Consider the following 71,453-nt stretch of genomic DNA (forward strand, 5'->3'; position numbering starts at 1 on the left):
TTGGTCCTTGGCGATTCCACATTGCAAAGTGACCATAGCCTTGGCATCGGCTTGTGCTTTGCGGAGTTGTTCGGTAGACCACCTTGACGAATCAAGTTCCTTACCTTCTTCATCCTTTGGTGGTGTGAAACCTTCTTTGACTGAGAACCACATGGCAATGTCGGTCTTGAGGTAATACTCCATGCGACCCTTCCAATATTGAAAATCTGCTCCTTCGAAGTAGGGTGGTCGATTTGTGCTAAAGCCTTCCTTCATAGCCATCCTTGTTTGCTCTTTTGGGTGTTAATCCGAATCAAAGAGCCCCTTGCTCTGATACCACTTGTTGGGATCTTAGATGGCTAGAGGGGGGTGAATAGCCTCTTTGAAAAATACTAAACACAAATTTCTTCAAGAACTTTGTTAGCACAGCGGAATTAGAAAACTAAAACAAAGAGAGAACACAGCACACTAACTCAGAGATTTACGAGGTTTGGGGATAACTTGCCCCTACTCCTCGGCGTGTCCGTAACGTGGACAATCCCTTGATCTTCAGGTAGATCATACCCCGAAAGCTATCCGGCTAAAGGATTCTCCTTCTCGGTGGAGTAACCTCTCCACAAAGTCTTTAACAGCAGTAAGAAATTAAGCACAAGACTTACAGTAGTGGCTCAAGTGAAATGATCAAAGGAAGCTCACAGCCACAATCAGCGAAGAATTAGCACAAGCAGGAACACAAGAATACAGCCTCTCTTCAAGCACAAAGCACAGCACAGCTTGTTTCACACAATCAACCGAGAGCTCTATTCCTTGCTTCCTCGTCTCTCTTCTTATGCCTCTGCTCTTTCGCTGCCGAAACTCTGCGTCGAATCTCTGCTGTTAACACAAGCATCGCCAATCACTCTTCCTCCTCAGCTAGTTCTCTGAACTCACACCAATACCATCCTTGGTCTTGCTGGTGTCTTCTGAGCTCCAACCAACCCACAGGAGTCAAGCTGATCGCGAACAGAGATTGAAGTCTGTTAGCATCAGTATCCGTTGATGCTCAATCTTCCCTCATCGCAGTGATACACAGAAGAAAGTAAGCTCTGACTTATTCCTTTGATGAGGCTTAATTTGAAATTAAGCACTGGAATGGAACCTGCAACCTGCACCACATAAAGCTCACAGTTGATTAGTTCAAACGAATGAAACCGGTAAACGGCGGTGTGTGCGAGGCGGTGTGGTGGATCGGTCGGCGGACCGATCCACCTGAATTGATGTCGATCGGTCGTAAAGACCGATCGGTATCTTTGATCGGTCTGCGCGGCCGATCGAGAACAATGAGTGCGGTTCCTCGCACTCCTAAGATCGTCACTGATCGGTCCCAAGACCGATCAGAGGATACCGATCGGTCCACAGGCCGATCGAGTGCATATGGATCGGTCCACAGACCGATCCCCGCTTTCCTTCTCGCGACATCATCTCACGATCGGTCTACGCCGATCAGATTACTCGATGAGCTCTTGAGTGTTTCTGTCGGTCTGACCGATCGATTACTGATGTGCTCGGTGTTTCGATCGGTCACCGGACCGATCGGCAAACCTCTGGATCGATCGGTCCGTGCACCGATCAAGCAATCAAAATCTCACTGGATCGGTCCATTGACCGATCCAACGCCTATGTGATACTAGGATTGATCCGAGAATGAGCTACCGAGCCCTCTCGACTTCCAGCCAACGAGCTACCGAGCCCTCTCGACCTAGTCAGGAGAACGAGCTACGATCCCTCTCGACTTCGTCCGGTCGGAGCGAGCTCGAGCCTCTCGGCCTAGTGCGGAGAACGAGCTACCGAGCCCTCTCCGACTTCGTCCGGTCCAGAGAACGAGCTACCGAGCCCTCTCTGACCATTCCGTGCCAAGTCACCATACTTGGACTTTTCCCGTGCCAAGCTCCCTGCTTGGACTTTTCACCAGATGTCTGGTCAACCTTTACCCATCTGGATTTTCCTTGCCTGGCTTCACTTACCAGGACTTTCCCTCCCAACTGATCAACCTCGATCAGTAGTCATTCTGAGTTTAATTAATATCTGATACAAACTTAAATCAGTGTCAACATTAAAACAACAGCCAGGTCAGACTGTATCAACAGAAAGTCCTAGTGTCGCGAACTAGGCGAAAGATTGGATGGATTGTGGAGCGGACGTCCAACGAAAAGTCCTGGAACCTCGGGCTTTGAGCAAAAGTTTAGTCGATTTGGAGGACCGGTCTGGCAACAGGTATATTCTCCTGAGTGGAGTAGGTGAGAATGCGTTCCTCGGTGAGGGAACAGTAGGCGTCGGATCGACCTAGGGTTTTCGGTTGGAAATCCAAAGTTAAAACCGGACAGTCCGATGACTGTCAAATATTTATCTTAACCTTATTTTATTATGCCTAACTCTGTTTTGCAGGATATATATTGTATCTTGGACTAACACATCTTGCAAGGAGCAAAAAGGATGTAAAGCCTCGAATGAACAGTACCCGAGGCGTCCTCCATGGAGCTTGGAGGCGCCTTGGGTGCACTAGCCAAACACTTCCGCGCAGCAGGCCAGAGGGCGCCCTGGACGCTGAGCAGAGGGCGCCCTGGATGTTGAGCAGAGGGCGCCCTGGACGCTGAGCAGAGGGTGCCTTGGACGTTGAGCAGAGGGCGCCCTGGACTTGGCGTGAGGGCGCCCTGGACTTGGCGTGAGGGTGCCCTCCATGGGCTTAGAGGCGCCCTCAGGTGGATAGGCAGCGACTTGGTCGGAGCACATCCATGTTGCGGATTCGACGCTGATGAGGGTGCCCTCCAGGGTGTTGGAGGCGCCCTCCACGGGACTTATAAGGCAGTCTCGAGCAGCAGCTTGGGAAAAACAACGAAAATTGACAATCCTTCTTCCGTGTGCTGCTCAAAGATTGATTCTACAAAGCTGTAACTCGACACCGACGACCTGAAACTTCAAACTCTCTATTTTTCATTGTCGGTATAATTTTCATTTTGCTTTATATTGTAAATCAAAATTGTATATTTCCGAGCTTATAGTGATTGTCCAAAGTAAACACTCAACGAGCGTGAGCTTTGGAGTAGGAGTCGTTACAGGCTCTGAACCAAGTAAAACTTAGTGTGTTTGCAATTGTTTATCTTCTTCTTTATTTCGCTACCTATCTCTCAAAAGTTTTAAATGAGCACTATTCACCCCCCCTCCTCTAGCATGTATCGATCCTACAATTGGTATTAGAATGAGGTTGCTCTGAATTGGTGAAACCACCAATCACACTTTTCATTTTTTCCCTCTATTTTTTTTTAAAATTCACTTTTATTTTTTTACTATTAGTCAGAGTTAGTGAAATATCGTATTTAACAAAATTTATCATAATATTTATTATTATTATTTTATTATTTTTCTTGAAATTCATGAAACAATGTTTATTTATTTTTCTCCAGCACTACTAATCCAAGACCAAGTCTTGGGACATTTGCCATTTTTTCTTATTGTGTGCAAGATTTTTCTAAATGACCCACCAAGAAGGCTACAGCATAGCTCGTCCACCTCTTTTCTATGGTGAAGACTTCGGGTACTAAAAAAGTCAAATGGAGTACCATCTCAAGACCCAAGTGAAAATGTGGATCATAATCCAAATCAGATTCACATTTCCCATCAAACATAGAGTACTCATCCCCTGCAACAAATGGGAGACACCAACCTGTAAGAAGATTGAAGCTGATGCAAAGGCAACCTAAATCATCTAGTGTGGCTTAACCAAAGAAGAGTTGAACTGGGTTGGCCGCTTCAAAATGCACCAAAGAATTATGGAAAAAGCTAATCAAGCTGCACGAGGGCACCTCTGACACTAAGGTAAGCAAACGAAACTTAATTCTGAATAAGCTATATAATATTAAAATGCAAGATGGTGAGTCGGTGAGTCAACTCCACGCTCGAATCCAATACCTGCTCAATGGTCTCCACGCAATTGGTTAGAAGGTAGAAAATCACGATATTATAAGGTATGCCCTCAATGCTTTTTCAAGGAACACTTTGTGGGCATCCATGGTGAATGCTTACAAAGTTTCTAAGGATCTATCTCAAATTAGGTTAAATGAATTATTTTCAGAATTTGAATTGCACGAACAGACTAACACACTTTTGGCTGAGAAAGGTATTGCGTTGGTTTCAGCTATAAGCAAGACGAAGGAGACTAAGAAAAAGTACCCGATCGAATCTGAGTCTAAAGATAAATCAGACTCAGAAGAAGATGAAATCACCATCGAGCTAGTGAAATTGGTACAAAAATTATACAAGAAGAAGAAGGGCTTCACTAAATGAGAGATCAAGAAGGTGACTCAATTGAACATGAAGGATAAGTCCAAAGTTACCTGCTATGGCTACAACAAGAAGGGACACTACAAGCCTGAATGTTCAAACCAGAAGAGACAAAGAAGGAAGGCGTTTAAGGTAAAGTGGTCCGAGTCATTGGAAGAGTCGAACAAAGAAAAACAAACTCAAGAAAGCTTCCTTGCTCTACCTGCATATGCGCATGTTGTTGAGGCTAAATCTGACTCCGAGATAGAATCAGAAGCTGAGTCTGAGCGAAGCCACGGATTCGTATCCGGTTCAGAAGGTTCCCAATCCACTGTAAGTACTTCCTTAATACAATCACATAATTTAATTTCTTACTTATTACGTAAATTAACTAAGTCCAATATCCGAGTCAAGACACTCCAAAAGGAGATTGAATCCCTTAAGGAGAAGGCTAACCCAAGTCCTTTGACTGAGCCAGTTCAAAGTGAAAATTTAATCCAAGTCCAACAACTTGAGGAAGAAAATTTCAAATTAAAAACTCAAGTCAAAGGATTTAAGGACACATTGGAATGGTTCACCTTAGGTTCCAGCAACATTGATCTGATTCTTAGAAAATAAAGGGTCGTATACAATCGAACCAGACTTGGGTACAAGGTTAGAAATTGATTCAAATTTTACTTATCTTTAGTAAATTGATCAACTAAGATCCTAGTCTAAGCATGAGTCCTCAAGTCTAACTTGACTAATCAAGTTAGACTTGTTCAATATTGGATCCCCAAGGATTAAATCCACTATCTTGATAGACTTTATCGAGGATATGATCCAGGGGGAGTCAATAGAAAGACCATCTTTATAAATAAACCTGATTGATGCTTGATTAACTTTTTTTCCTTAAACATTCTTAGATTAGGATAGATAAAGACTTAGGCTTGATCGATACTTATTTAGTTAGACCAATGATTTTTAGAAAGAAAATTAAATGTTTAATTTTTTTAAAAGACTTTGTCTAGAAGTGGTAGTTGTTTCAATATTCAAGAAGGTCCAGTGTCTCACTACTGTTAGGATGTATACTAAAAACCTAGCTTTTTGTATGAACATTTATTGTAAATAAGAATTACATTGGTCAAATATCTACATTTATGTTAAATGTAGTTGTCCATTTAATTTATATTATAGATAACATGGTGTGTGGTGTCACACAGAAGATCATGTTATCAGTTCCTTATAAATTATAAATAGTAGCTCACAACCAAGATGGATTGGGATAAACCATTGGAATGGTTGTAGTGTAATTTGATATTAGTTTATCTTGACTATGAAATTACACTAGTACACTATGAGTGTATTGAGCAGGACCATTTGAGGTTGTTCTTTTATACTGACTGCATAAAAGAACAGGACCTCTGTTATTATGGAAGTGTGTGCTCTTAATCCCGGTATAATAACAAGCACATATACTTAGTATTTATTTCTTTAATTTATCAATGAGTGAGATTTATTCAGTTGAATCAATAGGCTCGATAAGTTGAGAAATAATATTATTTATATGGTGTGTTGTTGATTATAAAAGGAAACTGTGTCCTAGTAATCTAGGTTGATGATGTCCTCTTGAGGAGCTCATAATGATTGTCATGTAAACCTTACAGGTGGACCTAGTCCGGCATGATAATGAAGTTGAATGGTACTACTCTTGGAGCTAGATGTTAATTAAGTGAGTGTCAGTAACTCATTTGATTAATAGACATTCAATATCTTATAGACATTCAATATCTTAAACACAGGGAGATTAACACACTCATAATAAGAAGGAGCTCATAATGTAATATGGGATTGGTACGGTAGTTCAATAATAATTCTTTAGTGGTATGAGTTATTATTGATGAACCTGAGTTGGGTGTTCGGGGCGAACAAGGAAGCTCAAGCTCATCGGAGACCAAAATCAATTCCTCCTCTCGGTCCCTGTTGTAGCCTCTATAAATCCTTGTATCCACCAAATCCATTTCTTACCCCAAGTAATGGGTCGGACACATCCTTACTTGGAGCAAGGGGACCGACCAAGCATCAACTTGGAGTCCAAGAGGTGGCCGATCAAACCATGCTTGGTGTCCAAGCATGGGGCCGAGCACACCACTAAGATTAAAGGGAGATTTTATTTTGTTAAAATATTTCCTTTTGTAGTCATTTATGAAGGGATTTAAAAGCAAGATTTTAATTTTAAAAATTTTCTTTTATAGCCATCCTCATGGTTTTAAAAGAGAGTTTTAAAGTTTTAAAATTTTAAAATCTTTCCTTTTATAGCTATCTACAAAAGAGTAAAGAGATATTTTAATTTTGTTAAAATCCTTCCTTATTTGCAGATATCTATAATGTTTAAAAGAGAGATTTTAATTTTTAATAAAACTTTCTTTTTTTATAACCATGATTTAAAAGGAGAAGTTTTAATTAATCTTTCCTTTTTGTAGTTGTCTACATGTTTTAAAAGAGAGAGATTAATTTTAAAACTTTCCTTTATTGCCATGTACAATAGGAAATTTAAAAAGAGAGAGATTTTAATTGTTTTTAAATCTTTCCTTTTTTGCTTTTGTGTGGCCAGCCATGTATGTTTAAGAGGAAGTTTTAATTTTTTGTTTTAAAACTTTCCTTTTTAGTCATTAGCAAGGATTAAAAGGAAGTTTTAATTTTATTTTAAAATTTTCCTTTTTTGCCTTGAGCAAAGATTATAAAAGAGAGGGAGAGGGAGCCTTCATAAATAATATAACCTTAGTCTCCTCTCTTAATCCTTGTGTGGTCGGCCCTTGCTTCTTCCCTTGCTCCTCGTTTATTTCTCTCAAGGCCCGCGACACATCAAGAAGTTCCTTTTCCTTGGTGGCCGACTACTTGGAAGAGAAGAAGAAGAGAAAGGAAGTTTTCTATTTTGGCATCCCTTGGTGGCACGAGAGTCTTGGAGGAGAAGAAAGCTTGGGTGGATTTCATCTTGGTATCGTCGCCCACACGATGTCCAAGAGAAGGAGAGGAATACAACAGAAGATCAAGAGGTCTATAAGCTATAAAGAAAGGTATGACTAGTTATTTGTTTCCGCATCATAACTAATTTATCTTCTTTGTATAGATCTTGAAAAACCAAACACAAGAGGCTATCGATTTTAAGCTATCGTTTTTGTTATCAATTTTGTGTTTCGATATTGTGCTTCTATTGAGGTCTCTGTAGTTAAACTTAGTTTACTGTAAGTAATTTAAATATCTGATTTCTTTGAAAGGCTTTATCTAGGAAGTGGTGGATGATCTCATACCCAAGAAGGCCTAGTACCTCGCCATGTTTAACCTAGAAGCTGATCGATCTTTAAAATAGATATTTAATTAACTTCTGTAATATGGTTTAACTTATGAAGAATACATCGGTTAAACTTGGAGTAAAAATGTTAAGTATCGTTTCCAATCCAAGTTCAACTTCTGAAAGATAATTTGGATTAATAATGTTAAGCACCGTTTGCAATCCAAATTTAACTTCAGTACAGAATATGGGTAGCTAGGATAGTTCTATGCTTGTACAAATTTTTGTACAGGGGAACTAGAACCGTATTCCGAGTAGCAACCAACAGCTACATCCTCGAAACCAATTATTGAATGGGTGAGATGGAAAATTAGGAAAATAGATAATTTCTTCCATACTTAAAAACTTAAGTTTTCCATGCTTGGACTCTAGGGTCATAGATATTAATTAAGGTATTAATCAAGGCATTAATTGAAATATTTAAGCCTACTATCCCCTATAAATTACTTAAACTTTTTAAGAGAGAAATAGAGAGTTATTTTTTTTTCTTTTGGGTTGATATTTCAAAAGATTTATAAGTTAAGATTTTTCAAAATTAATTACTGTGGGACCGTTGGCCGGCTAGAAGGGGTTGAATAGCCCTTGCACAAAAATAGAAACAAATGAACCTTTCTCGGACTTAAAGGAACACTTGCATTAAATAAAATAAGAAATAAACTGAGAGACAAAGGCTCGAAGGATTTACTTGGTTACAACCGGGGAAGTTGTTAATCCAAGGAAGTGAACGCACACTAAAGATCTCCTTCAGGCAGAGAAGTCTCTTTACAGCAATGAAGCACAGAAAATGAGAAGCTAAATGGAAACTAAAGCGTGTACAAGTGTAGTTTCAATAATTGCTTGTTATTATTCAGCTTCTGGACCAAGGCTGTATTTATAACTTTGGTCGAGGCGCCTTGAAGCGTTCCAGGCGCCTGGAGTGGGATAGAATTCTATCCTCAACATAACGGTTAATATCCACGTCGATGTGGATAAAAATGGGGTTCTGGGGCTCGGACCCTAAAAGTCACCAGAGTTGACTTTTTCAGTCCGGGCCCTCTACTCCGGTGCTACTAGCCTCGGTCCGGGTTTTTAGCTCCGGCTCCGCTCACTTGGGTGATTTCGATCATCCGGAATAGGGCTCACTCGAACCCAACTTCTGGCCTTCTCGAGCAACTTTTCGCTCCGGCTTCTCGTCCCTTGGAAATGTCACGCGCCTCCTTCTCGTCCGTTCGCGTACTCTTCCGCAGCACCTCGTCCTTTAGACGCATCGAGCCCGCCAGCTCTCTCTCGTGTCGTCATTCTCACTAGCTACGTCTTTTGCTCGACTTCTTGTGCTCCTAAGCTCCTACACACTTAGACACAAGGTTAAACACAATATGACCTAACTTAACTTATTTGATCACATCAAAACTACATTGGGATACCAACAATCTCCCCATTTTTGATGTGAGCAACCCAAGTTAAGTTAGAGTAAACTAACATAAAGTATTATAAAGTAAAAACAATAAATTTTGCAATAATGTGCAAAAAATAAAAAATCTTAAAGCTACCTCCCTCTGGACTTAATATTCCCTTCTCCCCCTTTGATCACATAAAAAATGTGGTACCATAAAATCTATGGGTAACTTTTATAAAAACTATGATTTTCAAATAATTTTGAAAAATTTATAAAGGGCAACCCGGTGCACGAAGCTCCCGCCATGCGAGGTCCCGGGGAAGGATCCATTGTACGCAGCCTTACCCTGCTTTTTGCAAGAGGCTGTTTCCAGGATTCGAACCCGTGACCTTTTGGTCACATGGCAACAACTTTACCGTTGCGCCAAGGCTCCCCTTCCAATTTTGAAAAATTTATCAAGATTGAAAATAGTTTTGATAGCACTAACAATGCAATAATTTTAGAAAAAAAATTCTAAGTGAAAAATTTGAAAAACAATAAATAATTTCCTCAGTTAAATAAATTTTCAAAAACTAATTTTGTAGAAATTTATGTAAACTAAAGCTGATACAAAAAAAACTTTACGTCTTTTAAAAAAAAATTCTAAGTAAGAAAATTTCAAGCAAAATTTTTTTTCTAAGTTTAAAAAAAAAATTGTGTAAAATAAATTTTAGTAAAGCAAAGTTTTATTAAATAACTTAAAAACTTTAAGTTAAACAGATTTTTAAAAATGAGAAATTAAGAATTTGGATTCCAATATAGGTTCCAGTATAGATTCTAATTTAAATTTAAGTTAAATAAGACTTTGGATTCCAATATAGGTTCCAGCTAACTGGAGTAATTAAGAATTTTTTAGGAACATATTTCTTTGGAAATTTTCTAATTTGTCCTTTGTGATATTTAAAATACCAGTTCAAATTATATCTTCTAATACTTTGGTGGCAAAAGGCGAATACGCTTGCCCCCAGCGCCCCCGCCAACCTGTCCCAGGGCCAACACGGAGGAGGTAAATCACGAGCGGCTACTAGCTTTTGGAATAGTGACTAGCACATAAGGGAGGCATTTACCTCTGCTTTACCGAGATTCGAACCCCAGACCTCATTGGTGGCATATATCTTCTAATACTTGTACTATATGTGCATGTATGATTTTTTTAAGTTTTTTATTTCTTTTTATAAATTTTCATTTTCTAGCTTTAAGTTATCAAAATAGGAGACTATTGGCACATATCACAAAATTCATGGTAGCAATTCCAAGATAGCAAGTAGCGAGTAGCGGATAACAAGATGTGATGAATTTTATGATGTGTGTCAATTTGGAATTGCATCCTAATAAAAACTTACAAATAGGAGACCATTGACTATCAATTTTGTGATGTGTGTCAATCAGGAGACCATTGAAATAACATTTTATTGCTTGAAATAGGTAGACCATAATGAGAAATAAGATGAACAATTGTAGCGGATGTCGGACGTCCCAGATGATGGCAGAAGAACACTCTCCAAGACAAGTAGACCGCTTGGTAGAGGATCACTAGTATGGGCTCGACGATAGAGACCATCTCTTTAAGGATACCTCGAAGTAGTTCCATCTTCGTAGTATGATCCTTAATAGCACAAAAGGTCTAATGAAATTCAAAAAAACACACTATTGTTAGTCGTAAAACGAGCAACACTGAGTAGATTTTTAGTAATGACAAACACATATAATATATTTCGAAGCTACAATAATCTGGCAAGGCTAAAAATAGATGCCACCACCAATATTAGATATGGGAAGAACCATATCCATTGCCAACAACAATTTGTTCAATACCTTGATACGGGGAGTGAACATGTACACTCTATAAATCTACTATAAGATGATCGATGGTGCCTGAATCAGGGTACCAAGCAGGATAAGAGATTATGTCAAGTTCGACTATCATAATTGATGGTGGAGAAGAATTAAAATTCTGGTCAAAACAGCGTCGACATGATGTTGTAGAATGCCCTCGCGCATGTTACAGATCGGACACTGGTATGATGTATGACAATTAGCAGTGACATGACCAAACCTATCACATAGTTGACACTTGGGCCGTTTAAATCCATTATGTCGACTTCCGCTGTATGGACATCCTCTGCAATGCTAATTATGAGTTGGGAGTCGATGGACTATTATAAAAAGAGCTGGGCTTGGGTTCTCTGAATATTAGGCTTGATACTGGCCCAATGAAGAAGTGGAGGATGACCCGTAAGGGTTGTGAGCCCCCGAAGGGTTCAAAGAAGGGGGCGCCCAACAAAAGGTCCCCTGAAGTAGTGCTTATTTGGACCGACACCTTTGTGAAATTTTATCCAAGATGATTCGAGAGTCAGGTACGCCGTGGGAGATGGCTCGGTGGCATGTAGCTACTCCAATCGTTGCTCATTAGTAAGTAGCATGTCTGTTAATTCTTTTATGTTTACTCCTTCACTTTTGGTTGTTATGACAACCACCATAGATTCATACTCGAGTTTGAGTCCTCCGAGAATATAAAGCACCAGATTAGTCTTGGGAACTCTATGTCCAGCGCCTGTGAGATCGTCTGAGATGGATTTCACCTTTTGAAAATACTCAGTCATGGACAACCCGCCCTTCTTCACTATCTGTAGTTGGAGTCGGAGTTGCATGATGCGTGCACCATATTGTGAGGCCACCATTTTCTCCAACGATGTCCACAAGTGTCTTGAGGTGGTACAAGAGGGGTCAACGACTTGACCCGAGACTTTTTCTGACAATGTTGACAGAAGCCAATTGAGAAGACGTTGGTCTTACTGTTTCCAAATTGCATATTCAGGAATGACTTTGATCTCTTCTATACCGACTTCATTCCAAGTTACTATCGTCTAGGCTAGGATTGCGGATTCTCCAGTAAAGAATTGAAATAAGCAATAACATTTTAGTACAGATAGTACTTGGAATTTTTAGAAAGTGTAATTCCCCTAATTTAGTTTTATCAATATTAGGATAGCAAACCATGTCATGATAGCAATTGTTGTTAGTTATAGTTGGAATTGTCCTTTGGCTCTGATATCAAAATAAGAAGCATATTGTATTAATTTTTTGCATATCACTATATTGTGTTGTTGATACAATATTTATAGGAAAATAATGATAAGTAAAGATCCTTAATTAGAGGGATCATGATCTCTACTGATTTGAAGAAATCCTTAAAATCTCGGAAGTATATCCCTTAACAATACTAGAGGAGATAATTTGTATCAAACTGTTTTACTGATACAAGATTCAAAGAACATTTGAATGCTTCAAATTCTTGGATGACTCATCTCCCCTACCCAAGAAATTCAAGACCTTCACTACCTTCGTGCATTCTATTAGCTACAACTGTTTCAAGAAAACATATATAATGAAAAAACAGGTCAGTAGTTGTTCATCGCATCGGCTACGCCATTATCTTGTCCCCCACCCAAGGATAGAAAAACTCAGAGCCATGGGAATTGCCTCCATCCCTGACTGGATAACCATTCTGCTGCTTGCCTGCGCCCATCCTGCCCACTGGAGCCACTGCAGGACCATCCTTCACCAGAGAATTCACCCAGGACACGTCGGGTTCTTTCGAGCCACTGGCAGAAGATATGCCTCCGTGCATGGCTTGATTGTTACGGTATGCAAAGGTAGCAGATTTCCTGAGCTTGTTCAGTTCCTCACCTTGAATGCTCCAATCCAATTTACCATATGGTGAGCTCCAATCCGACTCAGCCGGTGGTGGTGGTGGTGGGATGGCCGTCATCGTCATTGCGGAGAGAGTGGACTGACGCCCAGCAGTTGCTCCACGGTCGCAGAAACTTAAACTGCGTTTAGCAAAGGCGGAAGCTCTTGAGTCCATGATGGCCTTGGCCATTGAATTGTCGAGACCGAAGGAAGATGTTGCAGTGGAAGTAGGGGCGGCAGATGAGGAACCACCATAGCTAGACAGCAACTGAGACTGTTGCATCGATCTCACAGAAAGCCCCTGCAGTTTATTTAGTAGTGATGGATCGACAGAACCAAGCAAGTGGTTGTAATCAGTAGCTCCAGCAGCAGCTACGGCTGCAGCTAAGCTGTTTGTTCTTCGGGCATCATCTATAAGTTTCTTCTGATACCCTTCCGATCCAAGAACCCCCAGGTCTACCTCCATGTTCCTAGCACTCTTTGAAGCCCTCAGCCTACTGCTCGGCAACTGCAACGGTTGTGGACTCGCCACGCTGCCTGTCTGAGAAGACGCCGGCGAACCAGACTGCTGCATCAACAACAAGGCCGTCACCATGTCCATGGATGAAACACCTGACGGTGGCGATGATCCGGGCGATGGCAACGCGGTTCCAGTCATCGAAGCGGCCGAGGGGTTCACCGTGCGTAGCTCATCCACCTTGTGCGCAAAGAAGCAGACTCTGCGGTTGCATCCAGTCTCATCCTTGCAAAGCCGAGTCCGGTACTGTGCCGGATGGAGCCAACTTTCGAACACCCCGTGGGCGTACTCGCAGGCGTCACCGTTGCGGCAAGTGCCTTTGCGGAACTCGGGGCACGGCACGCAGCTGTAGGAGTGCTTCCGTGGGTCCCGACGCCGGGCGTTCTCGCCGGGATGGGCGAAGGGGCACTCCGTCCAGTCGTGGGAGTAGGCGCGCGAGCACGGCTTAATCTTGAAAGCATACATCCGGAACTCGTCGGTTACGTAGATCCCGGAATTGATGTCCGGAAGCACCAAATCAGGGGACTGCGGGTATTCCTTCTTCTCGCTTACTTTGGCTACCTCTTTATTTGGGGAAGAAACCCTAGGACAAGCAGGAGATCTCAAGAGTACTTCGAGGGATTTGAAGACGGAGTTCGAGAGCTGCCGGGCCACGATGTCCCCTGGTCGGTTGCCGCTCGTGTCGACGGCATCGATGACGTCGGGAGATGCGGCGATCAAGAGCTTCGCCACCTCGAGGGAGGCCGCGGAGCCACCTGCGGCAGCACAGTGGAGAGCGGTGGCGCCGTCGGTGGCGGCGCAACGAGCGGACTCAGCGGGGCGGGCGGAGAGAATATATCCCATCACGGAGGTGCTGCCGTAAAGGGCCGCGATCATGGTCGGCGTCCGTAGCTGATACCCCATAACTCCGTCGGAGGAGCGGCAGTACCATGGAGCGGCGACGTCGAGCGGAAGGCCGGCATCCTCCACCGCCCGCTTGAAGGTGGAGAGGTCATCGGAGGCGGCGAGCTCGAGGAGAAGCGCGGCCTTCTCTAAGGAAGGGCTTCGCGCATCGCACACGGTGCCCGTCGGCGGCGAGGAGGACCTGCGGTGGCCGGGGCACATGTTTAATTGTTAAAAAAAAAATGAAACTGGAAATTTGAGTAATGTGGAAAGTCTGCTATGGAGGCCGCTTTTGTAGGCGCGTGCGGTACATTATTCAATAATCTCCATAACTATCCATAATTTCACATCTACTAAACCTAACCAAACCGGTCGCGTCATTCGTTAAGGTGTGATTTTGGAATATGCAACAGGATTGGTACTGATCCGGGAAAATTCACAATAATTAAATCGGACCGATATAAGAAACGTGTGAAGAAGGAGGCGGGGTCAAAAGGTGGACCGCGAGGAAGTTGCCATCGCCCTACCGTCCGAATGAAACGAAATGATACGCGGGACCGGCGAGACGTCATTTGACAATGAGGCGAGGATTAACGGCGTCACTGGCTGCCACGATTACGTGGCAGCGTGCCACCCGTCGAACCCCGGAGCCCACCGCAATAATGAGATGGCCGCTAACTTCGCCGTCAAATTTTGCCGTCCAAGGGAGGGAGGACCGGAGGAAGGGTGGAGGAAGTAGGTGGAGAGGCCAAAGTGGGGCCCTAATTGCGAGTTCGCGACTCGGCGTTAAAATAATTGGACGACTCAAAAGTGGGGCATGCTTTCCCTCACGTTCCGCTGCTCTGGATCTACTAAATTTATTTGGAAATCATTTTGCAAAAGACACTGACTTTCACGGATAGCGTCTCGAGAGATGGACTATTTATAATTATAATTATGATCGAATTATTTATGTCATGGTTGATTATGTTTTTTTTAAATTTATTAATTTTTTATATTATAATTTGAATCAGGATAGATGATTAAATATAATTCAAAAATTGATCCTTACTTGATGTTAAATTATCTAACTACTTACCCATTACTAATGGCATCCGGGTGGTCTTATCATTTATCCGAACTCAAATTATAATTTGGAGGATGGTAAATTTAAAAAGGAATCACAACCAATTATAATCAAATTGTGATCATAATTTAATTATAATTATAAATAATTTATCCTTTAATATATTATTTGATGGATCAGAGTATCTGTCCTCCTAACTTCTTCACTTTTATCCAAAATCAAAAAATTAATCGTAGTCATATTGTCTTCAAGAGGATTTAGATCACCGAATATATATATATAAAGGTAAGTTACCCTACAAACTCGGTTGTACTATAGCGAATTGAGTCATCTAAATTTAAAAAAAAAAATCTGATTAGTTTAATTCCGAAGTTAAAAAATAACTATTAGACATCTAAAATATATATAGTAAACACTTAAATTTTTTAATTTTTTATTTTTTTTAACTTGAATACTATATTTAAAAAATAATATATATATATATATATATAATTTAGATATGGAAATATCTTGAAAGATCACCGTTTCTCCATTCCTAAGTTCTCTAACAGCTATTGTTGTTGTATTGTTGCATAAATTGGATAATTAATAATACAACACGATCCAAAGACCAAGTCATGTTCTATCAGCTAGGTCTTTGAGTCAAGATTATCATGATCTTAGTCAATTCATCCATAAGATTAAAATTTATTTTAATACTCCATTAAATCTCCACCATTTGCCATCCATTATGGTCATCGCCATATACAAATTTAAGTTTTACAAGTTGGCTTGTGTAATAGTTCTACTAGTCATTAAAAGACATTATACACAAGATATAATTAAGTACCTAAATAAGTAGGTTATAATTTTTATTTTATTAATAAATTTAATATTCTCAATTTTCAGAAACTCCATTCGATTTTTAAATAGATTTTTTTTTAATGGACACTATATCTTTTATTTTACCATTCTCAAATAAATTATAGTAACAATACAAAATGTAGTCTTAGTAAGTGAAAGTAAATCATTGGAGGAGAGTGACTCAGTGAAGACGCGCCCCGTTCGAGGAGACAATAGATGTCGGTCTCGTTTAGGTCTATTTTAGATCTCTAAACTAAGATCTTAACTAGTTCCTGGTCTTGAAAGAACAAAAACTAATTATTACTGTAATTTATTATTGTGTTAACTTTATTTTGCATGTTAGATTTTATGTATTGGACTAAAACATTTTGCAGGATAAAAGGAGCACAAAAGGTCTTGGATAAATAGTGCCTGAGGCGCTTTCCAGGTGATAGAAGGTGCTTTGAGTACTATTCATGGAAGGCGCCTTTGAAAGCTTAAAAGACGCTTTCAGTCAGATAACTCAGAAGACTTCGATGATGATATGACACTAGTTTTGTGGGATGAACTTTGCCTATGGAAGACACCTTTAGTGGTATGGAAGGTGCCTTCAACCCTCTTTAAAAGAGGTATTCAACCAAGGCTTTGAATAACTCAAGTACACTTCTACTACCAGCTTCTATGCGTCCGTTTGACTTTCTGACTGCTCCGGTTTCGTGCTGCTGCTCTGCTACGAATTGCTGTTGCACCCGACAACTGCTGAGAAGTCGTCCAACACTGAGCCTGATCCGATCATCTATAAGTGTTGGGTAACAAAGTTTGTTTTGTACTTAATTTCTACAGAAAAGAAAAGTGTAGCATGTTACACTTATCCTGATTTTTTATTGTACTTGATCCCCTCTATCAGTAGTTCTGAAAGAGGTCTTTAGTGGATTATCCATCGATAGGTTTGTGGGACCTAGGTCTTGAAGTAGGAGTCGTCGAAGGCTTCGAACTAAATAAAATCAACTGAGTTTGCGTACTTGTGTTCTTATTATTTATGTGTTTAATTCCACTACGTACTTTGATTTAAAAACCGAAAAAGAAAGTTTTCTAAAACCACGTGATTCACCCCCTCCCCTCTCACGTACATCTCGATCCAACACAATGTTTGTGAATATATTCGTGAATAATGTTTATCAATAAAACTCTTATCAACATGTTAAATAAATAATCTAAATGAATAAACAAGTTTGTATTACTCAATAATCAATCAAACAATCTTAAAATGTAAAAGTTTATATTAGAGTTTGGTGACCCAAATTCTACTTTAGATCAGCCTTGAAGTTTTGTGGTGTGACATTATGGATTAACAACTCATTAAATCAATCCTATTTTTCAATCTATATTTACACTTTACTTATAAAGTGTATTTTTAGAGTACGATGACATAACCTAAAATAGTCACTGTTTTTCCCTTTTCTTTGATAATTGTACCAAAATTTGTTGACAACAAAATATTCTCCTTTCTTCCTGTGATTTTTCCCTATCAAGGGTTTTCCACATAAATTTGTGTGTTCAAAATTTTTTTTTTTCTACATCATGTTTCATTTATTGTCATAAATTTAACAAACTGGTATTTTCAGAGTTATGGCGACCATGAAATTATATTCTGTCGTTGGATTGAAACACCAGATTTTCACTGTGGCAAGTCATGATGCGGGTTGTTCTCGAACAGATGGATTTGGATGATGCTTTGTTAGGGTTTGAAAAGATGACATCTTCATGGAGTATTGAGGAAAGACAGCGTAAGCATCGAAAAGCCTTATCTCAAATTCATCTGCATCTATCAAATCAAATTCTCTAGGATTGTTTAAAAGAAAAATCTATTGCAACATTGTGGTTGAGATTGGAGTAATTGTGTATGATGAAAAGTCTAACTAGCAAACTGCACTTAAAACAACATCTATATTCTCATCGTATGGTCGAAGGTACATATTTAGATGATCATTTGACTATTTTTAAAGAAATTATCTCTGATTTGAAATCCATAAAAGTTAAGTATAACAAAGTGAATTTAGGTTTGAGATTGTTATGTTCACTACCTACCTCATATGCTACTTTCAGAGATACTATTTTATACAGTCATAACCTTCTAACTCTGTATGATGTTTATGATGCTTTATTCTCTAAGGAGAAGATAGATAAACTTGTCAACGGATTTGAGGCCAAAGGTGAGGGTCTTATTGCATGAGAAAGACTGCAAGAAAGAAATTCTAGTGGTAATAATAAAGGCAGGTTGAAATCCAGGAGTAATAAGGATAAGACATACCGATATTGCAAGAAAAAGGGTCATAGCAGAGTATTACAAGCTGCAGAATAAGAACAATAAGGCTGGGGAAAATCAAAAGGGAAAACAATCAGAGAAATCTGGTGAAGTTGATGTTGTTGAAGATCATAGTGATGGGAAACTTCTAGTTGTGTCTGATGGTGATTTTAAACAAAGTGATGAGTGGATTTTTTATTCTGACTATACATTTCATATGTATCCCAATTGGGACTGGTTTTCAACATATGAAACTATTTCTAGAGCGCTATTTTGATGGGTAATAATGCATCTTGTAGAATTGCATGTATTGGAATAGTCAGAATTAAGATGTTTGATGGAGTTGTTCAGACACTAGGTGATATGAGGCACATCCTTGATATAAAGAGAAATATGATCTCTCTAAGTACTCTTGACTCAAAAGGGTACAAATACACTAGTGAAGGTGGAGTTGTGAAGGTCAGCAAAGGTTCTCTTATGGTGATGAAGGGATATAGAAAAACTGGCAATTTGTATATTTTGTAGGGTTCTATAGTTATGGGTGATGCTAGTGTTGCTAGTCCTTCATTATCTGATAATGACATCACGAGGCTTTGCCATATGTGACTGGGTCACATGAGTGAGAACGACATGATTGAATTGAGTAAGAGAGGACTTTTGGTGAGTAAAGTGTTATGAAATTGAAATTCTGTGAGCATTGTGTTTTTGGTAAGTAGAAAATAGTCAAGTTCTTGGTAGGCATCCACAACACGAAGGGGACACTAGAATACATTCACTCTGATCTTTGGGGACTGTCCAGGATTCCTTCGAAGGGAGGTGCATTGTATATGTTCACTATTATTGATTATTTCTCTAGAAAGGTGTGAGCATTTTTTCTAAAATAGAAGAGTGATGTGTTTCCTACTTTCAAGGAGTGAAAAATTGTGATCTAAAAGCAGACTAGAAGGAAAGTCATGCGTCTCCGAACAGATAATTATTTGAAGTTTTGTTTTGATGAATACAATGCCTTATGTAGAACGAAAGGAATTGTGAGGCATAACATAGTTTGATGTAACCGTGTGGCAGAGAGGATGAATAGGACTTTGATGGAGAAGGCTTAATGTATGCTCCTCAATGTTGGTTTTTTGAAGTATTTTTGGGTCGAAATTGCTGCATACGCTTGTTATTGACAATAGAACTCTACAATATGTATGGTCTGGTCTCCTACTAGTTATTCTGATTTAAGAATTTTTGGATGTCTTGCATATGCTCATGTTGATAATGGAAAGTTGGAGCCCCAGTCTATGGAGTGTATTTTTATAGGTTTTAAGTCTAGTGTGAAGGGATACAAGCTTTACTGTCTAGAGACTAGTAAAGTCGTCATTAGTCGAGATGTTGTTTTTGATAAGACTATTATGCTTAATGATCTCTCTTCCAGACAAACTTCTGAAAGAGATAAAAAAAAGTCGAGCACACAGGTGGAGCTTCAGATTAGATCTACACCAAAGTATATTGTGAAGTCTATTTCAAATTTAGTAGATACTAATAGCTTCTCACAAGCATCTCTACAATATTCTATTGTGAAAGATAGGTCTCTTAGAGATATTAGGCCTCCTTAGAGATATGCTGAGGTTGATTTAGTTGCTTATGCCCTAAATGTAGCTAAAGAGATTGATTCCAATGAGTAACCTGCAACATTCTCAGAGGAAGTTAGCTGCAACGACTCTAGTAAATGGATGATAGCGATGCAAGAGGAGAAGGAATCACTTCACATGAATGGCACATGGAACCTAGTGAAACTGCCTAAGGGTAAGAAGGTTGTTTAGGGTAATGGGTGTATAAGAGAAAAGAATGTACACCAAGAGTTGAAGAAGCAAGGTACAAGGCAAGGCTTGTTGCAAAGGGCTACTGTCAAACTCCTGGTGTTAATTTTACTAATGTATTCTCTCCAATTGAGAAACACAATTCCATTCGAGCTTTACTTGGTATCGTGGCATTCCATGATCTTAAGCTTGAGCAGTTAGATATGAATATCACATTTATGCATCGATAACTTGATATTTATATGCTACAATCAGAAAATTTTGTTGTCTTAGGAAAGGAGGACTACGTTTGTTAGCTAAAAAAGCCACTTTATAGTTTGAAGCAACTACTAAGACAATGGTATAAGAGATTTGATACATTTATGACCACTCGTGACTTCAGGATAAACAGTTATGATAGTTAGGTATATTTCAGAGTGAGTGGCAATGGATCGTTTGTTTATCTACTCTTATACATCGATGATATATTGATTGCAACCAAAAATCAGAGAGAGTAAAAAAGGTGAAAGCACAGTTGAGCAAAGAATTTGAGATAAATGATTTGGGTGCAACAAAGAAGATATTTGGAATAAAGATTGTAAGAAATCAATAGGTAGGTAAATTATACCTAAGTCAAAAAGGGTACATTGAGAAAGTCTACAACATGTTCAATATGCAAAATGTCAAGCCTGTGAGTACTCCGTTAGTTACTCATTTTAGACTTTCATCTGCCTTGTCACCACAATCAGATATTGATGTTGATTATATATCACGAGTTCCATATTTTAATCCGGTCGGTTCCCTTATGTATGTCATGGTTTGTTCACTTCTTGATTTAGCATATGTAGTGAGTGTTGACAGTAATATATGGTGAACCCGGGTCAGGAACATTGGAAAGTAGTTCAGTGGATTTTCATATACTTACGTGGTTCTATTGATGTTTGCTTATAGTTTGGGAACTAGAGATGGAGTTGTTGGTTATATGAATTCTGATTTTGCTAGAGATCTTGATAAGAGAATATCTCTCATTGGTTATATTTTTAGTATTGGTGGCTATGCTATTAGCTAGAAGACTACGTTGCAGACTATCGTTGTATTGTCAACTACAGACGATGAATACATGGCCATTACAGAAGCTTGTAAAGAAACAATTTGGTTGAGCCTATTTGGTAAACTCAGTGAAGACTTATAGACTATTATAATTTTTTGCTATAGTCAGAGTGCTATTTTTCTCACAAATGACCAGATGTTTCATGAGAGAATGAAACACATTGATGTGCAGTATTATTTTGTGCATGATGTGATTGCTCATGGTGATATTATTGTGAGCAAAGTTAGTATGCATACTAATCCCGTTGATATGGTGATTAAGCCACTCCCTTTTGGCAAGTTTGAGCATTGCTTGAACTTGGTTGGTCTTCATTGTTAACTTTTGCCCATAAGGGACTTTATGTTCAAGAGATGAAGAGCTTACGTTCTCTTATCAAAGATTGGAATTCGTTTTAAGGTGGAAATTGTTAGAGTTTGGTGACCTGAATTCTACTTTGGATAGGCCTGGAAGTTTTGTTATGCTACATTATGGATTAACAATCCATTAAATCGATTCGATTTTTCAATCCTTATTTACACTTTACTTATAAAGTATATTTTTAGGGTACAACAACATAATCTTATATAACTGTTATTTTTCCCTTTTCTTTAATAATTGTATCAAAATTATTTGACAACAAAATATTTTCTTCTCTCTTCCCATTATTTTTTCTTGCCAAGGGTTTTCAATACAAATATGTGTGTGCAAAAGTTTATTTCTTTTCGTGCTTCATTTTTTGTTTATTGTCATAAATTTCTAATAGTTTTAAATAATCAAATAAATTTGAATTGATACTTCGTTAATATCTAAATGAACTAAGCTCAAGTCCAGATTGAATAATCATTTTTGGCTTGGCTTATTTTAGACTTAACTTAGCTGGGTTATCTAAGTTTGAACACCATAAAACTTGACTTGACTAGTTTACGACCCTACCAGTAAGAAATCTCATAGCCTCTTTGAAATCACTCCAAAAATCATCAAAAATAATATTACTTAAGAGCAACTTTCCAAGTCATGTATCTAACTCAGAAAAAGTCATTATTTTCTTAATAATCTTTCACGACTCAAATCTATTATACCATCATTTCTTACTATACATTTGTAGAGATTTTTTCTTTAAATGGAGTGTGTAATCGTGGAATACTAGACTTTTAGATAGATCCGCTAACTTAGCGGGTCCCCTAGTGCCGGCCCCACGGATATAGAGGGAGGTTCATGCAGGTACATAGGTCATAGGCGCATGGTGGGATAAACCCCAGGTTGTCAATTCCTGATAATCGACTCTGGCCATTACGCCAGAGATGTCATGCACCCACCGTCTGTGCTACGCCTTGGGGGCGAGATACTAGACTTTTAGGTCTCCCATTATGAGTGCTTTCCGATTTACCCTAGTAATCAGTAAAAAATTTATGTAGAACTGAATCAATCGCCTTAAGTTCGGTATTAATAATACTTGGTTCATCAAATTTTTTTTATTATACCATCATCTCAGGAAAACAGTGAACTCCTATTTATAATTCATCCAGAAAATTTACAAACATTTGAAATTTGGCGTAGTCGATAATAAAAATGTATTAGTTAGATACAGTAAGTATGTGATTCAAATATTAATAATCAAGCATAACATCAAATAACATATTTGATAGAGCGAAAAAACAAGCTAAGACAAAGAAATTGGCTATGCTGGAAATAATTTTACATCAAGCGATACTCCAAGAGATTAAGCGAGTGCAGCACTTATTTAAGGGAAAAATAAAGCACAAGATGAAAACGAGAAAAAAAAAAAAAGAATTCAGAAGATTAAATAACTTTATCCTAAGAATCCCGTCTTACTGAAAACTGCTTTCTTAAATAAAATAACTTTCTTTTCGAAAGACAACACGAATCCATTGAAAATGTAAAACATAATTTTTGAGTTTCATTAAGACTCTAGTAATATGGATGCAGAAGGTGCCGTATCCAACTCTGTTGCCGCCCGCTTACTCCATTAAACCATGAATGTTTGGCTCGCACCTGCTTCGGCAGCGTGTTTACCTTGAGCCCCATTTGCGCGGGCATAGAGGCCATTTGAAGGCATTTTAAGTAGCAATAATAGAGGAGGTTGAGTCGAGTATGTGCACGAGTAAGAATTCGAGAAGATCTAGTTTATTAGTGCAAAAACATAAAACTTGAAAGAAAGAATTTTGGGACCATATTTACAAATTGACAGTGAAACTGTTATACATCCTTAGGAGTTTACAAGAACAAAATAACATGCCTAACTGAGCTTATTTGTAAAGAAACCACTACTTGTCGGAAGCATCAGTGGAAGCAGGCACCCTGCAGATTGGGCAAATGTTCTTCGTTTTCAGCCAGTGCGAGATGCAGCAAATATGGTAATCGTGTCCACATTTCAGCCTTCCCAATTTTTCATTGTCGTCGTATTCCTCCTGCAGCCATATTTCACCCATGAGATGTGAAATGCTATTGCAGGTTTACACAGGTGGAACAAATTTCACATCAAGTTTAATAGTTGGACGAGTATACAACGGGTTAGAGAAATCGGCCTTTACCAAGCATACGGCACACTTTCCTTCATCCTGTATTCGTGGACAAGAATGATGAACCGTCTCAACCATGCAGCTTGATACGGCCTCTTCTGACAAGCCCGTACTGACATTTCCTATCCTTTCTCCCAAGGCAAGTAGTTCCTGAAAAAATAAGTCTTGTATTACTGAGAGAATCTAAAGACTTTGATCATCAAAGTAATACAAGAAAAAAAGGATTTTTTTCACTTACCTCATAGCTCATGTCATCTATATCCAATCTCATGTCTCTGTGCTGATCATGTAGGTTTGCAGTGTCGTAGAAGGCCAACCAGCCAGCCATAAAAGCACTCTGCAACATGATGAAATAAAACACGGTTCTAAACTTCTATTAACTTGTACGGTGGAATGAGGTTTAGCTAACTGCATAGTTGATAAGCAATATGAGAATGAGATTACGAGAAACTAATAATTTTTTGCAATTAATTTTATTTCAAGCCTAATCCTATTGTGCATTATTTTTATTTCAATCTATTAAACAATTGTTCTATCATATTTACCTTATTATTTTTAACTAGGAGACATTAATTTTGTAAATGTCAAAACAATAATATTCTCCATGGCTAGTCCATCACAAAACATACTAAGTTGGGCTGAATCAATAAACTAACTTGGCCTTATTCTACTATGACATACGACTATATGAGCATATGAGATGGACGCATTGATTGTTTCCTAGAATCATTAGAGAAACATCGGAATGATGCAACACCGTAACAAAGTTATTTAGGTAGTATCTCCTCATCTTATTAAGAAAATCTACCTCAGGTGCCCATCTATTGGGGGTGTTCCGTCTATGAGTCATCAAATTAGACCTCTGATGAGAGCCTCTTGCACTGACCCCATGGCTTGTATGTTGTATAATGGGTAGTGGCCTTAGAGATCTGGAAGATGCAGCTGCTTCCACTCCTACCTGTGCTCCAACAGCTCTGTTGTTATAAGGAATAAAAGAATAGTTGTGGCCATTGGCACTTTGGGTTGGCACCATATTTAGCATGGAAGGGAATTGAAGAGCTGACGCAGGAGCACTTTGATTTCTATTTTGAACGAGATGATGATAAGCACCATTGGTGGCACTTGTACTGTCTCTAGCGATGGGTTGGTTCAGTCTATGGTGAAAAGAAATAGCATCTGCAATTTCCCAAAAGAAAAAAAAACTAGTAAAATTAAGCATATGCAATCCAATACAATAATTTGAGTTACCTGAAGTTGGAAACCATCCATGAGGAACCATGTGTGCAGGAAACTGACTCCACTGCTGAGTCATTCTTGAGCCTGACATTGCATCATTTGACCCATAAAGAGCATATGCAGTATCTCTTGATGCATAGTACCAAGCTGGATTGCACTGTGTCTGAAATTCTTCACTATGTCGGCTTCTCACATTCCTTTGTGATCCTTCACCAGGAAGATTGTCATCGCTACTATGACTGGCAGGCATGCTAATAGTGTTCAAAGGCAAGTTTTCAGGAGGTGGAGGAATATTTGGTTCTATACTAACACGGTGAGAGGGATGATTCATAGAACTTCCAACTTGGGGATACCTAGCAACATTAGTTTCACCATCAAGAGGTATAGTTGGGCTTTTCCGTTTGAAGGCAACCATTCTGTAGTCAATATGAGGATAACTGGTGCTGCATCCATTGCCGCTGAGAGGTTGATTATAAGGAGGTGGCCAGTGTGGGACTTGGTTGGGAGGAAAGCTTGTAAAACCTCCACTAGACATGTTCACATATGAGTTATTTGATGATCCGGCATTAGTAGGAAAACAGGTTGGAAATGCTGAAATGAAACTAGATGATGGATGATCAGTAGCTCTTGTTGCAAATTCAGAAGCAGTGGAATTGGCCATGGCTGCTGCTGTAAGAACAAAGAATCATTTTCATGGAAAAGGCTTCAATTCAAGTTTTTGGACATAATAATCAAACAACATAAGCCCAATCCTTGCAAAATAAAAGAAGAAAATTCCATTAAGTACCTGAGCTCGAGCAAGCGTGATTTTGAGGATGATTACAGGCTTCATTATGCTCCATCTCTGGCATCTAAAATTTATTGCACAGGAGATTTTGTACTAGCAGATGCTTTGTGATATTAGCTAAAAGGAGATCTGCTGAGAGAAAACCAGTGTTTTAGCAACTGGATAATGGGAAAATTTCTTGGTCTGGAAGAACAAGGATAAACTTGCAAAGTCGGTCACCACCATATGCAGTTAATTCTTTGCAGAAAGCTTGTTTGACTTAAAGCAAAGTAGAGAGAGAGAGAGAGAATTTTTCTTAATACCCAAAGTCAGATAGTTCATACACTTAACAGAGGACTTTAACACAAATTAGAACCATGAACTTCCACCTCTCCTCCAAATAATATAGGTTATGATGAAAGGTCAAAATGGAGAGTTTGGATACCAATTCATGAAGATGTTCAGTGTCCTAAGAGCAGTTTTATCTTGAAATATTTTACTGAATGTTAGTAGTGACCAGGAGGGAAAGACTCAAGACACCATTTATCATAAAAGAAACTTTAATATAATATTATAATGATATATTTAACATATAAACAGTAGAAACTTTGGGGCCAAAGATCATTCATAATATCAATAATTCAATTATCACAGTGGAGGTAAGAAAGCAACAAAGCATCCTACTAGTAAGCCCTACCCAGTCTCTTTCAAACAATAACCTCTACCAACTCCATTGTAACTCAAATTATCCATCTGAAAGTTCTGTCTTGACATTGCAAAGTTCCTCATGCACAAACCTCTGTTCTTTATTTCAAGATCAGTATTACAATCCTTAACACAAACCAAGGCACAAGTCTAGCTAAACAAAAATCAGATCAATTATGTAGCCTGAGGCCAATTTAAGATGCAGTAACATATTAGGAATGACTCCTGTGACATATGTGGTTATGCTTTAGTTGTCATATGAAGAGAAAATGCCTTCAAAACCTAATTTAAATTATTTTTATCTGGCAATCGACTAGTTCCTTTGAACAGTTCCTTCTAGGCATTTCTGGTAGTAATTCATTAGTTGTCTTCAGACTAATTGTTGTTGTTATGGTAGTGATTCCGAAGTAGTTACAATGAATTGAAACTTTAAGGTTGCTGCTTTATCTCAGGACCAGAAAAAAAAAGTGATTGTAACAAAGTGGAATCAATTAAATGTTGCAGAGTTTCAGTTGTGTTACAAGGTTCATTCAGACAAGAAACAACTATGACTAATGAGTAGCTTAAGGAGTTAGGCCAACAATTCATCTCTCTCAACACTTATTAAAATGGGGTCTGTTAGCTATACTACAGAACCTGCTGCAACATAGAATGCTACTCAACTGAGGATAGGTAAAAGGCATGCATGATGAGAAAATACATTTGGTAATAAATAAATCATATTATCATGACAAAGACTCAATTCGTATAAACATAGAAACATCCTTCGCAACCATCAAACTACAGCCAACATGTTTCACAATCTACAAGGTGCAATCTTAACAAACACTTATAAGCTATGCTACTTGGACTTGATACGATTATCTAACACAGGTGTGGATTGAAGGGCTTAACACCGTATTACATGTGGTCAATAGAAATATCAAGGGTTTCCACTTGAAATATGGGTGTCCAATTGTTGATATCAAATGCAACTTGGAAGGTGGTAAATTAAGAGTATAAGTATTGGAGCATATAAGTTGGCTGAACCATCTTTTAGTGGAAGCATAATACTCATTTTATCTAAATCTTTTTTTAAAAAAAAAAAAGATTGCTTCATGGTGAATCACCTAAACATCCTGACCCTATAATCAGAAGCAGTTGAGTCTTCAGTCTTCATTCTACATATCAAATTAGCAACATAGTCTAATGTGAACTTCCTCCTTGAGTGTAACACGAAACTTGTAATAAAAAGCTAGATGATCAATATTTTAGGAAAATTCAACTCTGCATGTCACTTGGTATGCAAGGAATGTAAATTGGTTTAACCAAATAAAGGTTACACATTTAGAAAATCAATACATAGGTTTCCAACATTTAAAGACATCTTGTGATTAGTATACTGAAAAATGTTTTAGAGTTTAATTTACATACATTCAGTACATAATTATTCCTGAGTTCTACTATCAGTTTTGACTCTAGAAAGGTTCTCAGAGAATGAACCACTCTTCAAACAAGAAATGAGATTAACACATGTATTTATAGCATATGATAAGTCTCCCTCCAGGATTGTAAAAGATGAGGCATTTCTCCATAGGACTGCAAAAATACCAGCACGCACCACAGGTAATTGATTCCTTATTCTTCAGATCAACAAAACACATTCACAAATTGAACAAAATCTGGCAAGTGAAACTGACTGGAAGGCTGATTGAGTGCCTTGGAATTGATTTATTGAAAGTTCTCTGTTTCATTTTGACAGATGAATGTGTATGGACGAAGATATGCAACAGTCAGCACTCAATCAGCCTCAAAGAGGCAAAATCAAAGATGTCACTGAGGTGAAGCTAAATAGCCCTAAAACAAGGATATCCATAAACCAAGGATATGAATAGTTGTATTTATACCTTAGTTTGCATTTAAATAGAAAATGGTAATTGGTGATTCTGTAATACCATCAGTGAATCTTAGAAGAAATTTAGCTAGTAGAATCTCCACTATTGGCTGTTGAATAGCAACAACAATCAATTCAACTCAAAACTAACTGGGAATTAGTACTTGCAGTATTCAATAAAGACGAAAAAGTCTCTTGTGTACAATGTATCAGTCAAGATGAAATGATTGGACGACACAACTCTTACGATATCAATATAATTGGCTGAATTGAGTATATAGATGGTAAATAGGGTAGAAAATCAACACAATAAATTGGTAGAAAATAGCAAACTGAACTCAACTTTGATACCAAAAGCATTCATTCCATAAATGTGACTTCTAAAGGAGAAGGTAATGAGAAAGAAAATCCTGTGTCTTGGTTACTGGATTGACTCATTGACTTGTTAGATTCTGTTCATGCTTTGCACCAATCCATGCAAAAAAAAACTATGTCCTGGTCTGAAATATATCCTTTACGGCTTAAATCTCAGTGAACATTTCTTCATATGAGCACACTGAATACAAGAAAATTCCCAAGAATTCCCTTTTAGAGAAACAGAAAACCTGCAAGTAGCTTATAATCAACTTGGTCATAACAAAAATGAAGAGGAAGAAGGCTAACAATTTACCCTTTTTACTATGATGCAAAATTACATGACACATGCCTATGTTGTATATGAAACGAACCTCATTCTCTCAGTTAGAAGAGGAAAATGAAACATCGAGGCCTATTTAATTAAAATGAAAAAAACCCAAACATTGATTGATTCTCCCTTCTACATTAGACCCAAAATAAGCAATTTTAAAAAAACAAAGCTGTAATGGCAGACAACCGTAGTCCAAGATGAAACAAAGGGTATTTGAGAAACCAGAGCAACAAACCAATAACATCTATTGACATTCTGGTAGAATTGTTAGCGTGAATATCAGATAAACCGTCCTCACATGTGACTTGGATCTCCAGGGATCAACACGCTTGTTAATTATCCAGTCCGATAATTAGGATAAATTTATTTTAGGTAGTTCCAATCACAAGTCCTGCAAAAGATAAACAAACAGCTAGCACTAGGAATGCATGTACCGATTTCGATGGATGAAGGAGAGAAACAAGGAACCACAATGCAAGAAAGATCTTAATATGTGGTTGATAAATTATCACCCTAATGTTCTTCCTAAAGGAAAATACCAATTATTATTTTTATTTTATAGAAAATTAAGCCCACATATTCTCCTCTTGCAGAAGACTAAGCCAGACACCAAATCTGTCAACCTTTGATTTTTGGTATATTTTTCAAACAGATTGTCGGTATAATCAAGATCGATCAGAAAATAAGCAAAAAAGAACGATCAGATGATACCTAACGAAATTCCTCCGCCACGACGTTCCCCGCTCTTCGCTTAGGGTTGCAGGAGGAGAGGGATGGACGCCGACGGAAGGAAGGATAACTCAATGGCGACAAGGTACCGCTATCTCATTTTCCTCCTCCGCAACCTTCCTCTGGGTTATATAGAGAGAGAAGCAAGCAGAAGAAAACGGAACGACAATCCTTAATTGCTCGACCAAATCTTTTCCTCTTAACCCTCTTTTTTTTTTCCGTTTTCCCTTTTCGTACCTGTTAATTCCTGAATACCATTTTGCCCCCCTTCAGACGGTGATTAATGGGGGCGGCCACCGCCAGGTATGATGGACACTCCGACACACAGAGGGACCAGCCAGCGGTCTCGCCGAGTCGAGTTCGTTGCGTGTAATTTGGATCGGAATCAAGTGCGCTGGGTCACGTATAAATAAATCAGGCAATGCAGCATAATTAATCCAAGGCAACACGCCTTGGCTAACCGCCTCAGAAGCATCAGGCTTTTGTAACGGAGACGGTATGATAAGCTTACAGCAGTGGTAAACGTGTGTGGGTCGACAAAATTGTTGGAATTGCTTCTCAGCGCCGTCTTCTAAGCCTGAAACGAATACAAAACTCCGCATTCCGATGTGGTAATGGGTCTTCTTTGTTTTGCCACGGCGCAGTCAAGTTTGACGTTCCAACTTTCATTGGACTTTGATTTGACGTCAAATCTTAAACGACGAAGTAGCTCGGAATTGCTGGTGACTGCTAGAGAAGGATAACATGTGCAGATGCCGTGGAATTTCAAGAAACTTGGTAAAACATAGCGAGATAATAAATAACAATAAATTTTATTGGTTAAAATTTGACCAGCTAAAAATAAATTATAATATATATATATAATTAATATATAAATATGATATTATCAAAATGTTCTTGATAATAACTTAGACAATGTACTCTGGCTGGTCACCTTATGCCTTCAGATATATTTCGTCCCGAATGAAAAATAGTTTGCCATCTAATATGGGTATAAAGTGAGAAAGAACGGAAAAATAAAATTTATAAGGAAAAACCAACCTTTATATACCGAAGGCAAAATATACACGGTCGGAATCTAGAAGATTATGCACACCATTTTTTATTAATAAAGTTTTCAAAATATTTAAATCACTTACCTTAATTTGAAAATTATTAAATTATATATCCAATTTTATTTTTACTCCTATTATTGTTTTCAGTCTACTACTATGATTGTAGCAGTAGAATCAATTATTTTTTAAAAAAAAAATAATTGATTTATGTTTAAAAAATAACTGCTCTTAATATAATAGGTCAAATGGATATTTAAGAATATTTATATAATCATAAAAACTAGACAAACATAAAAGAATTGATTTCATGTCATTCTGAGCTCTTTAGGTTCATCATCTGATTTTGACCAAAATTGGTTGATAAACCTAGAGAGTTTGAAAAAACATAAAACAAGATTTTATATATTCGTATAGTTCTCAAGAGTTTTAGTCAAAATTAGTTGATAAACCTAGAAGGCTTGGAATGACGTGAAACTAGGTCCTATGAGTTCATCTAGTTCTTATAATTATATTCATGTCCTCAAATATCAATTTGATCAAATATATTGAAAGTAGTGATTTTTTTAAATACGAATTAGATTTTTCAGATACATACGTATTCAAAAAATCATTGCTCTCAATATAATGAGTCAAATTGATGTTTGAGGGCATTTATATAATTAGAAGAATTAGACGAATACATAGGATATGTTTCACGTCATTCCAAGCTCTTTAGGTTCATCAACCGATTTTTGTTGAAACTCTTTCAGCTAAAATCAGTTAATAAACCTAGAGGGCTCAAAATGACGTGAAACTAGGTCATATGGGTTTGTCTAATTCTTGTTATTATATTTATATCTTTAAACATTAATTTGACCCAAAATATTGAGACTAATGATTTTTTTAAATACGAAATAGATTTTTCGGATATATTCATATTCAAAAAATTATTACTCCTAATATTTTGAGTCAATTTGATATTTGAGAGCACTTACACAGTCAAAGAGAACTACACAAAACACAGAAGGTCTGATTTCATATCATTTTAAGCTTTCTAGATCCATCAGCCAGTTTTGATCGAAATCGGCTAATGGACTTAGAGAGTTTGAAATTACATGAAACCAATTCTTATATGTTCGTCTAGTTCTCCTGATTATATAAATATCCCCAGACATCAATTGACCCACTATATTGAGAACAATAATTTTTTGAACATAAATTGATTATTTTTAAAAAAATTTAATCAATTCGACTATTACAATTGTAGAAACTAGGATACATGATTTAGAGATTTCAGAAATCTTTCTACATGATTCCATAAAAAGTTATTATGTATATTATATAAGGATGCCATTTATTATTATTTTTTCTACCCCATATATTTACTTCTTGCTATTCGACCCGTTGGTATGACTTTCTCAACTATTTTTGAGGTCCTAGCAGAAAAAAAATTTTAAGTCCTTAATATTTTTTTTAAAAAATAAATATTATTAAAATTATTTAATTTTATAAATAGTTTTGCAAGATTATTTATGCAATTGGAAGCAATAACTTTTCCTTTCTCAAACCTCATTTATTTATTAGTAAAATTTAACATTTTAAAAATAAAAATTATTTTATGTTAAACTTTCAAGCATAATTTATTAAAAATAATATATTTATCTAATGAATTTTTTTAATTAAATAAATTAAATTAAATTTTTCTAATAAAATATTGAAAATAATAACTAAGTTTGCAATGAGTAATAAATTATTATAATACTATTAAAATATATTTTAATTTCTATTAAAAAAAATTATCGATAAATTTTAATTTTGATAATAAGGGAAGTTTTCATGCACTAGTAAAATTATTATTATGTGATCTAAAAATAATATATTTGAGTAGCAATATAGTAAGAGTCTTCTTTTTATCAATTTTAACTTTGATAAATTATCAATTAAATTTATTTATCTAAAAATAGTAAGCTATTAAATATGAACGGTGAAGACATAATAATAAGTGTAAAAAAGATAATGAAAAAGAAGAATTTTAAAAGAAAGAATAGTGCAATTAAATATATGTTTCACTTTAAAAAGTATTTTTATAAAAAAAATCAATTACTAATAAATAAGTATAACCAATAAGTATTTTTAATTTATATTAATTAAATTTAATTTTGATCTATAAATTAAATTTTTATCAATTAAAAAATTACAGATCAAATTTTAATAAAAAATAAAAAAATTACCAATCAAATCTAATAGTAAAAATTAAAAATTTTCAATCCAATCTAGTAAAAAAAATAAAAACTATTTAATTTAACTTTAATATGTAAAAAAAATAAAAAATATTTGTCAAATATAAAAAAAATTAAGAATTATTGACCAAAATCTATATGGTAAAATATTAAAATTACAAATGAAAATAAATTTTAATTAAAATTTATTTTAACCATAATTTTAAATATTTAATATTCAAATTCACATATTTCTATACTACTATTCATATTTGATTATATATATATATTTGGTAGTCTCAATATAATAGGGGTCATAAGTATAGGCCTTACTAACATATACTTGAGCGCCTGTCAATTCGATCCTATGAAAATTTGCTATTAGCCAATATGATAAATTTAAAAAACACAGATGAGCCATAATTGACAGTCCAGCGTTACGAATTGTCATGTCTCAGAAGAGTCCATGTCTGACAAACGGACAATATCTCTCCTGCAACAGTGATAAATAAAACCTGGATACATAGTCACTCGGTTGTACAAGTATAATAACATATATCCCACATGATTGGAAATAAAAGCACAATCACGTAATTTAATATGCAACCCACACAACTGAATTAACAACTACATAGTTGTATACACAGCCCACATGACTAGAATAGAAAACAAAATACAGTGGAAGACATAGGAAAGTCACACAATTTAAAATGATACAATGTGTGCCGGCACGGATAAACACAACAAATACTAAAAATGGTAAAGTATCCACAAGGCTAAATTCTAAGTCCAAATCTAATTATTACAACGCCAAAACCATTAGGAAAGCATGCAAGAAAGTAAAAGCAAAGTAAAGACCATCCTCAGATGTGACGTGTGACTGATAGATAGAATACTCCAAACGACTCCACAATCATCTGTTAGGACCCTGGGAGGCCGACTAGAGGGGAGGGGGGTGAATAGCCCCTGCACAAATCATGCAAAACAAACCTTCCTCGGACTTATAACTTAATTAAACTAAACACTTGTATAAACAAAATAAGATATAAACTAAAAAGACGAGGCTCACAGATTATTCAGATAGGCTACACAGATACAGATTAGGCAGGAGACCTTGATTATTAGGACCAGTTGAGCTTTAGGGGGTGAATAGTGCGCTTCGATTTCTTAATCTTCTTGATAGTGCAGCGAAACTTAGAAGCAATGCCAACTCCTTGTGTTTACTTAGTATTCACCTTCTTGAGGTGACTAATCCAAGGATCCACACCACGGTCACAACATCCACTATGAAACTTTTCCTTCTCGAAACAAACCGAAGGTGGAGAAACCTTTCACAACAAAGCTTTAAAGAACCTCTCAAAAGAATACAACAAGGAGAAGAAGAAAGAAAGATTACAATGTGATTGGCTTGATTCTTCTTCTCTTGATTGCTTGAGGATTGAAGATAAGAGCTTCACAGGAGAATAGCAATAGAATAGTTGTTTGTGTTGGGTTGAAATCTCCTCTTTTAGATTCTTCAAAATCTAGTTGTTTCTCATCTTTTCACCTCTTTCAATCAATTGGTGAAGATCCCAATCGATTATAGTGTGTTTGATATGCCCGTTGAATGCTACTAACTCTAGATCGACAGCTAAAATTATTCTATTTTAAATCCCAATCGATTGGTATCAAGCCTTGATCGATTAGCAATCTTAATCGATCAGTTAATCGATTCAAAAACCTTCTGTTTTTGTGATTCTCAATCGATCAACCAATCTATTGAAGAGTTTTCTATTCTGGTGAAGAAAGCTAAATCGATTAGTCAATCGATTGGGGAAACTTTTTGTTCTTCTCGCGAGTGGCTTTTCAATCGATTGGCTGATCAATTGGAGAATTCTCAATCGATCAGATAATTGATCAAGGAGTATTCTGTTCTTACAAGATTGCTTCTCAATCAATCAGCTGATCGATTGGGAATTCCCAATCGATCAGATAATTGATCTGGGAGCATTATATTCTTGTGAGGCTACTTGTCAACCAATTGAAGGTTTCTCAATCGACCAGTCAATCAATTGATACATTCTTTTGCTTCCAAGTTTTAGGTTTTAGCTCACCAATCGATTGGCAAACTTACCAATCTTTTGGTATATCCTAAAATAGGATCCCTAAACCCAATCGATCCCAAGTATCTTATGCCAGATGTGTAAGTACTCTATGATGATTTTGATGTGATCAACCAAGTCAAGTTAGGTCTTATTGTTATTTTGATGTCTTGTGTTTAAGTGTGCAGGAACCTAGGAGCGTAAGAAGTCAAGTGAAAGATGCAGCTAGTGAGAAGGACAACACAGGAGAGAGTCGACGAGCTCAGTGCGTCTGAGGAACGAGGTGCTGCGGAAGAGTATGCTGGTGGATGAGAAGGAGGCGCGCAACATTTTTGAGGGACGATAAGCCGAAGCGGAAAACTGCTCGAAGGCCAGAAAATAGGCTCGGATGAGCCCTATTCCGAATGGACGAAATCACCCGAATGAGCGGAGCTAGAACAGAAGACCCGGAGCCAAGCGAGCAGAACCAGAGAGGAAGACTCGGATAAAAAGTTAACTAAAAGTTGACTTTCTGGTCCGAGCGCCCGGGTCAGAGTTTTATCCGAAACTCCACGTGTCGCATTACATTGCGACGGGGATAAAACTTTATCTCCCTCCAGGCGCCTGGAATCCTTCCAAGCGTCCGACCAGGACTATAAATACAACCTTGATCCCAGTAGTAAAAAAACAACACTTGTAAATCATTTATTTATTGTTCTACTACTGTTTGTGAGCCATCAACATTGTAAGAGACTACTCTGCCCAAAGGAGATCTTCATAGTATGCTTTTCTTGCCTTGGATTAGCAATCCTCTGATTGCAACCAAGTAATTCTTTTTGCCTCTTTTTCTTTCTCTAATTAATTAGTTTCTTTTTATGTAAGTGTTAGTTAATTAAGCTGTAAAGTTCGAGAAGGGTTTGCATTTTATTTTTGTAGGGATATTCACTCATCTCTAACCGATCGTCAAGGGTCCTACAAGATGAACCTCCTGTTCCCTGGACTTTGTGCCTGGAACTTCCTCATCTCTCGATCATCATGCCAAGAAGTCGGTCCTGTTGGAACTCCAAGATTGTTTTGATATGATCAATAAAGTTAGGTTAGGTCCTGTGGTGTTTTAACCTTGTGTCTAAGTGTGCAGGAGCTTAGGAATACAAAAAGTCGAGTAAAAGATGTAGCTAGCGAGAAGGACGACACGGGAGAGAGCCGACGGGCTCGGTGCGTCCGAGGGATGAGGTGCTGTGAAAGAATACATGGGCAGACAAGAAGGAAGCACGTGGTGTTTCCGAAGGACGAGAAGCCGGAGCAAAAGGTTGCTCGAGAAGACCGAAACTGGGTTCGGGTGAGCCTTATTTCGGTTTGCCGAAATCACCCAAGCGAGCGGAGCCGGAGCGGAAGGCCCGAACTAAGGCGAGCTGAATCGGAGCAGAAGGCCCGAACTAAAAAGGTCAACGGGGTTGACTTTGAGGTCCGGGCGCCCGGAACCCTTCCAAGCTCCCGGAATGTGACTTTGACCATATCACATTTGACCGCATTCATTGCGAAGGGGATAAAACTTTATCCCCCTCTAGGCGCCTGGAACCCTTCCAGGCGCCCAACCAAGGCTATAAATACAAGCTTGGTCTAGAAGCTTTTCAATGAACAAGCAATTATAATACAACACTTGTGCGCTCTTCATTGTTAGTTTAGCTTCTCATTTTGTGCTTTTACTGCTGTAAGAGGTTTCTCCGTATGAATGAGATACTTAGTGCGTGTTTACTTCCTTGGATTAACAACCTCCCCGGTTGTAACCAAGTAAAAGATGTGAGCCTCTTCTTTTAGCTTATTTCTTTATTTCTAAAAGTCCGAGAAAGGTATTTGTTTTTTTATTGTGCAGGGCTATTCAACCCCCCTTCTAGCCGACTCAACGATTCCAACAAGTGGTATCAAAGTCAGGACGCTTCAGGAGTACTAACCGTCGATCGAAGCAAAGATGATGACCGGACGAAGCATATACCCGCCGAAATTTGAGGGAGAGTTCGCTAGCTGGAAAAAGTGAATGCGGGTATTTTTTTAAAACTGTTTTCGATTTACTTTTAATAATGGAATTCGGTTTATAGCACCGAAAGGTAAAGGAACATACCAGTGGACTAAAAAGGAGCAGACCGACTACGTGGCAAATGGCAAAGCAGAATTCCATCTATTGAGCGTTCTTCTACCACAAGAAGTCAACCAGATTGACAACTACGACTCAGCAAAGGAATTTTGGGAGAAGTTCCTTGAGCTACATGAAGGGACGTCTGAATCTAAGCTCACGAGACGGGGCTTACTTCGCAACCAACTCACTAACTTGCGATTTAAGGAAGACGAAATGATTGCACACCTTCATTCGAGGATCAAAGATCTCATCACCAGACTTTCGAATCTTGGAGAAAATGTAAGTAACCGAGATTCGCTAAGGTACACACTCAATGCATTCCCTAGGAATACAAAATGGGCATCACTAGTAGTTGTCTTCTATATCTCTAAGGACTTAGAATCTATTACCTTAGAAGAATTGTTTTCAACATTTAAAGTGCATGAATTGAGATGTGCAGGTACGAAGGAGCCAAAGAACAACATCGCCCTCAAGGCATCGAGAGATGAACATGAGTCAGAATCTTCTCTCAACGATGAGGAAATGGTAATGATGGTAAGACACTTTAAAAAATTATTTAAATCAAGAAAATCTAACCATCCGCAGGGTAGAAAGAAAAGGACGATCAAATGCTACCACTACAACGAAGAAGGACATATTAAAGATAATTACCCCAAGCTAAGGAACAAGGACAATGATAAAGGAAAGAAACCAGTCCAAACAAACAAATTAAAGACATGAGACGATACGTCATCCGAATCAGAAGTTAAGGCCTTCTCCGGACTTGCATTAATGGCAAGTCATCAAGATGAGGACTACGATTCAAGCTTGTCCGAAATGAGCATCAAGAGCATTGATGAAGGGGGAGCTACATCAGAAAAAAGCAATAGTTCAGGGGGAGCTACGGATAACGAGATCAACAAGGTAAGTCAGGTACGATCTCTTCCTCCCGATAAATTATTTAAATTTGTTAAACTATTAACTAAAGATTGCTGCAAATTGGAAAAAACATTAGAAATTTGAAAATAATTCTAGCAAAATCTTGTCCATTAGAATAATTTAACAAAATAAAAGTAGAAAATGAGATTTTGCAAAAAGAAATAAATAACTTAAAAATTCATGCATGCTAATCTAATACAAGTTTTAGAAAATTCAATAATCTAAATTGGTATTTTAGATATCACAAGGGACAAATTAGAAATATTTCAAAGAAATACTTAATTAATCCAGTTGGTTGGAACCTATATTAGGTTCCGAAGTCTTGTTTAACTTGAACCTTAATTTAGATTTAGTGCTTTCAGCAAGAAAATTAAAACGTTTAATTTATGTATGAGGTTTTGTCTAGAAGTGGTTGATGATCCAATAACCAAGAAGGTCTAGTGCCTCACCACAGCCTGAAAGCTAAAATATTGAAATAAAATATTTAATTGACTAACTGATAAAGCATTAAACTTTTAAAAAAATTCAAATATTTTTCTTACTTGGAAATGTCTCAAAAATATTTTGCAAAAATGTCTAACTTAGATTTTTTTTTTTAGAAAATTTTTTGGCTTGAATTTTTTTTCTTAGAAAATTCTCAAAAATATTTTTTGCTTGCAAAAACTTAGCAAAATTTCTCAAAAAATATTTTTTGATTTAAATAGCTAGTCAAAAATATTTTTCAGCTTGAAATTTTTTACTTAGAAATTTTTACAAATTTTTCGGTATTATCAAAATTTTCAAAATTTGATAAAGTTATTTCAAAAAATTTCTACCCTTAGATTTTTCTTGGTACCCCATTTTTATGTGATCAAAGGGGGAGAAGGAAAAAAATGAGTGTAGGGGGAGGTAGATTCAAATTTTTTATTTTTATACTTTATTGCTGAATTTATTATTTTAACTTTATGTCTCTTTACCCTAGCTTAACTTGGATTGCTCACATCAAAAAGGGAGAGATTGTTGGAACCCCAAGGTTGTTTTAATGTGATCAACCAAATTAGGTTAGGTCATGTGGTATTTTAACCTTGTGTCTAAGTGTGCAGGAGCTTAGGAAAACAAGAAGTCAAGCAAAAGACGCAGCTAGCAAGAAGGACGACACGAGAGAGAGCCGATGGACTTGGTGCGTCCGAGGGACGAGGTGCTACGGAAGAGTACTTAGGCGGACAAGAAGGAAGCGCGCGGCGTTTCCGAGGGACGAGAAGCGGGAGCGGAAGGTTGCTCAAGAAGGCCGAAATTAGATTCGGGTGAGTCTTATTTTGGTTGGCCGAAATCACCCAAGCGAGCTGAGCCAGAGTGAAAGACCCGTGACCGAGGCGAGCTGAACCGGAGCAGAAGGCCCAGACCAAAAAGGTCAACGGGGTTGACTTTGAGGTCCGAGCGTCCGGATCCATTCCGAGCGCTCGGAAGTCCGGGCACCTGGAACCCTTCCGAGCATCTGAAATGTGACTTTAACCAGATCACGTTTGACCGTGATCCGTTGCGAAGGGGATAAAACTTTATCCCCCTCCAGACGCCCCGACCAAAGCTATAAATACAGCCTTGGTCCATAAGCTTTTCAATGAACAAGCAATTGTAATACAATACTTGTGCGCTCTTCATTGTTAGTTTAACTTCTCATTTTGTGCTTTCACTGCCGTAAAAGGCTTCTCCGCCTGAAGGAGATACTTAGTGCGTTTACTTCCTTGGATTAACAACCTCCTCGGTTGTAACCAAGTAAAAGTTGTGAGCCTCTTCTTTTAGCTTATTTCTTTTTTCCAATTTATGCAAGTGTTCTTTTAAAAGTCTAAGAAGGGTATTTGTTTTTTTATTGTACAGGGCTATTCAACCCCCCTTCTAGCCGACCCAACGATTTCAACAGGTCCTCGACCTTCTTAGACTTCTTTTGCCTTGCATTCAATCTTCTTACCTACAAGGGTTTCTTTATGCCAAGAATATAGTCCTCGACTTTCTTGGATTTCTCTTGCCTTGCCTTTAGTCTTCCGACATGCAAGGACTTCTTCTTGCCAAAAATCTTATCACTGACCTTCCTAGACTTCTTTCATCCCGCACACTCGTAACTTGAGTTAGATCCAACATGTTAACATAAACTTAAATAATTGTTAATACATTAAAACTTCTAGAGCATGATTGCACCAACATTAATGACAGAAAATCTACATCTGGCTATATCTTCTTTTTGAATGATGGCGCCATCTCATGGAACAGTAAGAAACAGGCTTGTGTAGCATTGTCGACAATAGAAGCTAAGTATGTGACTTGTATAGTGGTTGTGCAAGAAGCTGTTAGGCTAAAAAGGTTCCTAAAGTATTTGAAAATTGTTGAGAACAGTGAGAGTCTTGTTACAATATATTGTGACAATCAAATTACTATAGCTTTTTTTCAAGGATCCCAAATATCATACAAAGGCAAGTATATAGAAATTAAGTATAATTTTGTAAGGGATATTATTGACAAGAAAAACATAATTCATGAGTATATCCCTATACATGCTATGCTTATAAATCTTTTTACTAAGTCATTGACAAAAGAGTCATTTCAAGAATATGTGAAGTCTTTGAGACTTCGTAAAATGTAACACATTATAAAGACAATCAAATATATATATAAATGTCATGATCTATTCTGTGTATATGTTGTTACATTTTTGGATAAAATTCGATGAACATGTTAGCAGGTTGAGATTAGTCTACTCACATGAGCAATCATCTATATTTGTTAAGTATAAATAGAGGTAAAATTATTACTTATGAGATAACTTATATAGCTATGAATAGAAACATACTCATAAGTTGAGGCTGCTTTGATAGTTGTATCAAGATGAGATTATTTATGTACTGATAATGATTGGAGTAAAAACACTCACAATTTACTAAATCTGCTGGAGGCTATATTTGAATTTATGAGTTGAATTCAGGATTAGGCATTGGGAATTTCTAGATGCAATCTGTGTGATGCTAATTTGAGAAAACATGTATTTTTTTTAGTAAAGAAAATAACATCGTAGCATGTGATTCGTACCATATGTGATATTGCAATAATAAAAGTAGTAGAAGAATAGATCCCTACTTCTTTACTATGTGAGCCCTTGAGATTATTAGTTAATATCAATATTTACTTTCAGTGACTATTTAGCTGTCTATTTGAAGTTCTAATCAGTATTTGCTACTTTATCATGTAACCTATTGAATATGGATGATTAGAATGAATAGATTCTAGCTAAAAATGAAGATTAAGATAAATTTATATCTTTGGCATTTATTCACTAGTTGACTAATTATATTTTTTTATTAAGTACACAAAATGTACATGATTGTGAGCGATTGTATTAATTGGAGATATAGAACATGCTCTTGATGTACTAGTTGTTATGAGGGATTAGAGATGTTCATATTGATATAAATGATTTATTATGAGTAAATAGTAAGACATTGATGTCTTTTGGAGAGCGGATGTGTGCCACCAAGAGAGCGGCTAAGTAAAATATAACAACTTTCTTAACATTGATTGCTCAGAGAGCAACTATATAAAGTGTAACAATATTCTTAACATTGATCACTCAGTATGATTACTATCGCACAAACTATTTTCCTAAGTATGAATTGGATCTCCTATTAGTTTGTATGACTATTTGGTCTTTGTGACTATTCTATGTCTATAACATCACTTGGACGAGTGGGAGATATTGATAGTTGCACCCACGTCTGCACATTGTGCAGATATGGTTGCGGTTAACCTCCCACTTCTACACTTTATGCAGAACTTTCGATGACTGCATGAGCACCTATATAGGCATGTACATCCAAGTGAGAAAGGGTTGCTGGAGAGAGGGGTTGGTTTTAATAATCGGTGAAGAGGAGAGCATTCACAAGCACAAAGAATTTGGTTTGTGAAACTTGGAAGGGTGGTTCAATTTGTGATCGCTTCTCCAAGAACAAGTGTGAAGAAAAGGGTTAGCAAACAATCACTATAAGTATTTACATTTGATCTTATATTTCATGTTTTAGAATTACTCCAGAGGTACCTTAACTGCTATATTACTCCAAAGATGTTTCCAATCCTACCCTTTTGAATCCACGCACATCTGTGTACTTCTAAGTCTGTGTACTTCTAAGTTCATACACTTCTAAATCCGTATACTTTTGAGTTCACATATTTCTGAATTCATGTACTTCCGAGTTTATGACCTTCCGAGTTGTACACTTTCAAATTCATATACTTCTGAATGTGTGTGCTTCCGAGTCCAGGAGCACTTGACCTTGCTTTTCTAAAGTTGTGAAAACTTGAGGTCACGTCTTGGACGCACAAGTAGGTCTACAACATTTGCCAAGGCCAGAATTGCGAGGCATATCAATCAACAGTAGTTAACGCCCAACCATAGGGTTGATTTAGTTATAAGATATGATCACAAACTGCTCAACATCAAAGAAATGACGAGTTCGTTCGTCTCAACTCAAAACTATCTTGATTTACTTTTGACCGCTCTAAATTAAGATGACGTCTGGGAATTATGAACTATAATGCCTTTAATTTTATCAAGAAAGCATCAACAAACAAACTTTCTTGCATAAATTAACCTAAGCGCAAGTTACTTCTTTGTATTGTTTTGGATTATTCTTAAAAATAATTGATAAAAAAAACAACAACACTGTAGAACAGACTCGTCTTCACAGAGTCGGCAAAATAAGCAAGCAGCACCAGGAAGAGCAGCAGAGATTGCGCGAAGTGCTCCGGATACCTGCACAACAAAGCAACAAAAGAATTCCAACTTCCGGAATTAAAAGATCACAAGCAAGAAGAGAATATGTCAACGAGGCCTTGAACCGTTGTTTAACGATTGGATCGGCGAACCAAAGAATATAAAGGCGCGACAGAGGCCAGAGCCTGCATCCGCCAACGGACGACGGTGATAAAGGACTCGTCGCTTCTTTCTCTCTGCTTCTCCAGCGTTCGATCTGCCAACCAAAAACTAATCGACAACTCCCGGCCGCGCGCCAAATACGAAACCAACCAAAGGTTGTAGTATCACTCGTCGCTTTCTCGCCTCCTGCGATTTGGAGTTCTCCTTCCGTGATCTTTGCGATGGTTCCGCCGGCAAGGCAGAGGAGGATGGCAGAGGCTTCTCAGTCCAACCCTGCTGAAGGAGCCAGGAGCTACGGCGGGGGCGGGAGCGGGGGTGGGGGCGTGAGCGGGGGCGGAGGCGGGGACGGCGGCGATGGTGACAGCAGCGTAAGGGAGCAAGATCGTTTCCTCCCCATCGCCAACATCACTCGAATCTTGAATAAGGCCCTGCCCAACCACGCAAAGGTCGCCAAGGAGACCAAGGAGACGATGCAAGAATGCGTGTCTGAGTTCATCAGTTTTATCACCAGCGAGTGAGATCGGTTGCCTCTTCTCCTCTTTGTGTCTTCGTTTATTGATCCAAATGTATGATGTGATGTGTTATGGGGATAACAGAGCTTGTGAGCGGTGCATGACGCTAAAGAAGAAGACGATCAACGGGGACGATGTGCTGTGGTCAATGGCGACGCTTGGGTTTGAAGATTACGTTCCGCCGCTGAAGCTGTATCTGGGCAAATATCGCCAAGTACGTGTAGGCTATATCTGTTGATTTTCTAATCATCTAATCTGATTCTTGATGATACTTGTGTTTTTGTTTTCCCCCCTCTCCCAATCGGATGGATTTTATTGCTGCAAATGGGTTTTATAGTCGGAGGTAATTGTGTCCGTTGGACTTTCCTATCTTTAGTTGTTAATACTTTTAACAAGAATATGCAAGTTTCTTTCCTCCACAGGGTATTGAAGATTCTGCAATGAGAGAAATGCGGGGGTCTTACCCTAACACATACACAACAGGAGAAAACCAGGTACCATGTCTTGTGATGCTTTTATTCTTCTTATATAAAGGTTCAGTTGTTTTAGTTTTGATCAAACTTATGCGATAATTGGTATGACTAGGTTCTTCAACAAAATTTTCTTGCACAAAACATGAACTATGCGAATCATCAGGTACTTATCCTTTCAAAGTTCGTGAAGATAGTAATGGGGGTATCACTTTCCTATCTTTAGCTAGTTGTTAATAGTGTTAACAAGAATATGTAAGTTTCTTTCCTCCACAGGATGGTGAAGGTTCTGCAACCAGAGAAATGGGGGTATCTTACCCTATCACAAACACAACCGGAGAATACCAAGTACCATGTCTTTTGATGCTTTTATCCTTCTTATATAAAGGTTCAGTTGTTTTAGTTTTGATCAAACTTATGCGATAATTGGTATGCCTAGGTTCTTCAACAAAATTTTCTTGCACAAAACATGAACTATGCGAATCATCAGGTACTCATCCTTTCAAAGTTCGTGAAGCTAGCGATGGGGGTATCACTTTCCTATCTTTAGCTAGTTGTTAATACTGTTAACAAGAATATGTAAGTTTCTTTCCTCCACAGGATGGTGAAGGTTCTGCAAGCAGAGAAATGGGGGTATCTCACCCTATCACAAACACAACCGGAGAATACCAAGTACCATGTCTTTTGATGCTTTTATCCTTCTTATATAAAGGTTCAGTTGTTTTAGTTTTGATCAAACTTATGAGATAATTGGTATGCCTAGGTTCTTCAACAAAATTTTCTTGCACAAAACATGAACTATGCGAATCATCAGGTACTTATCCTTTCAAAGTTTGTGAAGATAGCAATGGGGGTATCACTTTCCTATCTTTAGCTAGTTGTTAATACTGTTAACAAGAATATGTAAGTTTCTTTCCTCCACAGGATGGTAAAGGTTCTGCAAGCAGAGAAATGGGGGTATCTCACCCTATCACAAACACAACCGGAGAATACCAAGTACCATGTCTTTTGATGCTTTTATTCTTCTTATATAAAGGTTCAGTTGTTTTAGTTTTGATCAAACTTATGAGATAATTGGTATGACTAGGTTCTTCAACAAAATTTTCTTGCACAAAACATGAACAGTGCGAACCATCAGGTACTTATCCTTTCAAAGTTCGTGAAGCTGTAAGCTTTATCAATGCGTGAAACTTAAACTGGAACGAGATATATGTATTCTTTTAGTGTTGTTTGTTTATCATTGTTGTGGACTTTATCATTTTTAGTTCAATTTAATTGCCATTTCATACAAATTCAATTTTAATCTATGTACAAAAGTTTAAATAATTTGTTTTGAGAGTATTTCTCTTTTCAATAGCTTACTTGGTTAATAGATGATAATCGTGACCGTATATGGATCTGTAATCATTTTCTTGGAGGAAATCCTTTTTACTATGTTTCTACAATTCCACCTTTTTTCTAGTCTAATTCCTCTCCTTTCCATACATCTTTTTCTCCTACCAAGTTCTTCATTAATATTGTATTTAAAAGTTCTCCATGTGAGCAAGATAAATCATTCAATGGAGTTGTTGATGCTAGTTGGTATCTGGTTAAGAATATAGCACACATGTTGCAGCAAATTTAAACTTCCTTTGAGGTAGTAACACTAACGTTTCTTTTCTTTTTATTATGTAGTTCCAAAGTGATGATCTATGAACTTGGTGTTTATCTGTTTACATTTCCCAGTTGCTACAATTCATCCACGTAAGGTTTCTGATTATTTTGTTCATGATATTCATTTAATGTTGATGCTGTTATTCATCCTGCAAACAATGTCAAATGGAGCATTTAAGCGTCACTTTTTTTGTTCAGAAATCAAAACAAAAAGAAAAGCTCAATCTCATTGCTTGAATTAAAGTTTTGCAGGTAGTGCATTCATGACTGTGGAATGCAGCAGTTTCATTCATGGCGTGTATGATTTCCTCAAAGCTAGACGCATTTAGTGAGTCTTCTTCATGGTGACATTATTCTCAGTCTTTTTCCCTCAATATTGACCAGAATTTCGTGTTTGGATTAACTTGATCACGACGGCCCTTTATTTTCGGGTAGATTGCTTGTGTTCATAAAATTTAGCAACTAGATATCAGGTGAATTTTCATTTTTCAAGTCCATTTGGTCCGATCCAGATCTATCCTCTATTGTATTCTTTTTCAATTTTAGGTAGACAGCAGTCTTTTGGTGAGAAAGATGAAGTGCTTAAACTCTTTGGTCTGAAGGATCATTTGCAAGAGTGTTTTGTTGTGCTTTTAATTAAGATGGCGTTCCAAGTCCTTGTTCGTTTGATTCTATGAAATTGGATCGATTATTTTTTAAATTAATCGGGATGGCTTGGATACTTAATATCAAATGAGCATTAATTAATTTAAATTTAAAAAAATTGATTTGCGTTTTGCTATCCTAGAATTTGCATGTTGCTGCGTTAGAAGGATAATGGATGCGCTCGGCGATTGGTCGGGTGGCGGGCGGATGGACACGAAAGATGATTGTGGGATTGGGACTGGAGGTGGGTCCACCATGTGGCTGTCGACTCGACGCATGACGCTAGGTGTTACATTTGGATCGTATCGGATCCGATCCGATCCTATCGGTTCGGTGTGAGGACGGACGGGCGGACGGTGAGATGTCCAAATTGAAAGCGAGTGCACTGTCGCTCGTTTTGTTTAGTTACGGTTAATTTGCATGGTGGAGAGTTGGTACATATTGTACGATATCAAAAAATAAAATTAATTGATATCGCACGATGCAAAGGAAATAAAAAATGCGGATATTTTAAAAAAATACTATTAATGACATTTTTTTAAAAAAATATCTCTTTTTATTTTCATTTTATCATTAAAGGAATATATCCTCTTAAACTCATTTGCGTTATTATTTAAATAAAACTCAAACTACACTTTACTGTTACTGTACTTTTTTAATCCAACCGTATAAGCAAGTGTCGATTTATATCTTATCGTCTTCCACTTATAAAAAAAAGACACATGATGAATATCAAAATCACTTAGAAATGCATGTTTGTATTTGGATCTAAAGTTTGAGTCCATATAAAAACTTTGAATAAAATTGTCACATGTCCTTAACTAATTTAGATCTCCTTTGTTTGTAAAGTTACAATAATTTAGATTCATGTAGTAATTTTGGACAAAATTATTATATGATTTTCAACCACTCTAAATTGGAGAAGAAGATATATAGGAACTTCATAGGGTTTAAAAAAATTTATACAAGTGTTTGTTTGTGAATAAGACTAGTTTGGACCATATAGTAGCCAAAACAAAGTTGCTATATAATAAAATAAATTAATTTAAAATAGAAAAGAAAGGCATATAGAGCAACTTTAGATTATGATATGTTAAGTATTTTAGGTCTATATAATACTTTTGGACTAAACTGCATACTATATAATCTTAAACAATTCTAATTAAATTGAAAAAGAAAAACATATTGCAAATCTAAAGGCACCAATCAGAATATTAATTTGTGAATTTAGAGTATTAGATGTTCCTAAATTGCTCTAAATTAAAAAAGAAAAATATATATAGAAGATTATAGAAGCTTCTGGAACATAGATCAAAGTTTGTGAATTAAGAACAATTTAAATTTACATAACAATTTTATTCAAAACTACTATTGATTGTAAACTGATCTAAAATAATATATATATATATATATACAATTTCATAAGGTTAAACAATTGTATAAAATTGATCATCCATAAAATTAAAACAGTTTAGATTCTCAAAAAATAGAATAAAATTGATACATGATTTAAATTGGTAAAGCAATGCATATAACAATTCAAGTGAGTTTAAAAAATACATATAAAATTAAACTAATTTAAGTGTGTATAATAGTTTTGAATAAAATCATTGTACGTATGACTCTAAACTAACTTTAAATAATAATTAAAAAATGCATATAATAACTTCATTGTATAATAGTATGCAATGAGCATATAAGATTGCTTGTTCGTTAAATTAGACCAATTTGATTTCATATAATAATTTTTAATAAAACTAGTATATATAAATCAAAATTATTAAAAAATTAATGAATACATATAACTCTTCAGAGAATATATATAGCAGTTAAAACACAAAATGTTTAAATTGGAAAAAAAAAACAATCTCTTTTATTTATTTTTTAAAATTATAGCTTATATAGAAAATTAAATAATATCACAGTCAAAATACGGATTTTTTTGTAGGTGGTCTAGTACAACAGAACACGATATGGGACATGTCAAAACGTCTTTTTATGATCAATTTTTTTTTAAAAAAAAAACAGAATTTAAAAAAAAAAATGATTCACACGTTTTTTAATCATGCTCTATTACAAACAGCCTCGTGTTCCGATGGACCCGGAGGTATGGTGCAGCGGAATGACGCTAAGTTGTCGTTCGTATCCACGGATCGATTTGCTGCCGCGAGCACGAGTCAGTTTCCCAAGCTTCTCCGTCGAACTCCGTCAATTCCGGCATACAATCTTTTTCTCTACACCACACAGATTCGAAAATGAGCGAGAAGGTGGCCGAGGCAGAAATGAGCGAGAAGGCGGCGGACCTGCAGTCGGCGTTGCCGACGACGACGGCGCGGTTGTTCACTACTCTCGGCCTCGTCACGGCTTGGTACTCTTCCAACATCGCGGTGCTGCTCTTCAACAAATACCTTCTGAGCAGCTACGGGTTCATGTACCCCATCTTTCTCACCATGTGCCACATGGTGGCCTGCTCCGTCCTCAGCTTCGTCGCGATTCCCTGGCTGAAGCTCGTGCCGGTGCAGTCCGTCCGGTCGAGGGCCCAGTTCCTGAAGATCTCCGCGCTTAGCCTCGTGTTCTGTGGGTCCGTGGTCAGCGGCAATGTCTCCCTCCGTTACCTCCCGGTCTCGTTCAACCAGGCGGTCGGAGCCACCACGCCCTTCTTCACCGCCGTGTTTGCGTGCATTATGACTCCCCGCCGGGAATCCTGGATCACCTACGCTACCCTCGTACCTGTGGTTGCGGGCGTCATTGTCGCCAGTGGGGTTAGTTCAACTGCTCGTTACGTACTTGCCTCGTAGAATTGGCGGTTTAATTTCTTCGCAATTTTATCAATTGCATCGGCAGTACTTCTACTAAATATTACTGACACATGCATTTTGCTTACAAAACTCGATCGACGAAGATGGTGAATGTGATTCGATAGGATCTTTACAAAGCTATATATGTGCTAATCAAACAATAAACTGATAGATGAATTAACATTGTACTTGACTATTCAACTTTCCAGGCGGAGCCAAGTTTTCATTTGATCGGTTTCATTGTGTGCATCGGTGCTACTGCTGCTAGGGCTTTCAAGACAGTGTTACAAGGAATTTTGATGTCCTCAGAGGAGTGAGTATTACATTCCTTCCGTTGTCTAAAATGAGTTACTATATATAATTTCCGAAAGCCTACACATTGATCGTAATGTTCTATTTTTTGGTATCCAAGGGAAAAATTGAGCTCCATGAATCTCCTTCTGTACATGGCTCCAATAGCAGTAATTCTAATACTTCCTGCAATAATGATAATGGAGAAGAATGTGATCAGCGTAACGCTGGCACTGGTTAGAGAGGACTTCAAGTTTGCCTTGTACCTCCTCTTCAACTCTTCTTTGGCATATTTTGTGAACTTAACCAATTTCTTGGTCACAAAATATACCAGTGCCTTGACTCACCAGGTATGCTTCACTCTAATGCTTGACTCATCATACATGTTTTTCTCCTCTCTTTTTTTTCTTCTTAAAATGTTGGTTTGTTCATCATCATCCTTTGAAGGTTCTGGGAAATGCCAAGGGTGCAGTGGCAGTTGGCATTTCGATTCTGATATTTAGGAATCCTGTATCTTTGACTGGGATGGCTGGCTACGGCCTCACAGTTCTTGGTGTCGTCCTCTACAGTGAATCTAAAAGGCGCAACAAATGCGGTAATGTTCCAACCCTGCCTCTTCCAATATCCATTGACTCACCTAAATCGAACATGATAATAGAGGAAAAGGTTGGAGCCAGAGATCAGCAGTGATAGAGATAGAAGAAATCATTTTGTCACATTTTGCATTGTTTACTTTTGTAAACCAAAAAATGTTGGTGCTACGCTCTGCTTTTGTTGGTTCTTGCTCGAAAGAACAGCCGAATGCATTAACCAAAGCAAAGTGCTACTGTAACATTCAATTCAATTCAATTCAATCTGTATGACGTTGGAAATTCATCAGGATCAGACAAGTTAAAAATGTAAACTGTCTTCTTTCATTTTCTCCACCTAATCTTAGATAATTAAGTTACAGCTTATAGAACAAACTTGTTTTCTCTCCAGTTCATTCTCATCTACCGAAAGCCTGTCCTGATCAGACAATGCAAAAGTCGATCTCATATACCAGCCCTGTACGTGACTCTTTAAATCAAAAATTTAAGTCCTCCTACTTTCTAGCAAAAATTTGACACTTCATCCTGTTGACTCTTTTAATAAAACAAATTTGTATTTGGTTGCTCAGTTGATCGACAATACCATTTGTATCCTTTTCAAGATTCATTGGATCAAAACCAATGAACTTACTTGATTGAGACTTGAGTGGTGGAACTGACAAGAAGCACCGTCCGCAATGACACTGCAACAGCCAATTAGCTACAGTGCAAAAGCACGAATTTGGTATCTCAAGGTTAAACCACTTAAATATTCTTCAGGTCAACGGCCCATTTCGTGCGGTTTTTGATCTCCTTATAATTAAATTACACCCTCCAAATTCTGTACACTGCTTCCTAATGCGTGTTCAGTAAGACTTTCGAAGCCTCACTGATTGGATTGACTCAGTGAGTTAAGATGATTAATTTTTTTCAGAGATAAACAGAGCAACTGCTACGTCATCTACAGCTTGTTCAATCATAATTCGCTTGTTTAAGTCGATTAATTATTGCAGAGGCCAAACAAGTTTTTTATTTCTTTTTTTCTTTTTTATGGACTCGTTGGAGAGCATGCACCTTCTGGTTTTCGCGAGTGATCAACTTCCTTTTGGTTTTGGGAGCATCATAAGTTCTTAATTATGATTAACTAATTGTTTTCTCGTCTAGAGAATAGTTGGCGATCTGAATATCTTAATTAGATGATTCTAATAACTTAGCTTAATGGATAACCACAAAGTTTAAGATAGTCAGGCCTGTGCTTCGCGCCTTTAATGGAAGTCAAACGTAGAGGATGAGGTCAACTTGCACGCACAACAAGAATTTTACCACGTCAACGATGTGCGTCCGTTGCTTATAGACAAAGACAGATTTATGGATGACAGAACAGTAGTTAAGAATTTTATAAACCTGATTAGCGGGTTAGGACTACAAGATTAATTGGCAACATAAATTTAGTTTAGGAAAATAATATAAGACAACAGCAATCTAACAAAAGCTCTCTTATTTAATTATTTTGATTGAAGTTATTCAAAATAATTTTAATCAACTTGTTCTATTTTATAACAAATTTTATTAAAGCTATTTTAATAGTATTTGACTAGTTTTAAATAAGTTGAATTAGTTTTTTACTAAATAAAATAATAATAATTAATATTTAAATAGTTTTGATAAAGATATTTTCAGAAAAATATAAAGATATTTTAAAAATATATATATCTAAGGTTGTTCTTTTTATTTTTATTTAAATAAAAAATCATTTTTAATAATAAGTGCTATTTTAATTATAATACTATTGACGTCACCGGTTGCTCATCTTTGTCCTCCATAAAACATCCTATAATGTGATGCACACCCATCCCCATACGTGAACATCTCGGAAACAGCCAGTGTTATTATTATTGTTTTTTAGTTTTCACTTTTTTTTTCTTCTGAAATTATATTCTAAATTTTAAATCGTATAAAAGAAATAACACTAGGATATATACGGATAACATTTATGTATATATATATATATATATATTCTGAATTTTTTGTTTAAATTTTGTATTTGTGTTTAATACTAACCTAACTCCTAAACTAAAAAAAAAAAATCCTAAATGACATAAAAATGAATTCTTGACCATGCAAATGTGTAATAAAATTTTATTTAGTTATAATAAGTGTTCTCTAAAAGATATATAGTAAGAGCATTTTTAAAGTTATAGTAGATCTTTTTCTTTTTATTTTAGCAACGAATTTAATTACAATATATATATTTTTATTTAGTTATGGTGTTATGGTACACTGTTTTTGCTTTTTTAATTATAGAAAGTGATTTTATTTAATTATAATAAATACATGATAAAACAAATCACTATAAGCGCATTCATTTAACTATAGTAAAAAAAATATTTTTTTTAAAAAAACAATTAATAAATAGATACTTTTATTCAATTATATTAAATGTTTTTAATAATAATAATAATAATTCATAGAGAATTATTCGTTCACACAGTGAGGATATATGCCTTTCTATGTATAAATTGTATCCCCAAATGCTACAAGTCACGTAACACAACCTTCCGACGACTCGATCGATCCCTTCACGTTATAAGTTGCTTAGTCAAGTTGCCCATAAATAGAAAGCTCCTTGCCTTGCCTGCTCCTCTGCTTCACCTCCTTCCTTCCTCTGTTTTTGTTCATTAATACTGAATAATTAATTGTGGTTGGTTATCATGAAGCGATTCAGAGATCACGTCGTCGTCGGAGATGAGAATTCAGAGGTCGAGAGCATCCATCTGGCCAACGTGCTGGTGCTTCTCTCGCGCGGCGGCCGAGGCATCATCGACGTCGCCGCTGGCCGCTCCCCGTCTCCCGACCGTGTCTTCGAGTGCAAGACCTGCAACCGCCAGTTCCCGTCTTTCCAGGCGCTCGGCGGCCACCGGGCCAGCCACAAGAAGCCGAGGCTCTCCGAAGACACCCACCGCGGGGAGATGGCCAAGCCCCGTGCGCATGAGTGCCCCGTCTGCGGCCTCGAGTTCGCCATCGGCCAGGCTCTGGGTGGCCACATGAGGCGCCACCGGACCGGCCCCGCCGCCGCGAGGTTCGACGCAGAGATGAAAGCTGAGGAGAAGTCGAGGGGAGTACTGGGGTTGGACCTCAACATGCCGCCGGCTGACGGCGAGGGAGAGAGCGCTGTAGCAAGATTTTTGAGTTTGAGGTTTTAGATTCGAGTCCCCTGGTGATGGAATGCTTCAATTAAATCAATTTGTTTTCCATTTCTGTGATTTAATCGATCAGGATGCATGCAATTGGAATCCGTTAATCTGAGAGAGAAAAAAATGATTTGATGGGAACTTTTGATGATCTGTATATATTTTGGAATGCTAAACAATCTCTTTCTTTCTTTTCTTCTTATAACTTTATAACTACGAGAGTAAAAAAAAAAAATAGTCCAATGGATAAGGTTGTTTTTAAAAGATTAATTTTAGGATTCGAATATATGATCTTTTGATTAAATGATAATAATTTTATGGTTGCCCAACTATGAGAATATAATGTGAAAAATAATAGTAAAAAATGATTATTCTCATGGGGCGCTTAGAGTTCTTCTCCATATCATACGAAGAGATAAATCATGAGGTTAAATTGACTGACGAGTATAATATGAAAAGTGATGGAGCAATTGATAGTGTTGAATTAGGTGGATCATTGACAAAAAAGATAAAGGAAACAAATTATTGCAAACCAGAAGTTTTAGAACGTTCAATCAAAGTCGTGATGTTAATTTGATTTGCCAAGCTAGAGCAAGTGTTTCATGGAAAAATTACAATTTCCCTCTGCGTGATTAAAGTATGGGGTATTATTATATTAGACCATTCTGCTGCACTAATGACTAGCGAATTACTTTTTGCAACATTCATGGAAAAATTATAATTCATTTAAAAAAAATTATATTACCTTCATGAAAATATTTTATATTACCTTCAAAAAAATTTCAAGAAGTCTTTTAAATGCTCCTATAATTCAATATTATTATTCACTTTGATAAACCTCAATGAATCTTTCTGTTAATGATGAAAGAATAAAAGGCTCTTGTCGTTTTTCTCACATGTGATTAATTAGGTTATCAAACTAGTCAAATAGTCTAAGCTATGCGGCCTATATTGGACGACTCCTTTAACTTTGAAGGCGTGAATAATGCACAATCATGTATTATAAGTTATGTTTTTTCATATTATTATATTCTTCTTAATTGTGTACTATTTTCTCCTCACTGGTGACTATCACGAAGTTCTTGGACATGATATTTTTCTTTCGTTCACACACTAATCCGCCTCTAGAAAGCCTGCCCTTAATTCCCTGACTAAAACTATGATTGAAAGACACTTTAATTTTGTTTGTTCAATTCTCAAACCAAAGGCTGATCTGCTGAAGCCCACTTCAATTCATACTATGGAATTAACCGGCACTTACTCCCTTCTTGTCTTGCAAGTTAATGGCTTCATTGGCACACATAAAATAAACAAGAGACAAAACTCTTACCGTTCCTCACATCAAACTATTGCGCTTCTTCACCTTCAATTCGCAATGATTTTAACAAGAATATCTTCCAAGGAGAAATCCACTTGTATATACAGAAATTAACATCTTTGTTGTCATTTCCAAAGGACAGGAACTAGAGATAAAATGGCAAATGGCTTTAGTGGGAGAGTGGTTGAGCTCCCATGAGCAGAAGGGCCCAAGGGAATATAATTCTCAGAAATATACAATGGTTAATTAGCTTGCTGTCTGCTGACGATTTGACAATCATGTTGTTGATGATGATAATCATATAAAGTTTCTCAAGGCAATGTGAAGGTCATTATTTACTTTTATCACATCTGCCATACCTCATCTGTTGATGGTGACGCCACCACTCCAAATTATGTTATCTTGCTCCATGACTTAATTATAGAGATCAACTTGCCTGTGGCTGAACCACTACGCTTTGCTCAATATTTGGATCTCTCAGTATTTGACCATGATTAACAATCAGTAATTTAGTTTTGATCTTTGCATCCACGACCACTCGTTAGACAGACAAAAATGAGTGTCCCTGTCAAGGATGATATCTGTAGCAGAAAAGGAAGTCTGACCTCTGTGTTGCCTGGTGATGAAGCACTAGCTTTAGTTTAGTCAAGAAAATAATGGTAAGATAATATGCAGCAGAAAGGACATCCACTAGAATTAGGAGGACATAAAGCTTTAGGAGTAGTGCGCTTCCTTATCACTGCCCTTTAAACATGACTTATCAGAGTCAGTATTTATATTTGCATGACCCACAACTGCATCATAAGCCACCTTAAAATAAGCTTTCCTTTAGCATCTTCTCAGTTCTCAGGCTAGAATGCATTCATAGATGTATTTAACAGTGGTTTGAGCTACAGAAGTGAGCCGAAGTTTATCTATCTATGATGGTTCTGATAAAATAAGCTGCTGCATTTTTGAAAAATTCTACTATCGCAAGAAAGAAAGCATCCAGGAAATACTATCCATGCTTCTGTAAGTATTTCCAAGGTTATCATCCTGTCAGCAACAGAAAGATGATAACAAATCTTGACAAATTCTTATTAAAGCTTAATCACAGTATAAAGCATCCTAGCATCTTGTAAATAAGTTGCAATTAGCACTACTAAGACTACGGTCAGCAGTATGTGGAAGAAGTATATGATCATGTTCATATCTGTAACTCTTCATCATCCAACTCCCACGGTAGTGATTCAGAACAATCTTCCAACTTACTACTACTGCTGCCTCCATCCTTGTTCTCTTCGATGCTAAATCCACCGACAGAGTTCTCGGATGCAGAGATCTCATTCCATATCTGATCCATACTGTATCCATCTCCATCCACCACGAGTCCTACTTCTCCTTCACTAGTCAACGACGACGATTGCGACGACAAAGAAGAAGATGAGGAGAATGAGCTCATCCTCACCTCTTCCGCCTTCTTCCTCATGTGCGTCCTCCAGTAGTTCTTGATCTCGTTGTCTGTGCGACCAGGAAGGCACTGTGCAATTCTAGACCACCTAAAAGGAAGAAATAAACTTCAAAGCATTTGTTTTTAATTTGCTTGTTGGCAGAGCACATAGCATTTAGATTGGAATTAGTTCATTAATTTGCTTGTTGCTGTACTCAAACCTATTGCCCCAGTTGGCGTGGAGTTGAATGACGAGGTGCTGCTCGTGGGGGGTCAAGCGGCCGTGTTTGAGGCCGGGGTGGAGGTAGTTGACCCACCGGAGCCGGCAGCTCTTACCGGACCTGTTGAGACCTGCAAACAAACAAGAAGGGGGCACGCGTGCAAGGTTAAAGCAAAGGGGAAGTCGGAGTTATCACTACACCCCGCCACCGCTCAAACCTGACACCTTCGCTACGTTATCCCAACGACGCTCACCGAACAAGCGTACGAAAAATACAAGTCGAGCGTCCTCCTCCTCCGTCCAAGGCCCTTTTCGCGCCGCCTCCGCCTCCATCCTTTAATTGTCTTTCTACTTACCCCTCCGTCTTCTGTCCTCTGTCCTCTGTTTTTTGCTCATCTTCTCTTCTCCCTCCATATTTATAATCATTAACAGCGGTCTCAGATGATGTCATGTCTGATCCTTGTTTGATGTAGAATTAGTTCATAGATGAAAATTTTGTCTTTCGATTTATCTCTCTGCTCTGGTGGCAAAAGGCACAGAGGAATTGAAGTAATTACATTTCGTCTTGAATAAGACTTCGCGGGTGAAATCTAGGCTCTGAATTCTGTCCGCTGCAAGTGCTTCCCTTTGTTTCACCCAACTTGTTTTGCTACTGACGTTCCACATGCTCATATCTCTTCTCTGTCTCTAAATATTCCGACATCAAGTTTTACCGTACTCGCGAGGAATCATTCTTGAATTTCCTTTTTTTTTAAAAAAAAATATAATTTTAAAATTGGTAATTGATAAAATCACTGGAGGAATTTAGGACTTCTCTGCCTGCAGGACACATTCACACAGCTGTTTGCCATTTAACGATAGCGAAGTTGGTACCGTATTCCTTTGTACAAAGACAGGTACTTGAAAGCGTAGCGGAGCGAGTGCCGGTGTGTGGCTCATCTGCTAAAGGTAGAAAAAGGAAACGGATCAACATTGGATCTAGCGGTATAAACACCTGAGATAAATTTTATGGTTGATACTGTGAATAAAGATACTCGAAGTCGAGAGGTCAATACTAAGGCCCAACGCATGCGATCATCCTGACTGAACCCTTAGGTTAGTCGGATCTCAAACCCCTCAGTACTGATGAAACTCGAAGCCGAGCCAACGTCATTCAGAGCAAGGTCCTCTTCATCATCGGAGGCTAGCACGGTTAACTATTTCGGTCGAGTAATCCAGTCAATCAGACTTATGATTCGATCGGACAAACTGGACACTTGGTCCGACAAAACTCTGGGGCCAAACGGAGGGACCGATCGAAGGACAAGTCCCCGACCACATTCCTCAAATCTGACTTGATTACTCTTGCAAGCGATAACTGATCGAATTATAGAAGGGACTTAGTCAATTTGCTAGCTAAGCATATTAAAAACTCCTCAACCCAATTACCTCACATTTCTTTTTGACGTTTTGTGTCACGGATAATAGAGAATATTCCATATGTAAGTTGTACACTAAATGCTTCCATCATAACAGACGCAAAGATTGCGGATCCATTTTTAAAAAGGTGTTAGAACATTTTTATGATCTATCCTTTTTTAGAAACACTTTGAGATTCATGCACAAACAAATAATAATATTATAAAAATGAGTCTCCATCTATAGGTACGAATACTCGAGGCTACGCAATTATACTCATTTATTACTACTATTCGCCATTGTTCATTACCCTTAACTCGATCACTGACTTAAGCATTGGAATGTCTGTGTCGGGACTGTTGGAGTTAAGAAGATGAAAGAATACACCTTCCCCTTCATCTTCTAGTCCATTCAATTCCTCCATTAATAAAGAGGGAGGAAGAGTCATCTCCCTCTAATATATATGTGTCTAAGCCAAAGAAGAAAAGGAGGCTTGTTGTGTGTGAGGTTTGTGCAAATTCAAAGAAAAAGGGTTCATCTCATATGTGAAAGGTATCTGTGCAAGGTTCGTCTATGTACACAAGATTGTAAGAGGGGTAAAGAAGAACATCCATTAAAGAGGGATTTGGCTCATGAAATCTTGAAAAGCTTTCCAATTCGTTCGTGATCGTTCTTCCAATGATAATGTCTTCTCCGATCTTTTTCTCTGAGCATCGCTGTGAGTTTTTAGTTTTGTACGAAAAGCGAAGATCAAGATATACATGGGAGATCATTGTGAGTTTTACGGATTTCGTATTTCTATATTTTTCATGCTTTAGAATCAACAGGAACCCCTCCCTTAGCCCGGTTGCTGATGTTCTTTTAACATACAAGACCGTTCGGAGTCATTTTTTCTAGCAAGGAGTCTTTACTTAGTTAGCATCAGAGTCACCTGCCGAGTGCGTCATCTTCTCACTTTCAGATAGGATCAAGGGTATTTTGATAAGGTCAACGAACTAAGTCAAGTCAAACCTAAAATGAACCAAGCTAAAAAAAAATTGTTCAAGCTTGATTTATTTTTTTCGAGCTTGAGTTTGATTTAAACTTGGCTTGAGCTTAGTTCTTTTAAATGTTATGGAGCTCTCAATTCAATGTTGTTGATTGTTTAAAATTTTTAAGTTTGATAATTCAAACTTGTTTGTTCATTTTATAATTTTTTTATTTATTTAGTATGTTGATAAGAGTTTTATTAATGAACATAGTCTATAAATATTATTCATAAATATTAACGAGCTGAATATATATGTACTCAAACTTATTTATTTAATTTAACGAGTTGTTCAAATTTATTTATTTAATTGATCTTATATATATTAAATAAAAATAAATAAGTTCTTACTAAATCGAATATTAAACTTGTTTATAAATATTTGATTCGTTTGCCACTCTAAATGGATCAACATGGATTGACAAATGCATAACCAGTGGAGAAGTGAGAATGCAAAAGAAAACCCTTAGAACTCATCGACCGTGAGCTCACATTATGGTTGGCCTGTCCTAGTGAAATTAGGATCGTTGAAATTTAAAAAATAAAAATAAAAACATTGATGAAGGATTTAAAATTCATCTCTTTTTCCTAATTTTTACAGAGTGAATGACACCAAAAAAAAAAAAAAAAAAAACTCAAGTGATTTGCACCAACCAACCATGAGGGTAAGTTTTTTTTTTTTTTTTTAAAGCTAGAATTAGATATCCAGCCCTTCGGCCACAATGACATTAAAATTGTGAATACGGCACGTGTGATTGACGGTGCACAATACATTTTAATAGACAGATGTTCTTGTGGATGACAATGTGGATCGTGTAAGTCATATCGAGTATCACCTATAAATAAAATTCTTATTTTATATTTTCTATGAAAACATAAGGCTTTTATCTTATTTTTTTAATTATTTTTTGGCTAAATTTGTTGGTTAGAAAATTTTGGAGAAATTTTTATATTGATCTTTCAATATTTGTAATATCATTTTTATTTTTAAATTATTCTTTTATTAATACAATATGCTCAAGCCAACGTGGGGATTGGGCTTGTGCTAAAGCCTGAACTAGGATTGTGACGGCAATGTGAGATAGTAGCGCATGAGTTTTTTCCCCCTTACTCTACGTAGATAGACAGTCCCTGCAGTTAAATTTTGGGGCAAGAAAAAAATAAAAATAAAAATATATTTGATTACCAAGTATATCTTATTCTTATTCGAGATCATCGAAGTTGATGGAGTCACCGAATGAAAGGAAATAGTTAGACTGAACTCCTGTGAAGATGTACAAAAGAGAGATAAGAAGAGGGTTAGAAGAGAGGTCAGAAGAGAGGTCAGAGAGTGTCATAGTTTAGTCATTCATGTTCAAGATAATATCCGATAAAAAGAATAGAGAAAAACAGTAGATAAGAAAATACAATGGTTAATGAGCATATTGTGTGCACGTGCATGTGCATACCTTTACCAACAGGAGCAGGCTCCTTTTTATATCACATATGATATTTCTCTCCATCATATATTAATTGATGAGATGTCATATCCTAATAAGGAAGGTGTTACATCGTATCTATGCTCATGTCGTTCACGTTTTGTACTGCAGAGGATCATGTTGCATTAAGTTATCGCATGTCGTGTGCGTTATGATGTTCCGTATACTATGTCAGCTCACATGATGCCCCATGTGCTATAACAACCCATGTGTTATCCCATGTGCTATTAACCAGTCGAGTCGAGGTAGTTGGTTTGAAGGGTTTTGTATGTTAAATTGAGGGGAGTCAAATCGGTGGAGCTAAGCCGATTGGGCAAGAGTGTCGGTTCGACAGAGATGAGCCAACTGGACGAGTGCCAGTTCAGCAGAGCTAAACCGACTAGGCAAGAGTGTCGGTTCAGTGAAACTGAGCTAACTAGGCAAGAGTATTAGTTCAGTAGAGTTGAGCCGACTAAACAAGAGTGTCAATTCGGCGGAGCTGAGCCGACTAGGCAACAATGTTAGTTCAACAAGATGAGCCGATTGACAAGAGTGTTGGTTAGACGGAGTTGAGCCGATTGAACAAGAGTGTCAGTCCGACAAAGCTGAGTTGACTGGGCAGAATATCGGTTCAATGAGGTTAATCCGACTAGGCAAGAGTGTTGGTTCGACAGAGATGAGCCGACTGGATAAAGTGTCGATTTGATGGAGATGAGCAGACTGAACAAGAGTCTTGGTTTGCAAAGCTGAGCCGATAGGGCAAGAGTGTCGATTTGATGGAGATGAGCTGACTTAGCAAGATCATGTGAGTTTGGCGGAACTCAGCAGAATAGACAAGAGCGTCAGTTCGACGGGGCTAAGCCGAATGACTGAGATAAAGGAGTCAACCTTTGTTGAGAAGACTCCTTAGGAGAAGTCAACGACTTGGCTAGTCGAGTTAGCCCGGTAGTTGACACGCCCTATGGAGTCTATGCTGACCAAGTTAAGGACCTGTCACATGGAACCTTATTACCTCCCCATCATAAGCATTTCCCTCAAATCTAATCGAAGGATGCATGAGTCTGATGACTAGACTGTTGGTGTTGAAGATTGAGGAAGTCCTCCACTGTTAATGGAAATATGACAGTAGAAATGAGATGAGCATATTAGACTTGGGCATGACAACTTTGCTTGGGTAGAGGAGATGTAATGTCAATGATCGTCTATATAGGAGGAATGAATGTTTGATCCTAAATTATCCGAGTCAGGAGAGAATAGTAGACTCAATATCATGACACCTGAATATCCATGGAGTCGAAGAAAGAATAGCTCGATTCATAGCTATGTTTGAGTCGGAAGAGAATAATAAGTCGATCTGCGACTCTGTCTGAGTTAGAAGAAAATAATAGGCTCAATCTCACAACACCTAAATACCCATGGAGTCAAAGAAGCAATAGCTCGATCTGCGACTATGTCCGAGACGGGAGAGAATAATAGGCTCAATCTCATGACACCTGAATACCTATGGAGTTGGAGCGAGAATAGTTCGATCTGTGACTATATATGTCCGAATTAGGAGAGAAATAGTTTGACCCGTGACTAGGTCCTAATCAGGAGAGAGTAGGAGGCTCGATATCATGACTCCTAAATACGCATGGAATTGGAGATAGAATAGCTTAATCCACAACTATGTCTGAGTCAGGCGAACTTGTACCCTAAAAATGATAATTGTTAATGGACGCTGCTGGTTCAAGACCAAAGGATATATACGCTCAATCCATAACTATGTCTGAGTTGGAATAGATTAGACCTGGAAAGGACAATTACTGATGGATGTCGTTGGTTCGAGACTAGGAGGATATATAAGTTCGATCCACAACTATGTCCGAGTTGGGAGAGATTGGACCTTGAAAAAGGTAATTGCTGATGGATGTCGTTGGTCTGAGATCTGGAAAATATATGAGCTCGATTCACGATTATGTTTAAGTTGAAAGAGATTGGACCATTAAAACGACAATTGCTTATGGACGACACTAGTTCGAGACCAGGGGGATATATGAGCTCAATTCATGACTATATTCGAGTAAGGAGAGATTGGACCCTTAAAAGAGAAATTACTGATGGACATTGTTGATCCGAGACTAGGGGATATAATTCTATGGAGATACGAGAGTTCGAGGGAAATAACATTTTTATTTGATAAAAAAGAGATATATTCTGAGTTAAAATTATAAAATTCAAATTCAGACTTATCTACAAGATGACTTGAGCTGATAATCTCAAGCTGTCAAGCATGGATGGATGAACTGCTTGGGATGACTAAGATGCCTTGAAGACTAAACTACATTGTTTGACCAAGCCAAAATGTTTAGAGCCTTCGATGACTTCTACTTCAAGACCTAGGTCCTATAGGTCTATCGATGAATAATCCACTAAAATACCACTTCCGGAACCACTGAAAGAGGGGATTGAGTACAAGAAAAATAATAGGACAAGTGTAACACGCTAAACTTTCCTTTTGCAATAATTAAATATAGAATTATAAATTTGTTACCCAACACCTTCAAAAATTATCGGCTTAGGCTCAATGTTGGTCGGCTCCACAGCAACAGGCAGACATAACAAAGCCGTAGCAGGAGGCCGGGACAATCAGAAAACCAACCGGACGTTTAGAAGTTCATATGAAAGTTGTGTTTGAAGCTTTGGGCGAGCACTACTTTTATAGGTTGTGGAAGGTGCCTTCCATAGGGTTGAAGGCACCTCTAGCATGTAAGATCTGATCTAAAAAATGTGTTAATATCCCAATGTAATTTTGATGTGATCAACCAAGGCAGGTTAGGTCCTATTGGTTTTAACCCCTGTGTTTAAGTGTGCAGAAACTTAGGAGCATAGGAAGTTGAGCGAAAGACTCAGCTAGCGAGAAGAATGGTACGGAAGAGAGCTGACGGGCTCGGTGTGTCTGAGGGTCGAGGTGCTGCGGAAGAGTATGTGGGCGGACGAGAAGGAGGCGCATGACATTTTCAAGGGACGAGAAGCTGGAGCGGAAGATTGCTCGAAGGCCGGAAGTTGGGTTCGGGTGAGCCCTATTCCGGATGGCCGAGATCACCCAAGTGAGAGGAGTCAGAGCGGAAGATCCGGACCAAGGCGATCGGAATCAGAGCAGAAGACCAGGATCGAAAGTCAATAGAATGTTGACTTTCTTGGTCCACGCGCTCGGACTAGGACTTCTATCCAAACTCGACATGGCGCGAGCCATCACGACGGGGATAAAATTTTATCTCCCTCTAGCACCTGGAACACTTCTAAGTGCCCCAAACAGGGCTATAAATATAGCTCTGATCCTAGTAGTCTAGAATAACTTGTATACGAGCTTCTTTAAGCGTTCTACGACTTTATGTGCTTCCAATGCTTGTAAGAGGCTTCTCTGCCTACGACGAAAGGAGAATTTGAGTAGTGCTTTAAAGTCTTGGATTAACAACCTTCCTGGTTGTAACCAAGAAAAAAATTAGTAGCCTCTTTCTTTTTGAATTTATGAATTCTTTTTTATACAAGTATCCTAGTATTTCAAAAGATCGAGAAAGGTTTGTTTATTATTATTGTGCAGACAATTAACCCCCTCTTGCTGGCTGTACCGATCTCAACAAGTGGTATCAGAGCCAGAATGCCTCAGAAGAACTAATCGCCTACTGAAGCAACGAGACGATGGCCTGTGCAAGCATTCATCTACCAAAGTTCGAGGGAGACTTCGTACAATGGAAATGACAGATGGAGGTATTTTTTTTAAAATGGATTTTGAGATTCTGTTAATCATGAAATATGGTTTTGTAACTCCTAAGAACCAACATGGAGCTAGAAAGGAAGAGTGTTTATGGACGAGGAAAGAACAAGTCAATTTCATGGCAAATGGTAAGGCAGAGTTCCATCTACTAAGTGTCCTTCCACCCCAAGAGGTCAATTGAATCGACATCTATGACTCCGCCAAAGAGCTCTGCGAGAAGTTCCTAGAACTTCACGAAGGCACTTCAGAAGTAAAGTTAGTAAGGCAAAACATCCTCCGAACCCAGCTAATAAACCTGCGGATGAACAATGGAGAAAAGGTAGTGCAACTTCAAGCATGGATCAAAGAACTCATCACTCAACTCAACAATCTCGGAGAATCCGTAACGAACCGAGATTCAATCCGGTATGCGCTCAACGCCTTTCCAAGAACTCTAGAATGGTCATCCTTAGTAGATGCATACTACATCTCTAAGGACTTCAAGGTAAGTATACTAGAGAATTTATTTTTTACTTTTGAACTTCACGAAACTCGATGTGCATATTCTAAAGAAATCGAAAAGTTGAACTACAATCTTTCCTTAAAAGCCAAGAAGGAAGATCCTAACTCCGAAGCGTCAATCGACGAAGATGAAGCGGTGCTACTAGTAAGAAAGTTTAATAAATTTATTAAAACTAATAAATTTAAATCACAGACAAGAAATCATTATCGGAACAAAAGAAAGGTCTGATGCTACAAGTGCAACGAAGAAGGGCACATCAAGGATAACTACCAAAAATTGAAGAACAAGGACAAGGAAAAGAACAAGAAGCTAGCTCAACCCAAGCATAATCTAAAGGCCACATGGGATGAATCATCGTCTTCCAGATCTAAAATCGAAGCCTATACCGGACTAGCCCTAATGACAGACCATCAAAAGGAAGACGAAACCAGCTCAAAGATGAGCATCGACGAAGGGGGAGGATCATCAGAGGAAAGCTACGATGAAGGGAGAGCATCAGAAGATGAGGTAAGTCAGGTACATGCCTTTTCTATGGAAAAGTCGTTTAAATTTATTAAGATTCTTTCCAAGGATTTAGTAAAATTAGAAAAAGAAAATATAGACTTGAAAAGATAATTAGCTAATGCATGCCCCTTAGATTTGTTTGATAATTTAAAATTAGAAATGTCAAATTGAAAACAGAAATATAGAATATTAGAAAAATCGTGCATGCTCAAATAATCAAGATATTAGGAGATATAATAGTTTAAACTGATATTTTAAATACCATAAGGGCTAAATTAGGAAAATATCACAAAAATACATTCCTAAGAAATTCTTGATAAATCCAGTAGGTAGGAACCTGTACTAGGTTCCAAAATCATATTTAGGTTAATTGTTTTTCTGGACTTAGGACTTTCAAAAAGAAAATTAAATGTTTAAATTCTTTAAGAGCCTTTGTCTAGAAATGTTTGATACTCTAATGACCAAAACAGCCTAATGTCTTGATACAGTAAGCCAATTACTGGATTGAATGTTTAATTGACTTACTATAAAGCATTTAACTAATACTTTAAATTTTTGTTAGAAAAATATATCTAATCATTAAAATTTGTTTAAATTATTTTTTTGTGAAACGTTAATCTAAATAATCTTTTTCGTTAGAAAATTTTTTTAATTAGCCATCAAAATGTAAATATTTTAAATTTTACTAAAAAATTTAACTTTTTGTGAAAATTTTCTGTTCAATCCTTGTAAAAAAATTTTCAATTAAAGGAGTTTTTATTTTTTCCCATAGGCTTTAAATTTTTGAAAGTCATTTTAAAAGTATCTCATTTTTAATGTGATCAAAAGGGAGAGTATTAAAGATTAAGTCTAGGAGGAGGGTAGCATAATAATTTTTTAAATTTTGGACTTAATTTTTTGTACTTATAATTTTTTTTTGAAAAATTATAACTACTATTTGTTTAGTTTTACCCTAACTTAACTTGGATTTTCTCACATTAAAAAGGGAGATATTGTTAGTACTTCAAGGTAGTTTTGATGTGATCAACCAAGTCAGGTTAGGTCCTATTGGTTTTTAGCCCCTGTGTCTAAGTGCGCAGGAACTTAAAAGCACAGGAAGTCGAGCGAAAGATGCAGCTAGCGAGAAGAATGGTACAGAAGAGAGCCGACGGGCTCGGTGCGTCTGAGGGACGAGGTGCTGCGGAAAAGTACGTGGGCGAATGAGAAGGTGGGCGCGTGGCGTTTCCAAGGGATGAGAAGTCGAAGTGGAAGATTACTCGAAGATCGAAAGTTGAGTTCGAGTGAGCCCAATTCCAGATGGTCGAGATCACTCAAGCGAGCGGAGCTACAGCAGAAGACCCGGACCAAGGCGAGTGGAATCGGAGAGGAAGACCGGAATAGAAAGTCAACAAGATGTTGGCTTTCTTGGCCAGGGCACTCGGACTCACTGGACTCCGGACGTCCGGAACCCTTCCAAGCGCTCGGACCAGGATTTCTATCCAAACTTGACGTGGCATGAGCCGTCATAATGGGGATAAAATTTTAACCCCCTCTAGGTGCCTGAAACCCTTCTAAGTGCCCTGAATAGGGCTATAAATATAGCCCTGATCCTAGTAAGCTAGAATAACTTGTATACGAGCTTCTTTAAGTGTTCTATGACTTTATGTGCTTCCAACGCTTGTAAGAGGCTTCTCCGCCTACGACGAAAGGAGAATTTGAGTAGTACTTCAGAGTCTTGGATTAACAACTTTTCCGGTTGTAACCAAGTAAAAAATCGGTAGCCTCTTTCTTTTTGCATTTATCAATTCTTTTTTATACAAGTATCCTAGTATTTCAAAAGATCGAGAAAGGTTTGTTTGTTATTATTGTGCAAACAATTAACCCCCCTCTTGCCAACCACACCAATCCCAATAAAAAGTGTTAATCCTTATCGTCGAAGAAGTCAGATTTTATCTATTTGAAGGCACCTTCCATAGCACCGAAGGTGCCTTCCATGAACAGTACAAAGACGCCTTCCAATACTTGAAGGCACCTCAGGTATTATTCACCCGAGAATTCATTTATTCCTTTTATCCTGCAAGTTAGGTTAGTCCAGCAAACCAAATACTAACCTGCAAGATAGTGTTAGCATAGTAATAAGTAATAATAATTAGTTCCTGTCCTCCTAGGACTAAGAACTAGTCAAAGTCTCAGTTTAGGGATCCAAAATAGATATAAACTTGACTGACGCCTACTATCCCTCAACCGGGACGTGTCTTCATCGAGTCACTCTCCTCTAGTGACTTATCTTCACTTACCAATTTACAATTGGTTGACTAGTTTGATAATCCACCAGGTCTTCATGCCAATTGTCAGGTCCGCAGACTCAATTGGATTTCGGCCAACTGTCAAGCCCCATGGGCCCAGCCAGACTTTTTGTCAGATATCAAGTCGACCCTTTGACCTATCTGGGCTCTATACCAACAATCAGGTCCTCAGACCTATCTGGGCTAAACAAAGATTCTTTGAATGAGGGGTCGACTATCTAACTCTGATTGAAGAGTCGATTTTTGAAATCCAACTGAGGAGTCAGTGATGAACTTCGACTGAAGAGTTACTAACAAACTTTCGACTGAGGAGTTGATGATGGAACTTCGATTGAAGAGTTATAGATAGAATTTCTGATAAGGGAGTTGGTGACAAAACTCTATTTGAGGAGTTGGTAATGGGCTTTCAACTGAAGAATCAATTATGGAACTCCAATTAAAGAGTTGGGGATGGAATTTTCAACTAAGGAGTCAATGATGGAACTTCGATTAAAGTGTCGGAGATAAAACTCTGATTTAAGAGTTGATTCTAGAAATCTAACTGAGGTCAATGATGTGACTCCGACAGAATAGTTGATTCTGAAACTTCGACTGAGAGGTTGGTGATGGATCTCTGACTAAAGAGTCGGAGATGAAAGTTTCCATCTCACTTGCTTATCTAAGCATTTACAAGTCAAAAATCCTGCACAAGGAGTAGGGAAGGACATTTTACCTACACCCGTGTCAAGGGGCCTTGGGCCTTGAGGATAGTAATTACTCAATGTTGACAAGAACATACAACACTTTCCATTGATCCTCTTTCCTTGGTAGGGTTGAGCTTCTTGACAATTTTTTCCGTGTCATCCATCTCAATGTCTCAGTTCAAGGTCTCAATTCAGTGTTCCCACCGACGACACTAATTTATTCCTACCTGAGATCCAGATGAATGAGTCACCGGACAACTATCTTCTATGCTGACAGAGACATCGAATGTCAAGGGAGATGGGGGAGAGAGAGAGGGGCAGGAATGCCTGTGAAGCTTGAGAGAGAGAGTTAGAATAGAGGCTAGGGGATGCTCTGACTTAACCACTTTGACGCTTAAGCTAGTCTCCGATAGGGGAGGTGGAGAAGAAGGACAAAAGATAGAGAAATGCAATGGTTTGTAAGTGTGCATGTATGCTTACCTATGCCTGCGGGAGTGAACTCCTTTTATAACTCACAGAAGGAGTGATACATCTTTCCTAATTAATGGGATGTCATGTCTCAATAGGAAAAGTGTCACATCGTCTTATCAGAAGGTCATGTTGCCCATATTCTATATTGTAGAAGATCGTGTGGAGTCATGTTGTGTTGACCATATTGCTCTACATATTCTGACAACCCATGCACTGTCTCACATGTTATGCCAATTCACATGCTGTCCATGTGCTATGCTAGCCTATGTGATGTTAAGATAGTTGTGTTGGTCTAGCGGGCTGGCAAAAGGGGAGGGGTGAATTGCCTGAAACAGAAAAAATACCCTCCTCATTCTTTCAACTCTAAAAAAAATGCAACAGTAAAATAATAAAAACTAAAAAAGCATAATTAAAGAAGAGACACAAAATTAACTTGGTTACAACCTAGGTGGTTGTTAATCTAAGGCAGTTGCAAAGCTCCACTAGAAATGTCTCCTTCACTGTAGGCGGAGAAGCCTTTTACACACTAAGAAAGCTCAAACGTTGCTAGGAATTGATTACTAGAGTTGATTGATTATTTCCTAGCTCCAGGGGTCATTATATAGCTCCTATAAATTCTATCTCGAGTGTTGAGGGCGCCTTCAAAGGGGTTGAGGGTGCCTCCAAGGGGATAAGCGAATAAAACTTTATTCACTTGCCAACGACCAATCTGACTAGGTCGAGGGCACCTTCAATGTTGTTGAGGGCACCCTCAATGCTGTTGAGGGTACCCTCAATCTGATGAGAGTGGAGGCGCCTCCAATGACTATTGAGGGCGCCTCCGGCTGCTTTTCTAGCATTTCTTCATCTTCATTTTAGCTTCCAAAGTTTTGATTGCTTGGGTGATTGCGGTCAACTGAAATAGGGCTCACCCGAATCCAATTTCTGGCCTTCTCCTCTAGCAGGCTTTCGCCCCGGCTTCTTGTCCCTTGAACGTCGTGCACGTTCTTCTCGTCCATCGGTGTACTCTTCCGTAGCTTTTTCGTCCTTCGAACGCACCGAACCCGTTGGCTCTCTTCCCGTGCCGTCCTTCTCGCTAACAGTATCTTCCGCTCGACTTCCTGCGCTCTTGAGCTCCTGCACACTTAGACATAGGGATCAATAACAAACAGGACCTAACCTAACTTGATTGATCACATCAAAACAACCACGGGGTACAACAATCTCCCCCTTTTTGATGTGCATCAACCCAAGCTCAAGTTAGGGTAAAAACAGACAAGTAGTAATTTAAAGAAATTACTAAACTAACATTTTAAGCATAAAGATTGTAATAATAGAATTTGTAATACTAAGTAAAATTAAAAAAAATTTAAAAATATTAACTCCCCTAAACTTGTACCTATTTCTCCCCCTTTGATCACAGCAAAAAAATGGGGTAAAAATAAAAAAAAAAATATATTTAAAATATTTTCAAAATTAAATTCTAAGTTAACAAAGAAAGTTTCAAATGATAGCATTAAATTTCTTAGTTTGAAAAATATTTATAGCATCAAATTTTTAATTGATTGACAAAAGTTTAATAACATTATCTTAATTATACGCTTATCAGTTTGTCAATTAAATATTCAATTTGATAATCAGCTTCCAGGCTATGGCGAGGCTCTAGGCGTTCTTGGTTATTGGATCATCAACCACTTCTAGACAAAGCCTTTTAAGGAATATAAACATTTAATTTCTCTGAAAGCTTAAACATAAGAGAATTTTTTAATCTAAATAAGACTTAGGAACCCAATATAGATTCCTTTCTACTGGGTTAATCAAAATTTTAGGAGGAATATATCCTTTGGGAATCTTTCTAAGTTGTCCCTGATATTTTCTAATATACCAATTTAATTTTCCATAAATCTTAAGTTTTGATTTTTGAAAGTTGTTAGGTTTTAAGCATGCATCAGTTTTCAAATTTTGAATTTGCATTTTCAAATTATTATTTTCTGTTTGTAAATTATCTAGCAGTATTTTTAAATCATCAATTTCTTTTTCTGATTTTACTAAGTCTTTTGTAAGAACTTTGATCAAATGAAAAGATTGTTTTGGGTTTAGAGTACGTACCTCACTTACCTTTATTTTTGATACTCCCCCTTCATCGCAGCTTTCTTCTGATGATTCTCCCCCTTCATCTATGCTCATCTTTGAGCCGGTTTCTTCTTCAATTTGATGGTTGGCCATCAGTACTAATCCCGAGAAGGCTTCGACTTCAAATTCAGAGGATGACGAATCTGACCACGCAACCTTCAGGGTACTATACTTGGAGGATGTTGGCTTGTACTTTCCTTTCACCTTTTCGTTGTTCATTTTCTTTATTTTTGGGTAGTCATCCTTGATGTGCCCTTCTTCATTGTAATTGTAGCACCGGACCATCTTTTTGTTGCGTTGATGCTTTTTCGACTGCGATCTAAATTTATTAGTCTTAATAAACTTATTGAATTTCCTTACCAATAGCGCCGCTTCAGTTTCATCGATCGACGCTTCGGAGTCAGGATCATCCATCTCGGCTTGTAAGGCAACATTGAGATTTGACTTTTCTATTTGTTTAGGTTCTGTAATTCGAGACTCGTGAAGTTCAAAAGTAGAAAATAAGTTTTCTAGCGTACTTACCTCAAAGTCCTTAGAGATGCAGTATGCATCTACTAAGGGCGTCCATTCTAACATTCTCGGGAAGGTGTTGAGCACATATCGGATCGAATTTCAGTTTGTTACTGATTCTCCGAGGTTGTTTAGTTGAGTTATTAGTTCTTTGATTCTCGCTTGGAGTTACGCTACCTTCTCTCCATTGTTCATCCAGAGATTTGTAAGCTGAGTCCGGAGGATGTCCCGCCTTGATAACTTCACTTCTGAGGTACCTTCATGGAGCTCCAAGAATTTTTTCCAGAGGTCTTTGGCGGAGTCATAGCTTCCGATCTGGCTTACCTCCTGGGGCGATAGAACGCTGAGCAGATGGAACTTTGCCTTTCCATTAGCCATGAAGTCAGCTTGCTCCTTCTTAGTCTATCGGTACTCTTCTTTATCTTTTGGAACTACAAAGTCATATTTCATTGTTAATAAAATGTCGAAATCCGTTTTAAAAAATACCTCCACTCGGCGTTTCCATGTAGCGAAGTCTCCATCGAATTTCGAGGGGTGAATACTTGCATCGGCCATCATCTTGATCTTTGCTACTTCAGAAAGTGGTTAGTCCTTCTGAGACTGTTAGGCTCTGATACCAATTGTTGGTGTAGTGGACCGGCAAGAGGGGAGGGGTGAATTGCCTGAAACAGAAAAA

General features: G+C 37.6%; 5 protein-coding genes and 1 pseudogene across 11 annotated transcripts; 3 read left to right on the plus strand and 3 right to left on the minus strand.

Annotated features, from left to right (window-relative positions):
• Positions 1–12,248: 12,248 nt before the first annotated feature.
• On the minus strand, positions 12,249–14,380 carry LOC122052392 (zinc finger CCCH domain-containing protein 33-like). Its single transcript, XM_042613891.1, has one exon. The coding sequence runs from the start codon at positions 14,332–14,334 to the stop codon at positions 12,445–12,447; it is 1,890 nt and encodes a 629-aa protein (XP_042469825.1). The 5' UTR covers positions 14,335–14,380; the 3' UTR covers positions 12,249–12,444.
• An 8,964-nt stretch (positions 14,381–23,344) lies between these two features.
• Positions 23,345–30,153, minus strand: LOC122052402 (E3 ubiquitin-protein ligase MBR1-like). 6 transcript variants are annotated; one of them, XM_042613931.1, is made up of 8 exons: positions 29,696–30,149; positions 29,283–29,375; positions 25,740–25,868; positions 24,965–25,621; positions 24,525–24,892; positions 23,955–24,053; positions 23,729–23,866; positions 23,345–23,605 (listed from the first exon to the last, which is right to left on the minus strand). In XM_042613931.1, exons 3-8 carry the CDS (start codon positions 25,801–25,803, stop codon positions 23,462–23,464), a joined length of 1,470 nt encoding a protein of 489 aa, XP_042469865.1. In that variant the 5' UTR covers positions 25,804–25,868; positions 29,283–29,375; positions 29,696–30,149; the 3' UTR covers positions 23,345–23,461. The 6 variants fall into 6 exon arrangements, with proteins under 6 accessions (XP_042469865.1, XP_042469859.1, XP_042469872.1 ...); XM_042613925.1 differs by having other exon boundaries at positions 25,740–25,871; XM_042613938.1 differs by lacking the exon at positions 29,283–29,375 and having other exon boundaries at positions 24,965–25,618; positions 25,740–25,871; positions 29,696–30,153.
• Positions 30,154–43,196: 13,043 nt separating this feature from the next.
• LOC122032494 (nuclear transcription factor Y subunit B-3-like) lies at positions 43,197–46,290 on the plus strand. Its single transcript, XM_042591820.1, has 13 exons — positions 43,197–43,489; positions 43,572–43,701; positions 43,825–43,830; positions 43,910–43,981; positions 44,073–44,123; positions 44,234–44,305; positions 44,397–44,486; positions 44,558–44,629; positions 44,721–44,771; positions 44,882–44,953; positions 45,045–45,095; positions 45,632–45,700; positions 45,863–46,290. Exons 1-12 carry the CDS (start codon positions 43,197–43,199, stop codon positions 45,650–45,652), a joined length of 981 nt encoding a protein of 326 aa, XP_042447754.1. The 3' UTR covers positions 45,653–45,700; positions 45,863–46,290.
• A 2,073-nt stretch (positions 46,291–48,363) lies between these two features.
• Positions 48,364–50,220, plus strand: LOC122052441 (probable sugar phosphate/phosphate translocator At3g11320). The gene is made up of 4 exons (XM_042613947.1): positions 48,364–49,017; positions 49,263–49,366; positions 49,466–49,694; positions 49,792–50,220. Exons 1-4 carry the CDS (start codon positions 48,511–48,513, stop codon positions 50,032–50,034), a joined length of 1,083 nt encoding a protein of 360 aa, XP_042469881.1. The 5' UTR covers positions 48,364–48,510; the 3' UTR covers positions 50,035–50,220.
• Positions 50,221–52,477: 2,257 nt separating this feature from the next.
• Positions 52,478–53,167, plus strand: LOC122052454 (annotated as a pseudogene).
• A 2,269-nt stretch (positions 53,168–55,436) lies between these two features.
• On the minus strand, positions 55,437–56,581 carry LOC122052445 (myb-related protein MYBAS1-like). 2 transcript variants are annotated; one of them, XM_042613971.1, is made up of 3 exons: positions 56,326–56,581; positions 56,073–56,202; positions 55,437–55,960 (listed from the first exon to the last, which is right to left on the minus strand). In XM_042613971.1, exons 1-3 carry the CDS (start codon positions 56,402–56,404, stop codon positions 55,609–55,611), a joined length of 561 nt encoding a protein of 186 aa, XP_042469905.1. In that variant the 5' UTR covers positions 56,405–56,581; the 3' UTR covers positions 55,437–55,608. The 2 variants fall into 2 exon arrangements, with proteins under 2 accessions (XP_042469905.1, XP_042469897.1); XM_042613963.1 differs by having other exon boundaries at positions 56,290–56,570.
• Between the last annotated feature and the right edge of the window lie 14,872 nt (positions 56,582–71,453).

Source organism: Zingiber officinale, chromosome 1B, assembly GCF_018446385.1.
Source record: "Zingiber officinale cultivar Zhangliang chromosome 1B, Zo_v1.1, whole genome shotgun sequence".
NCBI lineage: Eukaryota > Viridiplantae > Streptophyta > Magnoliopsida > Zingiberales > Zingiberaceae > Zingiber > Zingiber officinale.

Coding starts and splice junctions, on each gene's coding strand:
- LOC122052392 (XM_042613891.1), bottom strand. CDS start 14,334: ATGTGCCCCGGCCACCGCAGGTCCTCCTCGCCGCCGACGGGCACCGTG.
- LOC122052402 (XM_042613931.1), bottom strand. CDS start 25,803: ATGCCAGAGATGGAGCATAATGAAGCCTGTAATCATCCTCAAAATCAC. Junction 23,867..23,954: donor TAGATGACATGAGCTATGAG/GTAAGTGAAAAA, acceptor TTATTTTTTCAG/GAACTACTTGCCTTGGGAGA. Junction 23,606..23,728: donor GAAAGTGTGCCGTATGCTTG/GTAAAGGCCGAT, acceptor ATATGGCTGCAG/GAGGAATACGACGACAATGA.
- LOC122032494 (XM_042591820.1), top strand. CDS start 43,197: ATGGTTCCGCCGGCAAGGCAGAGGAGGATGGCAGAGGCTTCTCAGTCC. Junction 44,306..44,396: donor ACACAACCGGAGAATACCAA/GTACCATGTCTT, acceptor TGGTATGCCTAG/GTTCTTCAACAAAATTTTCT. Junction 44,630..44,720: donor ACACAACCGGAGAATACCAA/GTACCATGTCTT, acceptor TGGTATGCCTAG/GTTCTTCAACAAAATTTTCT.
- LOC122052441 (XM_042613947.1), top strand. CDS start 48,511: ATGAGCGAGAAGGTGGCCGAGGCAGAAATGAGCGAGAAGGCGGCGGAC. Junction 49,018..49,262: donor GCGTCATTGTCGCCAGTGGG/GTTAGTTCAACT, acceptor TCAACTTTCCAG/GCGGAGCCAAGTTTTCATTT. Junction 49,695..49,791: donor CCAGTGCCTTGACTCACCAG/GTATGCTTCACT, acceptor CATCCTTTGAAG/GTTCTGGGAAATGCCAAGGG.
- LOC122052445 (XM_042613963.1), bottom strand. CDS start 56,404: ATGGAGGCGGAGGCGGCGCGAAAAGGGCCTTGGACGGAGGAGGAGGAC. Junction 56,203..56,289: donor TAACGTAGCGAAGGTGTCAG/GTTTGAGCGGTG, acceptor GTTTGTTTGCAG/GTCTCAACAGGTCCGGTAAG. Junction 55,961..56,072: donor CACGCCAACTGGGGCAATAG/GTTTGAGTACAG, acceptor TCTTCCTTTTAG/GTGGTCTAGAATTGCACAGT.